This window comes from Narcine bancroftii, chromosome 6 (genome assembly GCF_036971445.1).
Source record: "Narcine bancroftii isolate sNarBan1 chromosome 6, sNarBan1.hap1, whole genome shotgun sequence".
In the NCBI taxonomy this organism is placed as follows: Eukaryota; Metazoa; Chordata; class Chondrichthyes; order Torpediniformes; family Narcinidae; genus Narcine; species Narcine bancroftii.
Window position 1 is genome coordinate 213,573,156 of NC_091474.1, and position 72,089 is coordinate 213,645,244.

The 72,089-nt window shown below is 39.9% G+C and overlaps 1 long non-coding RNA gene across 1 annotated transcript; it reads left to right on the top strand.

The window, feature by feature from the left end:
* Window positions 1–18,417: 18,417 nt before the first annotated feature.
* LOC138735519 (uncharacterized) lies at window positions 18,418–45,399 on the top strand. The gene is made up of 3 exons (XR_011339733.1): window positions 18,418–18,525; window positions 40,587–40,657; window positions 44,956–45,399. It is a non-coding gene; the product is annotated as an uncharacterized lncRNA (long non-coding RNA).
* Window positions 45,400–72,089: the final 26,690 nt, after the last annotated feature.

Consider the following 72,089-nt stretch of genomic DNA (forward strand, 5'->3'; position numbering starts at 1 on the left):
GAATTGCAAAAAGTTAGGTTGCAGGTGCAGCAGGTTATTAAGAAGGCAAATGGAATGTTGGCCTTCATCGCTAGAGGACATGAATTCAGGAGTAGGGAGGTAATGTTGCAACTGTATAAGGGACTGGTGAGACCGCACCTGGAGTTCTGTGTCCAGTTCTGGTCTCCATATTTGAGGAAGGATATACTGGCTTTGGAGACGGTCCAGAGGAGGTTTACTATGTTGATCCCTGGGATGAAGGGGTTGACTTATGATGAAAGATTAAATCATCTAGGATTGTATTCGCTCGAGTTCAGAAGAATGAGAGGAGATCTTATAGAAACATATAGGATTATGAAGGGCATGGATAGGATAGATGTAGGAAGGTTTTTTGAGCTGGCCAGGGAAACTAAAACGAGAGGACACAGTCTCAAGATTTGGGGGAGTAGATTTAGGACAGAGATGAGGAAAAATAGTTTTTCCCAGAAGTAGTGAATGTTTGGAATTCTCTAACCAGGGAAGTGGTTGAGGCTGCCTCATTAAACATATTTAAAATTCGGCTTGATAAATATTTACATGATAGAGGAATTAGGGGATATGGGGAGAAGGCAGGTAGGTGGAGTTAGGTCATAAATTAGATCAGCCATGATCGTATTGAATGGCGGAGCAGCTTGATGGGCCATTTTTGGCCTACTCCTGTTCCTACTTCCTATGTTCCTATGTTCTTTTGTGTTTTCCTCGTGTTGGAGAAAAATCCAGTTGAAATGTAAAAGGTCTTGAAGGGCCAGTTGTTGTGAGCTTTGCATTGTGATGTGATAGCATTACAACTTTCTACAAGGTTCCTACTATTCACAAGGTGTATGGTAGGGAACAAACAGAAAAGGTAGGGGAAAGTGGAGCATAGTAGAACAGAGAGAACTGGGAATACAGATGCATAATTCCTTGGAAATCGCATCACAGGTAGTTAGGGACGTAAAGTGGATTCTGGCACATTGGCCTTCCTAAATCGTAGCATTGAGTACAGGAGTTGGGATGTTATGAAGTTGCAAAAGACATTGTTGAGACCACCTTTGGAGTATTGTGTGCATGTTGATCACTTTCTTGCAAAACAGATATTGATACGATTGAAAGAATGCTGAGAAAATTGACTAGAATATTGCTGGATATGAGGAGCTGAGTTGGAGGGAAAGGTTAAGATGTTATTCCCTGGAGTGTCAGAGAATGAGGGGAGATTTGATGGGCGTACGAGGGCTATCATCAGGGTAAATGCAAACTGGCTTTTTCCACTGAAGTTGGGTGAGACAAGAATGAGAAGGCATGGTTTAAGGGTGAAAGGTGAAATGTTTAAGGGGAACATGAGTTGGAACTTCTTCACTCAGAGGGCGATGAGTTTGGAATGAGCTGCCAGAGGTGGTGGTGGATGTGGGTTTACTTTTGGCATTTAAGAGGAAATTGGATAGCTAAGTGCAGTCGGTGGTAGGGGTGTGATCTTGATGCGGATCAATGGACCAAGTGGAAAAACAGTTTGACACAGACAGGAATGGCTGAAGGTCCTGTTTCTGTGCTCCAATATTCTATGGTTCTACAAGAGTATGGAGCTTTCAAAGAGATATTTGCACTCTGCAGCCTAACATCAGTGTCAGCGTCTGCCTGGTAGGAAATCCTAAGTGCATTGCCAGGAAGTTTCCATTTCAAGTTCAATTACAAGTTTATTATCATTTGACTGTACCTATACAACCAGATGAAACAGCATTTCTCAGGACCACGGTGCACACACACATATACACATAATTAACAGTTTATAGCAATCACGTATATACATAAAATATGATTTTTAAAAAATGTACATAAATATTTTGGAATGATTTACTCAGTTACTGTTTAGGATACTATTCAACAATCTGACAGCCTATGGGAAGAAGCTATTTTCCAGCTTGACTGCCTTGATTTTGATGCTCTTCTAAGTCTTTCCAGGGGATAGTCAGTCAAATATACTGTGTGATGGATGGAAAATATTCTCAATAATTTGAGACCTATTTAAGAAACAGTAAAACAGTGAATGTCATCAGTGGAGTAAAGTGAGACCCCAGTAATCTTCTCGGCCATTTTGATGATCCTCTGTGTTGACTTCCAGTCCAATGTTCTTCAGCTACTGCACCACACAATGATGCACCTGGGCAGGACACTCTCATTTCTGCTCTTGTAAAAGGTTGTCAAGATGGAGGCTTTTAGCCTTGTCCTCGTCAACCTCCCTATGAAGTGTAGGCACTGCTGTGCCTTCTTGATTAATGAGAAGATGTCGTGGGTCCAGGATAGGTTGATAGGCTATCCTTTATTTGCACACCAATGAGCTTTGTGCTCTCCATTCTGTCCACAACACTAGGCTTAGAAACAATTGCTACACCTCCACGATCAGACTCCTCAACAAAAAATTCAATAGGCACTCATTTAAGTACTTTTAGTCATGCACTTTAATTGATTTTTTAAATTATATTGCACAGTCAGTTTTTTTGCATTTGTTATCTGCTTACAATTCTTTGTTTTGTTTACAGGTATTCACTGTGGTAATTCTGCCTCGCCCACAGAAAAAAAAATCTTAGGGTTGTATGTTCTCTGATAATAAATCTGAAATCTGAATCTGAATCTAAGACTTCTGAATGACTGATGAACTGCTCATACAAGTCCTCCATGACTCAACTATTTATTTAACAACAATATATATTTATTTTAATATTTGTACTTACGTGCTGTGCACATGTACTGTGTGTCTGTATGTGTGTTATATCTGTATGTGTGATAGCAGTGCGTTGCACCGAGGACCAGAGAACGCTGTTTTGTTGGGTTGTTCCTTTACAATTACATTTTTTTTTCTCTTTTCTTTCTCTTTCTTTGGCTTGGCTTCGCGGACGAAGATTTATGGAGGGGGTAAAAAGTCCACGTCAGCTGCAGGCTCGTTTGTGGCTGACCAGTCCGATGCGGGACAGGCAGACACGATTGCAGCGGTTGCAAGGGAAAATTGGTTGGTTGGGGTTGGGTGTTGGGTTTTTCCTCCTTTGCCTTTTGTCAGTGAGGTGGGCTCTGCGGTCTTCTTCAAAGGAGGCTGCTGCCCGCCAAACTGTGAGGCGCCAAGATGCACGGTTTGAGGCGTTATCAGCCCACTGGCGGTGGTCAATGTGGCAGGCACCAAGAGATTTCTTTAGGCAGTCCTTGTACCTTTTCTTTGGTGCACCTCTGTCACGGTGGCCAGTGGAGAGCTCGCCATATAATACGATCTTGGGAAGGCGATGGTCCTCCATTCTGGAGACGTGACCCATCCAGCGCAGCTGGATCTTCAGCAGCGTGGACTCGATGCTGTCGACCTCTGCCATCTCGAGTACCTCGACGTTAGGGGTGTGAGAGCTCCAATGGATGTTGAGGATGGAGCGGAGACAACGCTGGTGGAAGCGTTCTAGGAGCCGTAGGTGGTGCCGGTAGAGGACCCATGATTCGGAGCCGAACAGGAGTGTGGGTATGACAACGGCTCTGTATACGCTTATCTTTGTGAGGTTTTTCAGTTGGTTGTTTTTCCAGACTCTTTTGTGTAGTCTTCCAAAGGCGCTATTTGCCTTGGCGAGTCTGTTGTCTATCTCATTGTCGATCCTTGCATCTGATGAAATGGTGCAGCCGAGATAGGTAAACTGGTTGACCGTTTTGAGTTTTGTGTGCCCGATGGAGATGTGGGGGGGCTGGTAGTCATGGTGGGGAGCTGGCTGATGGAGGACCTCAGTTTTCTTCAGGCTGACTTCCAGGCCAAACATTTTGGCAGTTTCCGCAAAGCAGGACGTCAAGCGCTGAAGAGCTGGCATAAATCTTCGTCCGCTAAGCCAAGCCAAAGAAAGAAAGATAAGAAATAATCTTGAACTTTATTTATACTCTTGTAGTTTTTTTTGATGAAGTCCCTGTTCAGCTTCAGAAAAAAAATAATTTTGGTGCATATTTACATGGCATGACAACTCATTATCATTAGAATGCCATTTAGGTTGCACAATAGAGGTACATTCAATAGTGAGCAAGGAACTACAAACAAATCCAGAGCTCTCCCTCAATAAGGAGAGTGATTCAGAGAAACATTAAGCTAAACAAAAGGTTGCTTGTGAAACATGGATGTCTGCAGACACTGTAATCGTAGTAAATACACAAAAATGCTGGAGAAACTCAGGTGTCTATACAAGGCAAAGGTATATAACCAATGTTTTGGGCCTGAGCTCTTCCTCAAGGTAGGCTGCTGTTAAGGGAATTGGTAACGATTGAAATAAGTATTGTATCCTTGGGAAGACATTCATTTTAATGCAATTTACCCTGCCTATTAACGTTAGTGGTAATTCTTTCCAATCTTCTAAGTCTTCCTGCAATTAGTGGCTGATAATTTAATTTGTACCGGTGGCTTAAATTATTATCTAATCCAATACCTAGGTATTGGATTGCTTGCGTTTGCCATTTAAATGGTAATTCTTTTTAAAATTCTGTATAATCCACGTTACTCATTGACATCACTTCACTTTTATTTGCATCCCGATATTTCTCCATATTCCTTCAATTTCTTATGTAATTCTTTTATTGATATTTCTGGTTCTGTTAAGTATACTATGATGTCATCTGCAAATAAACTGATTCTCCTTTATTTTTATCCCTTTTATTTTATTTTCTGTTCTTATCAGTTCTGCCAATGGTCCTATTGCTAAAGCGAACAGTGAGGGAGATAATGGACAACCCTGCCTAGTTGACCTACTTAATTTAAATTGGTTCGCTACATACCCATTTACTGTTACCTTCGCCAATGGTCCATTATATAATGCTTTAATCCAATTAATATATTTTTCTGGTAGATTGAACTTCTGTAATACTTTGAATAAATAATTCCATTCTACCCTGTCAAAGGCATTTTCTGTGTCTAAAGCTACAGCCACTGTTGGCTTCTTATTTCCTTGAACTGCATGAATTAGATTAATAAATTTACAGACATTATCCACTGTTCGTCTTTTCTTAATAAATCCAGTTTGATCTTGTTTTACTATTTTTGTTACACAGTCGGCCAATCTGTTTGCTAATAATTTTGCTATTATCTTATAATCTGAATTAAGTAGAGATATTGGTCTATATGATGCTGGTGTTAGTGGATCCTTCCCCATCTTTGGTATTACTGTAATTATTGCTGTCTTACATGAATCTGGCAAGTTTTGTGTTTCTTCAGTCTGGTTCATTACTTCCAGGAGAGGAGGAATTAATAACTCTTTAAATGTTTTATCGAATTCTATTGGGAATCCATCCTCTCCAGACTTTTTATTGTTCTCCAGCTTTTTTAATATATCCTGTATTTCCTCTATTTCAAGTGGTTTTATCAATTTGTTTTTCTCCTCTTCTTGCAATTTTGGCAGTTCAATTTTAGCTAAAAACTCTTCTATTTTATCATCTTTCTCCCCGTTCTCAGTTTGGTATAATTGTTCATAAAATTCCTTAAAGTTTTCATTGATCTCTGTTGGATTATATGTAATTTGTTTGTCCTTTTTCCTTGATGCCAATACAATTCTTTTGTTTGTTCTGTTTTAAGTTGCCAGGCTAATATTTTGTGTGTTTTTTATCCTAGCTCATAATACTTTTGCTTTATTTTCATTATGTTCTTCTCCACCTTATACGTTAGTAATGTTTCATATTTTATTTTTTTGTCTGACAATTCTCTTCTTTTTGTTATATCATCCCTTGTTGTTAGTTCTTTTTCTGTACTTACTATCTCTCTTTCCAACTGTTCTATTTCCTGATTGTAGTCCTTTTTCATCTTAGTTACATAACTTATTATCTGCCCTCTAATGAAGGCTTTCATTGCATCCCATAATATTTTGTCTTTCACTGATTCTGTATTTATTTCAAAGTACATTTTAATTTGGCGTTCAATAAATTCTCTAAATTCCTGTCTTTTAAGTAGCATGGAATTTAATCTCCATCTATATGTTCTTGATGGGATGTCCTCCAGTTCTATTGTTAATAATGGGGGTGAATGATCAGATAGCAATCTAACTTTATATTCCGTTTTCCTAACTCTCCCTTGGATATGCGCCGACAACAAAAACATATCAATCCTTGAGTATGTTTTATGCCTACTTGAATAATATGAGTAATCCTTCTCTCTTTGGAGCTGCCTCCTCCATATATATCCATACGCTTCATTTCCTGCATTGATTTAACCATAAATTTGGCCACTTTATTCTTTTTGCTAGTCTTTTGTCCAATTTAACTAAAGAGAATAATAAGGAAATTTTTATGGAAAGGGTGAAAACTGAGGATAGCATTAGATAAATTAACAGAGAGGTACAACCAAGGTGGTTTGCAGTTATCAAACTTTAAAAATTATTATAGAGCAGCACAATTAAGGTATTTATCAGATTTTTATCAGACAAGGGAAAATCCAGATTGGACTAAGATAGAGCTAGATAAAATAGGGGAGAAGGTACTGGAACATATACTTTATAAGTGGGATGAATAGCTGATATGATATAAAAGCTCACCAGTATTGCATCATTTACTCAATATATGGAAGAAGATTCACGTAGAAAGGAAAAAAAACAAATTACCAAATACCAAAGTTATTATTGATGCAAAATCAGCTAATCCCTTTTACAATGGATAACCATTCCTTTAGAGATTGTGAGAGAAAAGGAATTAAAAGAATAGAAAATTGTTTTTTGGGAAATAAATTATTAACATTTGAACAAGTGAAGTACAAATATGGAATAACTCATGGTACAATGTTTGCATACCACCAACTGAAAGCCTACTTAAAGGACAAATTGGGAAACAGACTGAGATTAGAAGGAAGCAGACACAATGATAATAAAAAGATTTATAACGAACATGTACATCAAGCTGCAAGAGAAGGAAAAAGATGAAATAAGCTATAAATCCAAACAAAAGTGGGGAAAGATTTAAACATAAAGATAAAAAATGAAACATGGGAAAAGTTATGCTCTGGAACTATGAAAAATACAATAAACACAAGGTAATGTATGATACAATATAATTGTTTACACAAGTTATATATCATGCCCCAAAAGTTAAAAAAAATGGGATCCAACATTATCAGATAAATGTTTTCTCTGTAAGAAGGAAATGGGAACAACAGTACATGCCATTTGGGCATGTGAGAAAGTGGAAAAGTTTTGGGAAGATCTAAATCAGGTATTAAATAAAATCACAAAAAGCAACATACCAAAAAATCCAGAGATCTTACTTTTAAGTAATATAAGAAGTAAAGAATTAGGCCTCAAATTGCATGAAGAGCAAAAAAGATTTATTATGATAGCCTTAGCTGTAGCAAAAAAATATATAATGTCAACTTGGCAATCAGAAGAGAGCCTGAGAGTACAGCAATGGTACATAGAAATGAATAAATGTATTCCACTGGAAAAAATAACATATAATTTAAAAAATAAAGTCACATTATTTGAACAAATTTGGGAACCATACATGGAACATAACAGAGAGGGCTTGCCTTGGACCTCCACCCCCTAAAATGATAAGAAGAGAAAATGACTTGATCCAGTGTGTAAAAGTAGATGACACAATTTTCTTGTTTATTTTCATTGTGTGATGACATTGTTTAATGGTTTTATTGTATTGCATATGTTGAATGTTTAATGGGTTTGGAGGGGGCTGGGAAAGGGGGAGGGAAGATGGGGGGAAAAAGGGGAGAAAATGACACTGTATATATTTAAGAGGGAAATGTTTGTATGTATTTTGATTGATATGGTTCACAGTGCGAAAAATAAAAAAAAAATTAAAAGGTAGGCTGCTTGTGAGACCACACTTAGAGTATTTTTTTCAGTTCTAGTCACCTCACTATTGGAAAGATGTGGATGCTATAGAGAGGGTGCAGAGAAGATTTACCATGATGTTAGCTGGATTGGAAAATAAGTTTAGGAGGCAAGGTTAGCAGAGCTGGGACTTTTCTCTTTGGAGCGTAGAAGGATGAGAGGAGACTGATAGAGGTCTACAAATTATGAGAGGCATAGATAGGGTAAAGAGCCAGCGCCTGTTTCCCAGGGCCAGAATAGCAAACACCAGAGGATATGTGTACAAAGTGAATGGAGGAAAGTTTAGGTGAGACATCAGGGGTGAGTTTGTTTTTTATTCAGAGAGTTGTGGGAGCTTGGAATGCCTTGCCAGGGATGCTGGTGAAGGCTGAAACATTAGGGGCATTTGAGAGACTCTTAGACAGACACATGGTAAGGAGGATTTAGTACATTTTTTAAGGAATATATGGGTTGGCACAACATTGAGGACTGAAAGGCCTGTACTGTGCTGTAGATTTCTATGTTCTAAATTCCAAAGAAATACAGTAGCTGGTTACAATAGGGGAAGTGGAAACTAAGAGAGGGAAGGTGTATATATGACAAACCTTAGCTGTGGACAGAAATGGGAGCCAAAAACTGTTGAATAAGCCTCAGCTGAAATATTACATGGAGAAGGTGGGGGGGGGGGGGGGGGTGGGGTAGTAACAACATTTTATTTTCAAAAATAAACTTATTCCACAATAAAATTATGTACAAAAGAAAACCATGCAAATTTTTTCATATCTTAGTGCCATATTTATACATTCTAATACTGTACATTGTTACATTCATTTTCTAATTTTCTATGTAGCATAGTTGCCACCCCAGTGGCCCCTTGCTGTTAATCCCCATCCATTGTTTGAGGGGTTTTCCCTCCAATCTCAGCCCCTCAATATCTTGTAGTGGAAGAACTCTAGACGGTGGGGTATCCCCACAAATCCCTCACGTTGGCTGAACCAGGTCTCAGTGCATCCCTCAACACATACTCCTGCAACTGTACCTGAATAGTGACAACATCATTGAAGTACAAAGTGAATATTTTGCATCTGTCTTAACTGGAGAACTTGGTTCTTGAAAAGTTACAGTGAAAACAGACAAGACACTAGTTATGTGAAATTTTGGATGTGTGTGAGTATGGCTGAACTACAAGTGGGTAAAGCACCAAGATGGGAATGGGATGTATTTTCGGATTTTGAGAGAAATATTGGAGGAAGTGATCAGATCACCAACTATAGCCTTTTTATTGGCTTTGAGATATGGGAGCTCCAAAAGGCTGGAAAGTGGTTGATGTTACTCCATCATTCAAAAGAGTAACGAAAAGCCCAACATGACTGAACAATTTTAACTCAGTGGTGGGAAATCATTGAGAAATCATCTGGAACAAAATAAATTGAGGCAAACCCCACAGTTTTATTAATACCATAACCTGTAACCAATTTGATAGAATTTTTTGATGAGGAAATGGATAGTGTAGATGAGGGTCATTCAGTTGATGTGGTGTATGTGAACAATCAGAAGGTTTTTGATAAAGTGGCTCATAACAAATTTATCAGATACATTGAAGTATAGACCACATCAGTTTCATTGTTACCACGAATGCAAGGTCCGATTGATAGCAAGCGAAAACAATCATAGTGAATGGTGGCTTTTTGACAAAAAGCAGGAGAATGTTGGGGTTTTCCAGAGATCACTGTTCAGGCCACTTCTTTTATTTATATTAAGGATCTAGATTTTGAAGTGCAATATTGTGAATTACAAAGACAGTGAAAAGTGACACACATTGTTGGCAGGTTGTGCAGACTGGAGAAATGAATGGCAGGCAAAGGCTGATGTAGAGAAATGTGAGGTGATCCACTTTGGTAGGAAAAGTGGATGGAGCTGTATAGAATAAAGATTGCTGTTTTAAGAGGGGTGAGGGAGAAGAGGCACCGAGAGCATGGGAGGAGGCTCCCAGGTTATGGAAGGGCAGGGGATGTTGAGAGGGGATGCTGAGAGGGCACTAAACTAAGGAAGTCATACTGAACCTTTATGAACAGGCCTCAGCTGTGATATTATGTTCAATTCTGGTTGCCTCTTTATAGGAAAGAGATGGAGTCACTGAAGAGGGATCAAAGGTGAATGGATCCAGGGATTTCAGGACTGCAGTTAGAAGGACAGAATGCAGGGCCTCTGGAGAAGTTAAGGTTCACTGAAGTATAGAAAATGATGAGGGGTCTAGACAGTGTAGATGGTGGAAGGCTGTTCCCATTTGCAGAAATGCAGAGGACTCAAGGTGTCGAATAAAGATAAAGAAATTTAATGGTGGCACGAGAAACATCTTTTTTTATGCTGCATATGATTAGAATAAGGAATGAATGGCCTGCAAATGTAGTGGAGGTTCTAGTGTGTATGCATATGTATGTTAATGTGTGCACATGTGTGCATGTGAGCATGTGTGTTTGCAAATGCATGTGTGTGTGTGTGTGTGTGTGTGTGTGTGTGTGTGTGTGTTTGTGTGAGTCCATGGGTACATTGGATTATTTTTACTGCCTGACAAAGAGAACTTATAAAGATTGCTATATAATGATGTTTCGAGCCCAGAGGACCCCAAAACCCAGTAGAAATAGATATTCACCAAGAAAAATGGTTACTTAAACAAAGGTTGCTTTTAATAATCTTTAAAAATTAAAACAGGATCAAACTTTAACTTATTACTATTAATCTAACTAACCTAATTTAACCCCCTTCTAATTCTAAGCGCATGTATGTAATGTGTGTGTAAGTTCAGAAAAGTTCTTTGATTTACAGTCCAATCTCACTTCTCATTCCTCCAAGTTCACTGGTTGCAGACAATTCTTATATTGGAACATAGGAACATAGGAAGTAGGAACAGGAGTAGGCCAAAAATGGCCCATCGAGCCTGCTCCACCTTTCAATACGATCATGGCTGATCTAATTTATGACCTAACTCCACCTACCTGCCTTCTCCCCATATCCCCTAATACCTCTATCATGTAAAAATTTATCTAACCAAATTTTAAATATGTTTAATGAGGCAGCCTCAACCACTTCCCTGGTTAGAGAATTCCAAGCATTCACTACTCTCTGGGAAAAACTATTTTTTCTCATCTCTGTCCTAAATCTACTCCCCCAAATCGTGAGACTGTGTCCTCTCATTTTAGTTTCCCCAGCCAGCTCAAAAAACCTTCCTACATCTATCCTATCCATGCCCTTCATAATCCTCTATGTTTCTATAAGATCTCTCATTCTTCTGAACTCGAGCGAATACAATCCTAGATGATTTAATCTTTCATCATAAGTCAACCCCTTCATCCCAGGGATCAACCTAGTAAACCTCCTCTGGACCGTCCCCAAAGCCAGTATATCCTTCCTCAAATATGGAGACCAGAACTGGACACAGTACTCCAAGTGCGGTCTCACCAGTACCTTATACTCTTTCTCTCTCTTTGGCTTGGCTTCGCGGACGAAGATTTATGGAGGGGGTAAAAAGTCCACGTCAGCTGCAGGCTCGTTTGTGGCTGACCAGTCCGATGCGGGACAGGCAGACACGATTGCAGCGGTTGCAAGGGAAAATTGGTTGGTTGGGGTTGGGTGTTGGGTTTTTCCTCCTTTGCCTTTTGTCAGTGAGGTGGGCTCTGCGGTCTTCTTCAAAGGAGGCTGCTGCCCGCCAAACTGTGAGGCGCCAAGATGCACGGTTTGAGGCGTTATCAGCCCACTGGCGGTGGTCAATGTGGCAGGCACCAAGAGATTTCTTTAGGCAGTCCTTGTACCTTTTCTTTGGTGCACCTCTGTCACGGTGGCCAGTGGAGAGCTCGCCATATAATACGATCTTGGGAAGGCGATGGTCCTCCATTCTGGAGACGTGACCCATCCAGCGCAGCTGAATCTTCAGCAGCGTGGACTCGATGCTGTCGACCTCTGCCATCTCGAGTACCTCGACGTTAGGGGTGTGAGCGCTCCAATGGACATTACCTCCCTACTCCTGAATTCATGTCCACTAGCGATGAAGGCCAACATTCCATTTGCCTTCTTAATAACCTGCTGCACCTGCAACCTAACTTTTTGCGATTCATGCACAAGCACTCCCAAGTCCCTCTTTATAACAGCATGCTGTAGATTTTCATTCTTTAAATAATATTCAGCTCTTTTATTTTTCTTGTCAAAGTGCGATAACCTCACACTTACTAACATTGTACTCCATTTGCCAGACCTTTGCCCACTCATCCAGCTTAACTATATCCCTCTGCAGACTCTCCACATCCTCATTACAATTTGCTCTTCCACTCTATTTGGTGTCATCCGCAAACTTGGCTACACCACATTTTGTCCCCTCCTCCAAGTCATCAATGCCTAACACTGACCCCTGCGGCACCCCACTTACCAATCTCTGCCAACCTGAAAAACTCCCATTTAACCCGACTCCCAGCCGGTCCACACTGGGGAGAGGCCCTTCACCTGCCCTGAGTGTGGCAAGAGCTTTACACGGTCCTCCACTCTGCCTCCTGTCAGACAACCAATTTTCAATCCAGGCCAATATACTTCCCCGCACTCCACTTTCCTGTAACTTACTGATAAGTCTCTTGTGTGGCACCTTATCAAACGCTTTCTGGAAATCCAAATATACAACATCAACCTGTTCCCCTCTATCCTCTGCACCTATTATATCCTCAAAGAATCCTAACAAGTTTGTCAAACAAGATCTTCCCTTTCTAAAACCATGCTGCGTCTGCCTGATTGAACCCTTATGTTCCAAAATTTTCACTATTTCATCTTTAATGACAGCTTCAAGCATTTTTCCAACCACAGACGTCAAGCTAGTTGGCCGATAATTTCCAGTCTTCTGCCTACATCCCTTCTTAAAAAGTGGCGTGACATTTGCTGTCTTCCAGTCTGCCGGGACCTGCCCAGAATCCAAGGAATTTTGGTATATGACCACCAATGCATCAACTATAACTTCTGCCATTTCCTTCAGAACCCTTGGATGTATATCATCAGGACCAGGTGATTTGTCTGGCTTTAGTCCCATTAGTTTATCCATCACTACTTCCTTTGTAACAACTATTTTATCAAGGCCCTCCCCAACATTCGCATCCTTAACTCCGTACTTGGGCATGCTGGACGTGTCTTCCATCGTGAAGACTGACACAAAATATTTGTTTAATGCCTTGGCCATTTCCTCATTTTTTGCTACCAGTTTTCCTTTCTCATCCTCCAAGGGTCCTAAGTTAACTCTGACCACCCTCTTCCGTTTTATATATTTATAAAATTTTTTGCTTTCTGTTTTTATATTTTGTGCCAATTTACTTTCATAATCCTTTTTTCCATTTCTTATTACCCGCTTTGTAACCCTTTGTTGTCTCTTAAAGTTTTCCCAATCTTCCAGTTTCCCACTGCTCTTTGCAGCTTTGTACACCTGCGCCTTCAATTTTATACCCTCCTTTATTTCCTTTGTTAACCACGGTTGATTTTTCCCTCCCTTGCTGCCCTTTTTCCTGACCGGAATATATTTTTGTTGAGCATTACAAAATATTTCTTTGAAAATCTTCCACTGTTCCTCAACTGTTTCATCAATTAGACTGTGCTCCCAGTCCACTCTGCCCAATTCCTCCCTCATCCTATGGTAGTCACCCCTGTTTAAGCATAATATATTAGTTTTAGATCTAACTATTTCCCCTTCCATCTGAATGAGAAATTCAATCATACTATGATCGCTATTTCCCAGATGGTCTCTGATTGTTACATCATTTACTTTACCTATCTCATTGCACAACACGAGATCCAGGAGAGCATTTTCTCTTGTGGGTTCCTTAACATGTTACTCAAGAAAGCTATCGCGGATGCATCCTATGAAGTCCACTTCCAGATTCCCACGACCAACTTGATTTTCCCAATCTATGTGGAAGTTAAAGTCCCCCATGACGACTGCTGTATCATTATTACATGCCTCACTTATCTCTCTATTTATTTCCTGTGCCACTAAACTATTGTTATATGGTGGGCGATAGATAACACCCACCAATAATTTTTTTCCTTTGTTATTCTTTATCTCTACCCAAACGGACTCAACATTATGCTCTTTAGATCTTACATCATTCCTCACTACTGCCTGGAGCTCATCTTTGATTAAGAGTCCAACTCCACCTCCCTTACCATCCTGTCTATCTCTTTGCACCACCTGATACCCTTGAAAGTTTAATTCCCATTTAGAGTCACTGTAAGGTAAAAACATCATGAGATGGGACCGGAGAAGGAGTCACCCAGTACTAAGGAGTAACAGAATGCAGATGTGACCTTGTACACTCAAGATAAGCTTGGCACTAACAAGCTGATGAGCAGCAGACTAACAGTGAAGGGTAGCAACAGCTTATTCATTGGACAGTGTAATGGTATGATAATTTACTAAGTATGTGTCCTGAGGTATAAAAAAACACCACTTGCTGATATCAGGAGAATGCGCCTTCTCCAACTAACACTGTTAGTTGTAAATGTTACAATCCGGTAATAAAGAACCTTGATTTCGACTCAGTCTGGTGTCTGACTCACTCATTCTTGAACAAAGCAGACCTAACAGTCACCTTGTAGCCATGTTTCCGTGATGGCTACCAAATCATAGGCATGGGTACCGATTTGCGTCTCAAGTTCACTAATCTTATTTCTAATACTGTGGGCATTCAGATAAAGTACCCTTATGCTCTTTGTCCTTTTAATATCTAGTGATTTCTGTAACCTTTTCTTTTGATTTTTCTGCCCACTATTTTTCTTTGTAATTTTCTTAACACTAACACTGACCCGAAAACTCATTGCACCATCTGATTTTTTACTTTCTCCTCTCAACATTACTTTTCCTATTTTACTTTTCCTGGCCATTACTTTATCTTCCCTACCCTTTTTCCTATCACTCTGGTTCCCATACCCCTGACAAACTGACAGAAACCCTTTTATCTTTATGTCATGTGCAGGTTATCAATGTTCAAATACTGTGCAGGCTTGTTTTTTTATACAGTTCTTGGTTTGCATTTACAATGTGCACTGGAGTAAATTAAAAGCTGCAGCACCAAACAACTGATCCAAATGAACTTAGACAGCTCTGTGTCTTTATGTCTTTAATAATCTTGGTGTTGGCAGAGTGCACTGGGCTACGGATGCCAAGAGACTTCCTGCTGGCAGCATGGCGCCGATCCTGGGAAACAAAGACAGCAAACAATTCAACAAAGAAAAGCTCAGTTCTTGCTAATGAATTTCACATTAAGGGTTTCTTCCTGCATTTCGAGTGATATGCAAAGAAAACACTCGAAGGTACATAGCACCATCACCAATTTTATTTCTTTTGCAAGGAACATATGGCATAATAGAATAAACATATTTCATGCATCTCAATTCACAAATGTGACAGTGTACATTTTTTCCAGGCAGAATCGTTTGCTGAGAAATAAAATAGTTTGACTTTCTTCCTTAACTTTGTGTACCTGATTTGATTTATTTATTGTTAATCTACAGCAAAAAATAAAGACAGAGGAAAGATTCAATTTATTTTTTGTAATATGAAACACTTATATGATTTAAAGTAAATAACTAGTCATAAAGTCATAAATTTAATGTTTATTCATCAAAAATTCATTCTTGATCGATAGTCGTAGAAATACAATACAGGCCTTTCGGTCCACAAAGTTGTGCTGAACGTGCCCCTACATTAGAAGTTGCCCTCTATTTTTCTAAGCTCCGTGTACCTATCCATATGTCCCTTAAAAGATCCTATTAGATTGGCCTCCACCACCGTCGCTGGCAGCCTATTCCACGCACCCACCAATCTCTGCCTAAAAAATGTACTCCTGACATCTCCTCTACTCCCCACTCCCCATCACCTTAAACCTGTATCTTCTTGAGGTAAGCATTTCAGCCCTGGAAAAATGCCTCTGACTATCCACATGATTGCCTCTCATCATTTTGTACATCTCTATCAGGTCACCTCTCATCCTCCGTAGCTCCAAGGAGAAAAGGCCACATTCACTCAACCTGTTTTCATAAGGCTGCTACCTAATCCTTGTAAATTTCCTCTGCACACTTTCTATGGCTTCCACATCCTTCCAGTAGTAAGGTGACCAGAACTGCACAGAATACTCCAAGAGGGGTCTGACCAGGGTCCTATATATCTGCAACATTACCTCTCGACTCCTAAATTCAATTCCATGATTAATGGCCAATGAACCATATGCCTTCTTAACCATAGAATCTAACTGTGCAGCTGCTTTAAGTGACCTATGGACTCAGACTCCAAGATTCCTCTGATCCTTCACACTGCCAAGAGTCTTACAATTAATACAATATTCTTCCATCATATTTAACCTACCAAAATGAACCACTTCACATTTATCTGGGTTGAACTCCATCTGTCACTTCTCAGCCCAGTTTTGCATCCTATCAATGTCCCGTTGTAACCTCTGCCAGCCCTCCACATTAACCACAACACCCCCAACCTTTGTGTCATCAGCAAACTTACTAACTTATCCCTCCACTTCCTCATCCAGGTCATTTATAAAAATCACAAAGGGTCCCAGAACAAATCCCTGAGGCACACTCTGTACAGAATATGAGTGGACTTAAAACCACTCTTTGCCTTCTGCAAGACAGTTCTGGATGCACAAAGCAATGTTACCTTGGATCCCATACCTCCTTACTTTCTCAATATGCACGGGGCACCTTATCGAATTCCTTGCTGAAATCCAAATACACTACATCGACTGCTCTTCCTTCATCAATGTGTTTAGACTCATCCTCAAAAAATTCAATCAGATTCGTAAGGCACGACCTGCCCTTGACAAAGCCATGCTGACTATTCCTAACGATATTACATCTCTCCAAATGTTCATAAATCTTGCCTGTCAGGATCTTCTCCATCAACTTACCAACCACTGAAATGAGACTCATTAGTCTATAATTTCCTGAGCTATCTCCACTCCCTTTCTTGAATAAAGGAACAACATTCGTAACCCTCCAATCCTCCAGAACCTCTCCCATCCCCATTGATGACTCAAAGATCATTTATAGAGACTTATCAATCTCCTCCCTCGCCTCCCATAGTAGCCTGGGGTACAGCTCATCTGGTCCTGGTGACTTATCCAATTTGATGCTTTCTAAAAGCTCCAGCAGATCCTTTCTCTTAATATCTACATGCTCAAACATTTCAGTCTGCTGCAAGTCATCACCACTATCACCAAGATCCTTTTCCATAGTGAATACTAAAGTATTCATTAAGTAACTCTGCCATTTCCTCCGGTTCCATACACGCATTCCCACTGCCACACTTGATAAGCCCTTTTCTTTCACATCTTATCCTCTTGCTCTTCACATACTTACAGAATGGCTTTGAGATATCCTTAATCCTGCCCACCAAGGCCTTCTCTCAGTCCTTTCTGGCTCTCCTCATTTCCTTTTTAAACTCCTTCCTGTTAGTCTTATAATCTTCTAAATCACTAATATTACCTAGCTCTCTAAACCTTTTGTAAGTTTTTCTTTTCTTCTTAACTAGATGCATTACAGCCTTTGTACACCATGGTTCCTGTACCCTACCATAACTTCCCTGTCTCATTGGAACATACTTATGCAGAACTCCACACAAATATCCCCTGAACATATGCTACATTTCTTCAGTACTTTTCCCTGAGAACATCTGTTCCCAATTTAAGCTTCCAATTTCCTGCCTGATAGCCTCATAATTCCCCTTTCTCCAATTAAACACTTTACTAACTTGTCTCTCTCTCTCTCTCTCCAATGCTCTTGTAAAGGAGCTAGAATTATGATCACCATCTCCAAAATGTTCACCCACTGAGAGATCTGACACCTGACTAGGTTCATTTCCCAATACCAAATCAGCTACAGTCTCTCTTCTTGAAGGCTTGTCTACATATTGTGTCAAGAAATATTCCTGAACACATTAAATGAACTCAATCCCATCTAAATCCCTTGCTCTAGGGAGATGCCAATCGATATTTGGGAAATTAAAATCTCCCATCACAACAACTCTGTGAATATTACACCATTCCAGAATCTGTTTCCCTATCTGCTCCTCGATATCCCTGTTCCTTTTGGGCAGCCTATAAAAAAAAACAACCAGTAAAGTTATTGAGTCCCCCTTCCTGTTCCTGACCTCCACCCACAGAGACTCCTTAGATATCCCTCCATGACATCCACCTTTTCTGCAGCTGTGACATGATCTCTGTTATATCCTTGCAAACTTACTGTATTGTAATTCAATAGCATTGTTACTGTCCTGTAAAAGGACTTTCTGTCCATTGAGGTTATGATAGGTCCTGGTAGATTAATTCCATTAGCTCTATTGTCCTACTTCTTCCTCATTGATTGACATCTTGATCTATGTTATGCTTTATTGAACACACTGGTGATTTCACTTTCACATTACAAATATTGATTTCCAAGTCATAATTACTCTCTCATTTTTTTTCCCTTACAATCCCAAAATATTGGCTAAAATTTAAAGTCAATGTCCTTTGGTCCTTGCTTCATTTGTTAATAGGAGCATGTTCCTTCTATTTCCTAATTCTTGACTTAGATTCCAGTGGAGACCAGATCACCTCAAGGAACTGGAGCTGCAGCTGAATGCTCGGAGAATCCTCCAGAAGCTAAGAACATTATAGATCGCAGTGACAGTGCTGTGGTCACACCAAAGGTGCATATTGCAGGTACTTGGGTAACCACCTAGAAAGGTAAAGCAACTCGGAAGACACTACAAAGTTCCCCTGTGGCCAGTCCCCCTAGAAACAGGTATAAATCTTTGAACACTTCTGGGGAAGATGATGGTACTGGGAGCAGCAGCACTGGTTCTGAGGAATGCTGGAGTCACATAGGAAAATTGATAGGGAGATAGATGGGAGAATCTATGGCTGCAAACAAGAATCATGTTGTTTGCCGGGTGGCTGGGTCAAGGATGGCCCTGAGCAATTGCAGAACATCCTTAATGGGAGGATGAGCATCCAGAGATGATTGTGCATCTTGGTACCAATGACATAGGTAGGGAAAGGGATGAGGATCTGTGGAGTAAATGGAGGGAGCTAAAAGACACGAAAATGCAGGACCTTGAGGGTGGGATCCTTGGGATTACTCCCAAGTGTTGTACTCCCATAAGTTTAGAAACAGAAGGAAAGGCCGGAGAAGAGAACACCCTGGATCTGGTGTACACCAACTGTACAAGGTTGCCCCTTGCTCCTACCTTCGATACTCAGATCACATATTCGTCCTGCTAACCCCGACATACAGACTGCTTGCAAAATTATCTAAGCCGGTTCATGGGGAGATCAGGACGTGGCCAGAGAGTGACGGGGGCGGGGGGTGTTGTGGCACAGCAGCACTACAGGACTGCTTTGAGTTTGGAGCTATTTCAGGGAGGTGGCCACCCTCAACTGTCATGTCAACATCATGGAGTACACAAGCTCAGTGATTGGCTACATCAGCAAGTTCATTGAGGATGTCACCAAGATCAAATGCTTCAGAACCAGGGCTAACCAGAAACCAAGGGTAGGATTGCAGAGGTCCAGGCACTTCTTTGATTTTGTGATATTGTCTTCAGGTTAGGAGACAAGATGGTACTAAGATCAGCTATGGCTGAACTTTCCCACGCAACTAGAAGGCAAACCATAGGTGTATACAGAAAATCCACAGACAGCTATGGGTCACTGGTGACTCAAGACACATGTGGCAAGAGATTAAGACCATAACAGATCACAAGACTATCTTGTGAGTCAAAAACAATGATACTTCCCTTTTGGACAGTCTGAATATTTTTCTATGCCCGGTATGATTAGAATAGGCAGATACCGAAGAAAGCTCCTGATGAACAGGCCCCCTGCAGAGCGGTGGCCGAGGAGAGGAGAACCCTATCCTAGGTGAATGCCCACAAGGTAACGGGATGAGACAACTTACCTGGTTGGGTACTGAAGAACTGTGCAGACCAACTGACAGAGGTTCTTACAGTCATCTTAAACACCTCACTGCAGCAGTCCATTGTTTCCATAATTTTCAAGACAGCCACTATCCTCCAAGTACCAAAGAGGGCAATGATAACAGGTCTCAATGACACTAACCTCCATTATTATGAAGTACTTTGAGTGTCTGGTGATGAAACGCATCAAAGTGTACTGCCCAGAGTCACTAGACTTACTTCCATTCACCTACAGATGGAACCATTCCACTGATGATGTTATAACCTTGTCCTTCAACTCCATCCTGACCCACCTGGAGAATGATGCCTCATACTCCAGGTTGCTGTTCATTGACTTCAGCTCAATGCTTAATCTGATCAATCTCCAAAGGCTGATGCAAAAGTTATCCTCGCTGGGATTTAAAACCCATCTCCATAACTGGATTTTGGACTTGCTAACAGAAAGAACACAGTCTGTCCATGTTGGCAGCAGAAAATTGAGCACCGTCACACTGAACACTGGTGCACCTCAGGGTTGAATGCTTAGCCCATTCCTGTTCACGCAACTGACCCACAAATGCAATGTCAGATCAAGCTGTAACAGTGTCATCAAGTTTGCAGGTGATACCACAGTCATTGACCTCATCAGCGCTGTAGAAAAGAGATGGAAAATCTTTTAGTATGGTGCAAAAATAACAACCCGAGTCTTAATGTGGACAAGACAAAGGAGATGATTGTGCCATCTGGTCTTTTTGAATTCCTTCTCCTCTCACCTTAAATCTATGCTCTCATTTTAAACTTTAGACTTTCCTACTGTAGGATAAAGACTATGACCATTAACCTTATATGATCCATCATGACTTTATAAACCTTGATTAGTTTGCTCCTTCAGGTCCCATGAAGGAGGTGGTGTGTTCCTTCTGCCATTTACACTGGATTCCAGTTCCACAGCAAAAAAACTTCAGTTCTTTGCGCCTTATTTGACACTCTTTATTTTTATTCGTTAAGAGCCTTGCGTTTAAATCGCTTTTTCTCTCAAATCCCACTTCCCCGATCCCACATGGTCTCTTTTAATTGTACATGGGAAAAAAAAATCCAGCTGATCATTCAAATTTGATTTTTCTTTAATAAGTCTGAGCTTTCTCTCTCTTGTTAGCTCAGACTTCTTCAAGCACCTAATCATATCATTCCCAGCAGCCAATGAATTGGAATGATTTTCACAGGCAGAGTACCATTTGTGGCTGCTATTGCATAGCATGTTTAAGTGAGACAAGATAGCAAGAAGTATAAATTATTAGAGAAGTTAAACAATGATAAATTTCTGGGTGTCAAATGCAATTCAGGCCTAATATCAAAAAAGCTCAGCTCTGTTCTCTGAAATATCATAGATCTCTCAGTGGCCAACCATTCAGGGCCCTAAAGAGTCCTTCCAAGTGAAGCAACACTTCACTTGTGACTCTGCAGGGGTCACCTATTGCAACCAGTACTTCCGTTATGGTCTCCTCTACACTGGAGAGGCTGGATGCAGATTGGGAGATCATTGGGCACCTCAGTTCTGTCTGCCGCAATCCCGTGGATCTCCCAGTGGCCACCCCTTTCAATTCCTCGCCCCATTCCTTGTCTGTCCATGGTCTCATGCACTGCCAGACTAAGAGAGACTGGAGGAACAACACCTGATATTCCATCAGGTCACCCTCCAACCAGATGGCATTAACATTGACCTTTGGTTTCCATTAGAAACCCCCCCATCTGCGACATTACTGTCACCAGACTTCACTACATTGAGGACATCTCCATGAGGTGGGGTCTTTAAAAAGCAACCCCCACCACTTAGGCCATGCCCTATTCACTCTGCTACCATCAGGAAAAAGGAGTCTTAAGACAAGCACTCAACAGTTTCTTCCCCACTGCCATCAGATTCCTGAATAATGAATGAACCAAAGACACTCTACATTTTTGTGCTCTATTATTTTTTTATAGTAATATTGTATGGTTATAATATGAATCTTTCCACTATGACTGTAAGTTTGACGTCTGTGGTAGGTAAATTAATGGAGAAAATTCTTAGAGATAGTACTTATAAACATCTGGATAGACAGGGTCTGATCAGGAGCACTCAACATGGATTTGTGGGAGGAAGGTCATGTTTGACCAATCTGATTGAATTTTTTGAAGAGGTGACTAGGAATGTGGATGAGGGTAGCGCAGTGGATGTTGTCTATATGGACTTCAGTAAGGCCTTCGATAAGGTACCACATGGAAGGTTAGTTAGGAAGGTGCAGTCTTTAGGTATAAATTTTAAGATAGTCAAATGGATTGAACATTGGCTGAAAGGGAGAGGCCAGAGAGTGGTAGTGGATAATTGTCTGTCAGGTTGGAGGCCGGTGACCAGTGGTGTGCCTCAAGGATCTGTATTGGGCCCATTGTTGTTCGTTATATACATTAATGATCTAGATGATGGGGTGGTGAATTGGATTAGTAAATATGCAGACGATACTAAGATAGGTGGAATAGTGGATAATGAAGAAGGTTTTCAAGGATTGCAGAGGGATTTGGGCTGCTTAGAAAAGTGGGCTGAAAAATGGCAGATGGAATTTAATGCTGATAAATGTGAGGTGCTTCATTTTGGTAAGAAGAATCAGAATAGGACATATGTGGTAAATGGGAGAGCATTGAGGAATACAGAAGAGCAGAAAGATTTAGGAGTAACGGTACATCGTTCCCTGAAGGTAGAAACTCACGTGAATAGGGTGGTGAAGAAGGCTTTTAGTATGCTGGCCTTTATCAATCATTGCATGGAATATAGGAGTTGGGAGGTGATGTTGAGATTGTATAAAACGTTGGTGCGGCCTAATTTGGAGTTCTGTGTGCAGTTCTGGTCGCCTAATTATAGGAAGGATATAAACAGAGTGGAGAGAGTGCAGAGAAGGTTTACCAGAATGTTGCCTGGGTTTAAGCATCTGGAGTATGGGGAGAGATTGGACAGATTGGGTCTTTATTCTTTGGAGCGTAGAAGGTTGAGAGGGGATTTGATAGAAGTATTTAAGATTATGAAAGGGATAGACAGAGTGGATGTGGATAGACTATTTCCGTTAAGAGGAGGAAAGATTAAAACAAGAGGACATGAGTTAAGAATTAAGGGGCAGAGGTTTAGAGGTAACATGAGGGGGAACTTCTTTACTCAGAGAGTGGTAGCCGTGTGGAATCATCTTCCGGGAGAAATAGTGGCGGCGGAGTCAATTGTATTATTTAAGAAAAGGTTGGACAGGTATATGGATGAGAAGAAGATGGAGGGTTATGGGCATTGTGCAGGGAGGTGGGACTAGAAAGGGGTGTTTGGTTCGGTGCGGACTAGAAGGGCCTAATGGCCTGTTTCCGTGCTGTAATTGTTATGTTATGTTATGTTATGATGCTACCGAATTTCATGACTTGTTCATGACAATAAATTCTGATTTTGATTGTAATCTTCTTCCCCTGTCTCCTTTCCTCTCTCTCTCTCTCTCTCTCCTTTCACAGAGCCAAAATAAATTCTCACCTTTCCTCTTATCCAATTAAGAACTTTTGTCTGTTGGTCTGCTCTTCTACCCCTCCCATTCTTCTCCATTTCTTACCCCATCCATTAATTCAGATGTCTGTCTTTTTTTAAATTTATACCTTGAGGAAGGGAACAGTTCCGAAATGTTGGTAATGTATCCCCTAGGGACACCATGAGACTGGCTGAGTTCCTCCCGCATTTCAGTGTTTTGATCAAAGATGGATGTATGCTTTGACCACATATTATAAACAATGCTAATATTGCAGAGTTATCAAAAATGAAATAAAAACAGCAAATGCTGCAAACAATCAGCATACAGAGCAGCATATGTGGACTGAGAAACCGTGCTCTCGATGAATTTTGTTAATGGGATTTGGTGGTTCCAAGTACAGTAAAGCCCCCGGTATTTGGCACCTATGGGGATTGGTGGATACCGGAGATGCAAATTTTCTGGTTGCTTAAGGCTCTCTCTTACAGAGTCTAACTAATACATCAGTATTGAGGATAAACAGTTTAAAAGACAAAAGACTGTAAAAGGTGAAGTAATTTTTTTTAATAAAAAACAGTATTTTGGTCCTTAATTATGTAAAGTTCACTTTAATCAGGTAATTCCCGTAACTTGCAAAGTTTAAATTTAAATTCAAACCCCAGTTGTTGGCGCTGTAACAGAGTTGCCCTAACTACCACACTAACTGTGCCGCCATCATAATAAAAGCACCCCCCCCCCAAGTTTACAGATAAAGCCTTACTAATATATTTAATAATATACTAATAAATTTAAAGATGCTTACTCGGCAAAGATAGGGAGAAACTTTGGGAGAGTTGCTCCAGTGGCAGCGGCATTCATCCTGGGTGGCGCCATTTTATTCAAACACAACTTTTTATTCAAACAGCTGCCGCAGGTGATTGGGGCGCCCCTCTGGCTAGATGTTTGCTCCCATCTTTACCAAGGGGTCGTGTGTTACTTGTACTATTTTAAACTTTTATTTAAATTTTTATTTATTTTAACGTCTACCTATTTATTTATTTATGTCCTTGCTTTTTTAAAATTTTTGCTGGTTGATTGAATTTGGGATTTTACTGTATATTCTTTTTCATTACAAAACTGTGACTTTCAAGCCTAAAGATAAACTTTCTATTGATAAAAACATGCATAGAGGTAAGCTTATTATTCATTTGAAGGTGTTGCAGGCAAATCTTCAATGTTTCAGTAAGCTCTGTCAACCCTTGAAATAATAGTGGTCAACCACCTCTGTGAGTTATTGTCGAGCATGTAGTAAATATTCTCCCAAAAATGAGAAGCAATACAACAATTTCTTAAAATTTGTGTTAAAAAAAATAGCCTGCATAAAATGAGGTAGATAACCATATTACCATGGATAGAATCTTTCTGTTCAGAGGCATAGAGCCAGAGATTCATCTCTTTGGCTTGGCTTCGCGGACGAAGATTTATGGAGGGGGTAAATGTCCACGTCAGCTGCAGGCTCGTTTGTGGCTGACAAGTCCGATGCGGGACAGGCAGACACGGTTGCAGCGGTTGCAGGGGAAAATTGGTTGGTTGGGGTTGGGTGTTGGGTTTTTCCTCCTTTGCTTTTTTTTTAGCATAACAAAAAGGTCCCTTTGCCCCATTGAGTTCATGGCTGACCATCAAGCATCCATTTTAATTTTCTCAACTTCCTCTAGATTTGACCATTCTCCTACACGCTCCGATCAATTTACAGAGGTCAGTTAACCTAACAACTCTCAAGTCTTTGGGATATAGGAAGAAATGAGAGCACCCAGGGGAAAACCGATGTTGTGAGAGGGAGAAGGCAGAGCAGAGGTTAGGATTGAATCTGAACTGCTGGAACACTGTAGCAACCATTCTTATAGGCTGTGACTTTTGGGCCACCACGAACAAATTCCTTTCCATCAGTCTCCACCACCTAAAATGAGAGAAGGAGAAGAAGACGAAATGAATTGATCCAGTGTGTAAAAGTAGAAGACACAAATTTCTTGTTTATTTTCATTGTGTGATGACATTGTTTAATGGGTTTAATGTATCGTATATATTGAACGTTGAGTGGGTGGGGAGGGGGGGGTGAAGGAGGGAGGGAAGGGAGGGGGGAAAAGGGGAGAAAAATGACAGTGTATATTCAAGAGGGAAATGTTTGTGTGTATTTTGGTCAATATGATTCATAGTGTGAAAAATTTAAAAAAATTTAAAAAAAGATCTTGTGATCTTGTGAATTCTCTGATTATTTAATGCATTTTGTTGTATGAAAAACATGCTCACTATATTCAAAATAGCTGGGTTAAAACAATTCGTGAATTTCACAGTTCCATGGTAGGTGCAGCTGATTGCTAAGAGTGTCAACTTCACTTTTAAAAATATATTTGGTTTGAATTCTATCTATTGATAATGAGCTCAGCCAAATAAAACAAAATGCACCCCCTTCTAAAATTAATAATCAACATCTCACGGAGTCACAGAGCAGAATCCTCTGAAGTGTTCCTGATGAATAATGGCTTCCAAGTGTCTGCATCTAAATCACTTCTGGGGGAAAGAATTATTTTTTGATACAAGTTCATTAAACTGTCATCGGTTGTTTTCTTCTGGAAGAACCTGTAAATTTTGCCCTGAGACTGGGTTCTTTTAATTCTGGAAGACTTATATGGTGGCTGATAACTATTAGAAATGAGTTCAATAGGATAGGAGTTGAAGATGTTTCCAGTCGTGAAAGATTCTAAAGTTGTGGGCAAGTCACAAAAGAAAATCTGACACATATTCCTTGTAGAATCTGAAAAGGTGGAATTTGCTGACATGCAGATACTAGAAGGTGAAGAAAAAATACAAGTGTGGTAAACCACTGTGATGTACAATTACTTGAACAAGCATGCCTATTGGCCTGTGCCCACACACACACACACACACACACACACACACACACACACACACACACACACACACACACACACACACACACACACACACACACACACACACATAGTGTGGCAGGTTAAGCTGACCCCTAATTGCCTGAGGCATCTACCAGCTTTGAACTCTGGCTGCACTGTTTTGAGTCATTCCTGCAGGCCTCCTCTACCATTGTGCGATCAGAGATCGACAAACTGCAAGTACTGTACTCCCGGGATGCCACAGCATATCAGGAGGCCATGGACACCCTCAAAGGGCTATATCTGCATAAGATCAACTTTATCTATGTGTAACGTGAATAAAAGCTCTCATGACAGGAGTACAAACATTTTATTAGCTTATAACTAAGGGTAGGGTCACATAATAGTCTTCAGAAGGGTTCTGGGTTTAGGTGAGAAACCAGGGTAATATCTGAGCAGATGAGGTGGAGCCAGGAAGAGGAGCCAGCCATCAACACAACACCCTACCAGTGAATCCCAGTTCACAGCATTCACCCCTTCCTGCAGAATTTAGGCAGAAGACATTGGATTCAGAAAAAAAAAACTGAGAAATATACAGTTATTTACAAATTTACTGATTTAAGCAGTCCGGGAGGTCTCGAGATCCTGGTGGAGCACCTTAGCACTGGGGGGCCTTGGACTCCTTGGGTATCCTAGTCCCCTTGTGAGGGAGGAGAAGCGGGCTGGGTCTCTGACTCTGCGGTGGAGGGGAATGCACTTTCCTCCTAAACCGGATCCCCTGAGGCCCTGACTGGGGGTAGCGAGGATGAGCTCCATGGCTTGCAAGGCACTTGAGGCAATGGACCCTCTGTTTCAGCGGGTGCCAGGTCCCTGATGAAGACAGTGTCCTCTCTGCTATCCGGGTATTCCACATAGATGTACATGGGATTGGCTTGGAGCAGTTTCACACTTTCCACCAGGGGGTCAGTCTTGCTTCTCCTCACGTGCTTCCTGAGAAGGACCAGACCAGGAGTAGTCTGGTTGGGAGTGCAGATCCCGATGCTGACCTTCTTTTGAAATTGAATAGGAGCTCATGAGGAGTAGCATTGGTAGCAGTACATAGTAGCGACCAGATGGAATGGAGTGCCATAGGAAGGACTTCCTGCCATTGTGAGTCTGGAAGGCCTTTTGTCTTCAGGGTGAGTTTAACAGTCTTCCAGACCATGGTGTTCTCCTTTTCAACCTGCCTGTTCTCCCGGGGATTGTAGCCAGTAGTCCTGCTGGATGCAATGCTAATCGCTAGCAGGTACTGACATAGCTCGTCATTCATAAAGGTTGAGCCCTGGTTGCTATGAATGTAGCTGGGATACCCGAATGAAAATAGAGTCTAGGGCCTTCATGATTGATGAAGTGGACATCTCTGGACATGGAATGGCGAATGAGAAGTGGGAGTATTCATCAGTGGTAGAGAGGAGTGTTCCTGTTTGAGGAGGGGAGAGGTCCCTTAAAATAGACCTGGCAAGACCTGGTCATTTCCCTGACGTCTTCCATGGAGTAAGGCAGACTGCACACCTTGACAAAACAAGCCATGCAGGTGACCCCTAGATGGCAGAGCTCATTATGCAAAGATCGCAGTTGGCTGGTGTGTATCCTCTGGATAAGGCATCTGGAGGGTCATTGAGGGCTCCTGGCCAATAGGCAATGTCATCATTGTAGGTGAAGAGCTCGATCCTCCACCTAGCAATCTTGTCATTCTTGATTTTTTCCCCTCGACGTTATTAAACATGAATGTGACGAGCGCTGGTCAGTGAGGAGTATAAATCTCCTACCAGCCAGGTAGTATCTCCAGTGCCTTACAGCTTTTACAATGACTTGAGCCTCCTTTTCCAAAAAGTGGTTCTGGAGCTCATGGCCTTATAATGTCCGAGAGAAGAATGCAACCCACTTCCCCGCCTGATTGAGGGTAGCGGCCAGGGCTAAATCGGAAACGTCACTTTCCACCTGGAAAGGTACATTCTCTTCCACTGTGTACATGATGGCTTTTGCAATGTGATTTCAGAGGTAGTTAAAAGCCATTTGGGCTTCAGCCGAGAGGGGGAATTTAGTGGCTTTTGAGAGAAGATGGACCTTTCCAGTGTATTGAGGGATCTACTCAGTTCAATATGGTAAAAACCCAAGGCATCTCCTCATAGATTTTTGGTCCTGGGAACAGGAAGCTCTAACAGAGGGCGCATCCTATCATAATCAGGGCCAATGATGTCATTCTCCACCACGTAGCCCAGGATAGCCAGACGTTTAGTCCTGAACACACACTTGCTGGAATTATAAGTGAGGGTCATGGCTTTTGCTGCGTGGAGAAAGCTCTGGAGGTTGACGTCATGGTCTTCCAAGGTATGGCCACAGATGGTGACATTATCAAGGTTGGGGAAGGCAGCCTTCAACCCATCCTTATCCACCATTCTGTCTGCCTGCCTTTGGAAGATAGAAATCCCGTTAGTGATACTGCGAGGGACCCTCCGGAACTGATAGAGACAACTGTTTGCCTTAAATACTATATATGGATGGCCGTCTGAACGAACTGGTGATAAGCAGCTTTCAGTTTGATGTCGAATAGACCTAATACTGCGCAATATCATTCACCATGTCTGAAATTTGAGGGAGGGGGTATGCGTCCAGGATTGTGTACCGATTAATAGTTTGGCTATAGTGAATTACTAGCCTGGACTTTTACCACTACCACTTGTGCTGTCCACAGGCTGATGCTATGTTCAATGATATTGTCATTGAGCAGACGTTGTGTCTCAGACTGTATGAAATCTCGGTCTGCTGTGCTGTACCTCCTGCTCTTGGTAGCAATAGGTTTACAGTCTGGGGAGAGACTCGTGAAGAAAGTTGGGCGGGGGTCAATTATCAGTGTAGAGAGGCTGCATGTGGGTTCTGATTTTAGAGGCCTTCCATTCTGAACTGTTACGGGGTGGGGGGGGGAGGGGGGAAAGGGGACCAGAATCCTCCAAGATCACGCTTTTAAGAATATACTTCCTTAACATCATTGATGAATATTCTTGCTTTCCATTTGCCACTTCCATTTCCATTTTCTATCCCCTGCTTGACTTGTCTGCTGCCACAGTCCCTGGCAGTCTCTTCATTCTATTTGGCTTTCCCAGTTATATCCACAGTGACTGGGATATGAGTGATGAGCTGCACCAGTACCTGTTGCCAGAGGCATTGCAATGAGCAAGACCACCAGTTATAACCCCCACGGTAACAGGCAAGTGGAGAGGGAGAATGCTATGGTCTGGAAGACAGTCCTCCTAGCCCTGCAGTCAAAGGGCCTCCCAGTCTCCTGCTGGCAGGAGGTTCTCCCGGAGGCCCTCCACTCTATCAGGTCCCTGCTGAGCACCACCACTAACACTACACCACATTCCCCAGGAAATGTGCGATGGGGACCATACTACCTGCATGAATGATGTCCCCAGTGCTCGTTCTGCTCTGGAGGCATGTGAGGAACCATACGTCTGACCCATTAGTAAAAAGGGTCCACCTCCTCCATGCCAATCCCCAATATGCCTATGTGGCATATCTGGATGGACACGAGGACACCATTTTCATCAGGGACTTGGCTCCCTCAGAAGCCCTGGAGACCCCACACCGTCCTTTCCGTTGAACACACACGATGCACCTGACCTCTGGCATTCTGCCTCCGCTCCGAGGGAGGGTACACCAGGCACAGCGCCTACCCATCAGCACAATACTGATGGATACGAACTCGTGCCCAAGACCATCCAGGACTCTGTTGCTGCACTGCAGCAACATCCAGTTCTATGACGGTCCCAGAAAATGACCAGGCTGTCTGATAGGCTGAACCTATGACTTTAAATTGTAAATGGGCAACTTTGTAAGTTCCACTTCACCCCACGGGACTCTTTTTAAAAACAAGATGTGAATGTGGTAAACCACTGTAATATATAATTATCTGGTCAGGCGTACCTATTGGCCAGTAGTACCTAGAGTGAAAGATACGAAGTTGAGACGAAGTAAGGAAAGTAGGAGCAGGCTTGAGTGGAGGTAAATAATTTCATAATTTATTCAGTCACAAGTTGTCCTGGAAAATATTTCTTGCCCATCTGTAGTTGCCTGGCATGCTATGCCATTTCAGAGGGCACTCAGGACATTGTTTGGGTCTGCAGAGCCACAGAGGTCTGACTGGCAAAGCCAGTATAGCCATTGCAGCAAGGAGACATGTCAATCTAATAATTTCATCACCAATATTATGAATTGACTGGATTTATCTCTGAACTGGAATTTAAATTTGCCAGTGTTAGGATAGGATTCAAATTCATGACAAGGTGATTTGTTATTCAGACCAGAGGAAGGTGAAATGTGATGTTCTCCAGGGATTTGCGTGAGAATTGTTGATTTTTATCATTTATGACCTAGGCTTGACCACAACTTCACCATATGCAGGTTATACAAAGTTTGCTGCATTGTACACTGGCTCATTATAAGAAAGATGTAAAGGCATTAGAATGCATCCAGGAAAGAGTTAAATGAATGTTTCCCGGGATGAGAGAGCACAGTTCCACAAGGCTGGGGTTGGGACAGTTTACTTTTGCGAAGAGAAGGCTCAGGAGAGACCTGGTAGAAGTACACAGTTCATTAATTTCATAAGTGGCTTCACATGGTAGACTGTGGGATCCTATTCTCATTGGACTTTAGGTCTCAAGCATAATTTAATGGAAGAGAATTCCAAGCGATATGAAAAAAACATTCTTATTCAGAAGGTGGTTAGAATCTGGAATGCACATTCCCCTGATTTTATGGAGGCAGATTCCATTTGTGGCCTTTGAGAGGAAGTTGGTGATAGTATGTGTTGGGAAAAACATTGCAGGGAGCTGGTGTGGAAATGATGGGCAGAATGGTGTTATAGGGTTATAGAGTCATATAGCACAGAGAGTTAATGTAGCACTTTGAATGACTCAAAGACTTGTTGACTCAAACCAAGGCTTTTATTAACAAAAGATTGGAGTGTAGTACATCGAGGTCGACCAGTCTAGACTCTCCTGGGTCTGGTTAAGAGGAGCCCTTTATGACCTGCCAGTAGGCGTGGCTTCGGCTCTCTGCCAATCGCTATTACTATATGTAAATATATGCATTGGTGATAGTATCCTGTACCATCACAGTTAGATATCCTCCTTTCAAGTCACTCTTAGCCTCTTCTGCTCCAAAGAAAACAAGAGTAGCCTGAATGAATCAGGCACGATCCTGGTTACTATTCCCTGCACCCTCTCCTTTGCATTCAGAAGTTCGATCAATTTCCTTCTGTGCTGTAACCATCCTATGAATTCACTATTCTATTCCATGCTCCACTGTCCTGGATCAATGCAACAACCTTTTGGATGGTTATCAAAAGATTTTGTCAGTATATTGTTGTTAAGCTGTAGAATGTTTTGCAAATCCATGTGACTCTATGTGAAACAAACTGACAAAGTATCACTGTCAAAATGATCCTTTCTCCTTTGACCTCTCAGCGAAACATTCCTTCCCACTTCTCAGTTTTAAACAGGTTGCCAACTCACTTTTCTTGTGATTAACCCTACAAATCTCGTGTGGTCCATTAGTCCTTCTGTACAGATAAGAGCGCATTATCATATACATTGAAGGCGGAGTGGAAAGGCATCAGAAACAAGAATTTTTAGACATCTGTAGCTTTCTATCATTCCAAAAGAAAAGCTATTGAAGGAAAATTTTCCTGAAAGTTGAGTGCTCTGTCTCTGCTGGGACTTGTGTATATTACAAGCATACATGTAATGTGGTCGGTTGCAGGTAATAAATTATTGCAATATACTGGCACTGACTGAGTGCCAGCGCAATTCAACAAACAGCATTAAACAGGGCACCAGTTTTCTTGACGTCGAACTACACAGTTTCAACTGTACAACTTCCTCAGTGTTTGCCAGCAGTCAGAACATGCTGAACTTCTGAAGGCAGCGACCATCGAATGATGAAGTGTGAGTCTCCTATTTCTCTGTTAGCATTTCCCAAACCTCATGTAATTTCATATATAGTGAAACCAATGTTATGCTCACTGGGTGATGCGAGACAAGTGACTGGTTATTTGAGGTTAGGAGCTTGCCCACATTTTTTTATCAGAGTGCAGTGTGTTGTTTGAACCCTAGATTACACTGTTGGCAGCAGGTCAACTCATTTTCATGTCTTGAAGTTGAGCACATATCAGTGTCCAATTCTTGACCTTTTACTGCTTGAAAAAAAGTGACAATGGAAGTAAAGGAGAAGCAGGGTTCGGCCACTTTGCTCCTCAAGCCTACCCTGCCATTCAATATGATCGTGCCTGTTCTTCCTCAGGTCTCAACTCCTCTCCTGCAGTGGGAGGTGTAGATGGAGTTGTTGAAGGTGAGAGAGGTTAGTGTGATGTTGTTGTGGTGAATGTCTGCCAAGCTGCCTGTCTCCCCTCTGGTGAGTCTTGCTGTACTAACATTGGCTGTGCATTATCTCCACAGTTAAGGACACTCCCCTTGGATATAATTGTATATGCACCTATTGTCTTTCATTATTGTACCATGAATTTCTGCTAATAAAAGCCATGATTATTGTTTGACCACATCGTCTTTGTCTACTTCATCAACTGGCACTTCAGTTGTGAGCTGTATTTGACACCTTCTGGAGCTTCTTCTGATCTAACACAGAGCAGCTCCTGTACGACGCTGTGATGCACCCAGCTAGGATAGCATCTGTGAAAGTTGTTAAAGGACATGGGGAACATACCAGATTTCCTGAGCCTTCCAAAAAGGTAGAAGCATGGGCATGCTTTCTTGACTGTTATGTCAAGGTGATTGGCAATGTTTACTCCCAGGGCCATGAAATGTTCCACTATATATCACCACTGTTGATGTGGATAGGGAGTTGATTTACCTCCCTGCCCTAATTTTTCAAAACTGTAAAGAAGAAAGATCTACCGGTAATTTTTTAAATTTGCCTGTGATAAAACAATCCAACTTGGGCATCAAGCCTATTGCCAAACGATGAAAATGAAAGCATAATAACTCACCATTTTCTTAAAGCAATCAAAATCAGTTATGGAGGGATGCAGGGTGGTCTTACGTGTATCAGGTACAATCAACGAGGGTTCATCTTCTATATGGTCTGATCAATGCCCACCTTTGATATTGAACAGTTTGTTCATGAAAGCCAATAAGAGCTAGTAATTAAATTGCCAAAGATGTGCAATGTTAGGAATTAGCTAAGTGAATCTCTTGTAGACTCTATGTTTTAGGTTGTTGTCAATGCAAGTATATCTTTCTTAAATAAAGACTATTCCAAATGTGACCTCAAAAGTGTCCTGTACAATTCTTTTTTTAATTTTTTTTTTATTTTTCACACTATGAACCAATTTGACCAAAATACACATAAACATTTCCCTCTTAAATATACACAGTGTCATTTTCTCCCCTTTTCCCCCCTCCCTTCCCTCCCTCCTTCACTCCCCCTCTCCACCCACTCAACATTCAACATATATGATGCATTAAACCCATTAAACAATGTCATCACACAATGAAAATAAACAAGAAATTTGTGTCATCTACTTTTACAAACTGGGTCAGTTCATTTTGTCTTCTTTTCCTGTCATTTTAGATGGTGGAGGTCCGCGATAGGACTTCTCTTTTGTGTTCCATAGTATACTTAAAAGAACTAGAAATATCAATAAAAGAATTACATAAGAAATTGAAGGAATATGGAGAAGTATCGGGGTACAAGATCAACGCAAATAAAAGTGAAGCGATGCCAATGAATAATGCGGATTTCACAAAGTTTAAGAAAGAATCACCATTTATATGTCAAACACAAGCAATCCGATACCAAGATATACAACTAGATAATAATCTAGGCCATCTATACAAACTAAATTATCAGCCATTAATGAAGAAAATACAAGACGACTTAGAACATTGGAAAGATTTACCACTAACACTGATAGGAAGGGTAAATTGCATTAAAATGAATATCTTCCCAAGGATACAATACCTATTCCAATCGTTACCAATTCACCTAACAAAAAAATTCTTCAAGGAGCTAAAGAAAATAATTAGGAAATTCTCATGGAAAGGGGTAAACCGAGGATAGCGCGAGATAAATTAATAGAATGGTACAAACAAGGGGGCTTACAGCTACCAAAATTTAAGAATTATTATAGAGCAGCACAATTAAGATACCTATCAGATTTTTATCAAACAAGGGAAAAACCAGATTGGACCAGATTAGAACTAGATAAAATAGGGGAGAAGGTACTTGAACATATAAGTGGGATGAAAAGCTGGTACAAAATAGGAATTCACCAGTACTGCATCATCTGCTCACCATATGGAAGAAGTTTCACGTAGAAAGGAATAAAACAAATGATCAACTATCAAAATTAATATTGACGCAAAATGAACTAATCCCATTCACAATAGATAAGCTTTCCTTTAGAGAATGGGAGAGAAAAGGGATCAAAAGAATAGAAAATTGTTTTTCGGGAAATAAATTATTATCTTTTGAACAAATGAAGTGCAAATATGGTATAACTCACGGTACAATGTTTGCATACCACCAACTGAAAACCTACTTGAAGGACAAATTGGGAAGCAGGCTGAGGTTACCAGAAGGAAGCAATTTTGAATATGTGATTACAGACACAATGATAATTAAAAGATTTATAACGAACATGTACATCAAAATGCAAGTGAAAGATAATGAGGAAACAAGCTGTAAACCCAAACAAAAATGGGATCAAGATCTAAACATAAAGATAAAGAATGAAACATGGGAAAAGCTATGCTCCGGAACTATGAGAAATACAATAAACACAAGGTTACGCTTGATACAATATAATTGGTTACACAGGCTATACATCACACCCCAAATGTTAAATAAATGGGACCCAACAGTATCAGACAGATGTTTTCGCTGTAAGGAGGAAACAGGAACAACAGTACATGCAATTTGGGCATGTGAGAAAGTGGAAAAGTTTTGGGAAGATCTAAACCAGGTATTAAATAAAATCACAAAAAGCAACATACCAAAAAATCCAGAGATCTTTCTTCTAAGTAATATAAGAAGTAAAGAACTTGGACTCGATTTGGATGGAGCACAAAAAAGATTTATTATGATAGCCTTAGCTGTAGCAAAAAAGAACCATATAATTCTTATGGTACTTCTTCATTTCTAAACTCTAAGCCTCATGCGCTATCAGCCTATGTGCAATTTGTTTTCTTCACAACTTGCTGCATCCACCTGTTAATATTTTGTGATACATGCAAAAGTGTAGGCTGCTTTTATCGAGGGAGATTTGTTATAATTAGACACATAGAAATATATTAAAATGATGGTTAACAAACATATTAAAATGACAAGTTGCCAAAAACCAGCTGAGGCATCAAGCCTGTTTCCAAATGAGAAGAACCAAGGCATCGTAACTTGTCACTTTTCTTCAAAGAGATGCGCTTTGCTTAGCTTAGCGGTTAGTGTAACACTATTATTGAGCCAGCGAGCCAGATTCAAATCCAGCACGGTCTGTAAAGAGTTTGTACATTCTCCCCATATCTTGGGAAATTTGGGTGACACGAACTCTTGGGCCAGAAGAGCCTGTTACTGTGCTGTATTTCTCAATTAAATTTAATTAAGATCTATCTGGGAGGGATGCAGGGTGGTATCACATATAATTGGGTACTATCAATGAGGGTTCATCTTCTATATGGTCTGTTCAACACCCAGCCATGAAATAGACCAGTTGATTCTTGAAGGCCGATGAGAACTAGTAATGAGTTTGCCAAAGATATGCTGCTTGGTAACCTGTCTCATAATTGGGTAGATGGTGGCTAAACCCTTGCCTGGTGCAGAGGGTGGCTAGACGCTCCACAGGATGGAAAACAAGACCTGTAAAAGGGTGGATGAACCCTCTTGTAGGGTCAACAGCCATCTAGTCAGCACGTACCTTGAAGCGCAGAAAGGGCATCCCTTGCATCAAAGCTTAATCTGGCCATTCACTGCAACAGAATTTCCCCCAGCCGTCTTGGACCTCACCATGCCACTGGATCTGGGAGGGGGGTCTACTCACCAAAATCCATTCACTGTTCCTTTCTGAGGAGTGCGATATCCTCATATCAAACCCCGCAAACTGACTGAAAGGAACCATCATAATGCTATGGGATGGATAGCCAAAAGAAGCTGTTTGGTAGGTTAATTAGCTACTGTAAACTATCCTTGGTGAAGGTGTGTGGCAGAAGAACTGAAGATGGGGGAGAGTGAACTTGATAGGGTTTGAGAAACAGAGGCTTAGTGTAAAGGTGTGCTTGATGTTTAGTGCAAAGTTGAAAGATGTACACATCTGTGCATTATAACCTTTCAATACCATGACTCTATAACTCCCATTATATCACCTGACAGAATATTCCATGGACCTGGTACTCTCCCCTAATAGGACCATTGGCTAGCATGCAGATTGTTTCTTCTTGACATCATTAAAGAGACTAATGAATTGATTCCTAATACTGCACAATATTTCTTTTACAGTTATAATTCTTCAGATGACATTCCCAATCCCTTTCATATCATTTTGTCTCCTTATATTGACTTTTGTGTTTCAGCTTATTTTGAAGATATTCCATTTCATTGGGCTCATCAGTATGTAATTTTATGCATCAATAGATTTCTTACCAATGTTTTGTGAAGCCTTTTTGTAAAGCTAGTGGTGCTTACTGTCCAATGTGAACAATCCAAATGTTGGAAGTGCATCAACAGTGGGAAAATGCAACAAGGTTGAGGCTGGGCTGCTGAGCATTTTCAAAGCTTGTTTTGGACTATTGGAGGTGGTAGGAACAGCCACGCTTGAAATGAAGCAGGTGATGATTAGATAGCAAAGTGCAGGAGAGATGCAAGTGGATGGGAAGTTCCAAACATGGATCAACGGCACATTTGTGCAGCGGTATACACAACACTGTTACAGTGTCAGTGACCCGAGTTTGAATCTGGCCCTGTCTGTAAGGAGCTTGTTCGTTCTCCCTATGTCTTGGTTTCCTCCCACCCTTCAAAACACATGGGAATTTATAGGTTAATTTAATTTAATTTAGTTTTAATTTAGGCATACAACACGGTAACAGGCCCTTTCAGCCCTTGAGCCCGTGCCACCCAGTTACACCCAATTAACCTACGACCCATATGGGACAAAACCGGAGCACGTGGAGAAACCCACACAAACATGGGGAGAATTAACAAACTCCTTACAAACAGCACCAGATTCGAACCATGGTCGCTGGCACTCTAATAATGATGCGCTAACCACTACTCTGTGTTGCCCTAATTGGGGTATTTGGATGCATGGACTGGAAGGGCCTGTTACTATATGTTTAAATTTAAGTAACACCTTGCATGTGTGGCAATTTGACATTTTAAAGCATTCGAAGAAATTTAATGCGATCAAACAAATTTGGCAGATAACCAGAGCTAGTAGGACTAGTAGATCATGGTTCTATGGAGAGTATGAAAGGAGGAGAGGGAGGTGGAAGAGCCACATTAGCCCACTGAATATTTCTAATTAACAACTCCTAAGTTAACATGCAGATTGATCAATATACATATTTCTCATCTTATGATATTGGTGGCCATTGCATGACACTGAAGTTGACATAAAGTGGGGCAAGCTGGAATTGTGGATAGTATTTGCAAAGGTTAAAATGAAATTTTAAAAGTGTTCCAGCTGGTCAGCTAGAGCTGGGAATGAATTGAAGTTGGTCCTTTCATTCCTACAGTTGATACGCTGCAGAAATGGTGTGAGGCTGCCTCCTGGTGTTGGCATCACTGACAACCGAAATTCAACACATTGTCAAATCTATTTTCACTCTCAATTAAAATTAAGTCATGGAGCTGTGATGATGTGGACATGGGTTACAAAATGAGATTAGCCAGTGAAATATATTTCCAAACTATTCCAGTTTACATGGAAAAACAAGGTAAATGGAAAGAAGGTAATTAATGTTCAAATTTCAAAGTTCAGAATTCAGATTTATTGTCAGGGTGACATCACATACAACCCTGAGATTCCTTTTTTCCTGCAGGTAGGGGAGAAAAAAGTATAAAATAGGATACCTATACATGTAAACAAATAAAGAACTGGAAGCAAACTGACTGTGCAATACAGAGAAAAACGTGATCAATTAAGTGCAAAAGTAAAGGTCCTTAAATGAGTCCCTGATTAAGTTTGTTGTTGGGGAGTCTGATGGTGGAGGGGTAGCAGCTGTTCCTGAACCCAGTGGTGCAAGTCTTGTGGCATCGATACCTCTTTCCTGATGGTAGCAGCAAGAACAGAGCATGTGCTGGGTGGTGCGGATCCTTGAAGATTGCAGCTCTCTCCGCTGGCAGTGTTCCCTCTAAAATGTTCCTGATGTTAGTGAGGGTTTAGCCTGTGATGTTCTGAGCTTTGTCCATTACAAAGCTTTCCTAATGTATTTCATATTTTACAATTAAATCCCACGTTGGCTCCCCGGAAACTATCACAAGGGATGCTCAGCAGGAATGATTATGAAGCTTCTGTTATATATTATGAGCGCAACAGTAGGCCATTTGCCCCTTGAATCCTGCTTTTCCATTCATCAAGATTACAGCTGACCTATCTCAAGGTTATTTATCTGCACTAACCCATATCCTTTCATTCCCTTAACGTAGAGGCAGGCTGCTGGTTCCACGTTGTGGTTCAGAGTGTTTGCTAATGCAAGACGGCTGTCCAACGTAGTAGTCAGTGACCAACCCCAGCTTTGAGCAAATCTGAATTTGGTGCTACTTTAGGGAATTTCATAACTGGACACAGTGGATGTCTGTGCAGATTCTTTTAAGGCACCCAATGTTCATGTTTAGATTGGAACTCTATGAATGTGCCAACCACATTTACATCTTCTCTCATTCTTTTTAGCAATTTCACCGACCACAATTGGCCATCATCACTAAATCTTCACTTACGGGAAGCTCATCTTGTATTTGATTGCCAAAGGCAACCTAGAGGAAAACCCTTCATATCCTGCCTGTGTAGTCTATGACATGAACACCAAATTCTCCAACCACAGGCTGCACTATCTTAGCTCCTTCCTCTCTCTTTCTGATCCATCCAGGTCCTCTCAGGTCCTCCCACATCCTCCTCACCCCCAGCACACTATAACTTAGTTTCTTTTCCTTCACCCATGACTCTCCATCTACCAATCGCCCACACACACACCTCCCTCTGGGTCCCCGATTCCTTACCCTTTTAGTTTCCACCTGCTCACCATCTCTTCTTTATCTTGTGCCAATTATCACCTTCCCTTCTTCCAAGATTTCATAATCTGCTGCCCATTGTTGTTCTGTGTATCATCTCCCTGACTTACAGTCTCTTCTCTTTCCTATCCCACCTGGGAGATCATCCCACCAGAAACCCCTCCTCACCTAAAAATTTGGATAGGTATATGGATGGGAGCGGCATGTAGGACTGAGGACAGGGTGCAGGTAAATAGGACTCAATGGTTTTCATCAAAATCACAAATGGCAGTGAGGAAGAGTGTAGGAGGGAGATAGATCAATTTGTTGAGTGGTGTCACTCCAGTAACCTTGTGGTCAACATTAGCAAAACCAAGGTGATGATTGTGGACTTCAGGAGAAAGTCAGGGGAACGCAACCCAGTCCTCATCAAGGGCTCAGTAGTGGAGAGGGCCAAAAATTTCAAATTCCTGGGTATCAACATCTTCGAGGATCTGTTCTGGGGCCTCCATGTTGAGGCAACAACAAAGAGGTCTCTCCAGTAGCTATACTTAGTGAGGTGTCTGAGGAAATTCGATATGTCACTCTCGAAAACTTCTACAGGTGTACCGTGGAGAGTGTTCTGACTGTTGCCAATGCTTAGGACAAAAAAAACTCCAGAGGGTTGTTAACTCGGGTTGTGAAATCACGGGAACCAGACTTCACTTTATCAAGGATATCTACAAGAGGTGGTATCTTAAGAAACCAGTATCTCTCCTCAAAGACCCATGCCCTCTTCACTCTGCTACCATTGGGAAAAAGGTACAGCAGACTGAAGATGAGCATCCAGCGGCACAAGGACAGCATCTTCCCCGGTGCCATCAAATTCCTGAATGGTCAATGAACCAAAGACACTGCCTCACTTTGGCTTTCCGTGCAATATTTGCATTTATTTTTGTCAGGTGGTTTATATGAATTTTTGGACTATGATTGCTGCTGGAAAACAACAAACTTCATGACTTGTTCACGACGATAAATTTTGATTGCGATTCTGATTTTAGGCACGGACTGGATGGGCTGATGGGTCTGTCTCTGTTTCCTGGTGTCTTAAGGGTTCACTGATGTAGGGTCTCAATCCAAAACATTAACCATTTCTTTCCCTTTGCAGATGCTGCCTGTCCCGCTCAATTTCTCCAGCAGCTTGTTTTCTGCTTTGGAATCTCCCTACCTTGCAGCAGGGTGAGTTACTGTCAATATGGTTCTCTGCGGGCCTCTCACAGAGCAGAACAGTTAAATAAAAGCAGTTTATATAAATAAGACATATCTGGAGTGAGTTAAAAGCTCAGGGTTCAACTGAAACCAAAGTAAATAGGTTTTATTCTCATAGTGCATGACTGAACCTATGCTGCTCAGTTAGGTTACAGTGTGCAAGGCTCTCTTTAGCTGTTTGTTACTCTATAGATCTAATAACAGTATCAAGGATTTCAAACTGTTTCTTCTCAGCTGGCATGGAAACTGCCCTGTTTCTAATTTAAAGTTATGCAGGACCTAAACTGACCCTCAGAACATTGTACAAATAATCTGTTGGATCAGTGTGTGGGCATTGCACCTGCAACGAAGGCTTGTCCAAGGAGCAACATCAGAGAAACTTGGAGGAGAACAATCGAGGAATTCACTAAGGCAACTTTATTATATTAGCAAATTGACACAGATGTTGTTCCCCAGGGTGCAAGCATCACATGGGGATCTCCTGCTAGAGTTAGGAACAAGAAATTCAAATAGAAATTCAATATTAACAGTGGATGGCAACAAGAACGAACTCTTCAGAAAATGACTGTTTCATGCTTAATATTTTCTTTACTATCCTTGATATCAAGATATTTTCTCTTTTCACTATGCTGCAGACATAAAAATATAGTTTAACAGAACCTTAATGCCAAGCTGCTGCTCCACGTGATGGCATTTCCTTAACCTCAGTTATGATCTGATTGAGGCAGAGCGTTCCATTCTCCACTATGATTTTCAAATGGAAGTAAGAAAGAAAGTTACTGAGCAAGTGATTTTCAGATTCTGTCATTTTTCTTTATGAGAGTGCATCACATCAGAGAGAAATTGAAATCAAACTCGACTATACTTTCTTACAAAAGCCAGGTCTAAATAATTTTTCAGGCCATTTGCACCATTACTCTTCCATGGTTGTGAACAGATAAACTGATGCTAAATGCCATCTTTCACTCAAGTGTATCACTATCGTGGGCGCACAACATCTCCTCACTTGTCAGGAAGTCACAACAGTGACTACACTTCCGGAGAAGACTGAAGTGAGCAAGGCTACCAGTCGCCATCATGTCAACCTTCTACAGGACGTCTATCAAGAGCTTCCTGGCCAGCTGCATCACAGAGTGGTTCAGTTGCTGCAGAGAAATGAATCAAGGGATCAAGATGATAAGAGTGGCAGAGAAGATCACTGGAGTGTCTCTCCCCCCAACCCCACCCCCATCGACGTGATTTACCAGGATCATTATCTGAAGAGGGCCCCTCCCAGTCCACACACAGCATCTTTTAGCTGATCTTATCGGGAAGGAGTAACAGAGCCAGCACCACCAGACTGAGAAACAGCTTCTTCCTGTGAGCAGTGAGAATGTCGAACGACTAACCATCCAAACACTACATATGCATGACAAGTATTCATATATACAAATAAATGCTGAAACTTTGTTGAAGGTTACAAGAAGATATAGACAGGATGCAGAGTTGGGTAGAAAAGTGGCAAATGGATCACACTAACCATCCAAGACCTTCATATTTATGAAACATCATCCATTTATTTATATATATATAGAACAATGCAGCACAATACAGGCCCTTCAGCCCTTCATGTTGTGCTGACCCATATATTCCTTTCTAAAAAAAAAAGTACTAAACCCTCTCTACCCCATAACCTTCTATTTTTCTTTCATCCATGTGTCTTTCTAGGTGTCTCTAAATGTCCCCAGTATTTCAGCCTCCACCTCCATCTCTGGCAAGGCATTCTAGGCACCCACAGCTCTCTGTGTAAAACACGTACCCCTGATGTCTCCCCTAAACTTCCCTCCCTTAACTTTGTACATATGTCCTCTGGTTTTTGCTGATCCTGCCCTGGGAAACAGGTGCTGGCTGTCCACCCTATCTATGCCTCTCATAATCTTGTAGATTTCTATCAAGTCTCCTCTCATCCTTCTACGCTCCCAAGAGAAAAATCCCAGCTCTGCTAAACTTGCCTCATAAGGTGTTTCCCAATCCAGGCAACATCCTGGTAAATCTCATCTGCATCCTCTCCATGGCGTCCACATCCTTCCTATAATGAGGTGACCAGAACTGAACACAATACATTAAGATTGGTCTTACCAGAGATTTGTAGAGCTGCAACATGACCTCTCTACTCCTGAACTCAATCCCCCTATTAATGAAGCCCAGCATTCCATAGGCCTCCCTAACTATCCTATCAACCTGTGTGGTGACCTTCAGGGATGTATGGATTTGAACCCCAAGGTCCCTCTATTCATCCACACTCTTAAGTAACCAACCATTAACCCTGTACTCAGCCTTCTGGTTTGTCCTTCCAAAATGCATCACCTCACACTTATCCGGATTGAAATCCATCTGCCACTTTTCTACCCAACTCTGCATCCTGTCCATATCTTCTTGTAATCTTCGACAAGTTTCAGCATTTATTTGTATATATGAATACTTGTCCTGCATATATAGTGCTTGACTGTGTGTGTGTTATGTCTGGTTGTGTGTCTGAGTGTTTTGCACCCAGGGCCAGAGAACCCTACTTCATCAGGTTGTACTTGTGCAATTGGGTGACAATAAACTTGACTTGACGTGACAAGTCAGCTTCTGTAGCTAAGGGTTGAAACAAAGACATCAGTTTTGCTTGATCTTTAGCTGGTGATCTCTGCAGTTACTGAGTGAATCAGTTCACATGCTGGCAGTCAGGAAATGCAACTATCTTTGCATGTAGTTCTGGCATATTCATTACCATTGGTTGAGTAGAATAGGTTGAGTTTGAATAAGTTTAAATTAAATTGTGTTCAAACCCCACATGCAAATTAAACGGACTGAATTTCCGATGGAGATTTTGATTCATCACCATTACTTTGTTTCGTAGTCGAATCATAGAGCCATAGAACCACAGCTCAGAAACAGATTGTTCAGCCCTTCTAGGTCATACCAAAAATAAGACTATATTTCTTCCTGGATATGATAGGAAACAAATTCCTTTAATTATTATAATTAAATTCTATTCTTATCAGCCTGACTGGTTTCTTTAATTTCTCATTGCAAGAGGAGAATTTGTAAATACAGGGCACCAACAGTTATGAAACCTATTCAAATGTTCATATTAATAGTTCCTTGTAGGTATCCTTAAGTGGCTGATTATTGCAAAACACAGGAATAAATAACCTGTGATTTTTCATTGATTGTAAATTGTGTTTTTTGATTTCCTCATTCCTACACTTTGTCATGAAAATAGAAAGGGGGTTTTGATGTCATCTTGCAGATTTAAGTATTTCATGAGTTAGGTTCTGTTAAAAGAAAATTGTTCTTGGTATTTTAAAAAATATATATAGGGTAGGATTTTTAATTAGCTAAGCACAATCTTCTGGAGGAACTCAAGTAGTATCGGTGGGAGAAAAAGAATGGTTGATGTTCTGAGCCATCACCCTTTATCAAGAATGGTGAGATGCAGAAGGGAAGCAAGTGAACAGGATGGGAGGGATGAGATAGAGGCCCGAAGTGGGACTGGTGAACCAGGCCGAGGTGAAACATGATGGTCAGAGGCAGTAGATTGGCATCTGCCAGACAAAGGAAGAGAGAGAAAAGAAAAAGAAAGGAGTCAGAGGAAGGAAGATGAGTCATGCAGGGTGGAGAGGTGATTAGAAGATTAGAATCGGATCATGAACTAGATGAAAATGGTCTTATACGGTTCAGGTGGAACTGAGGGGGGTGGGGGGGTAGGGCAGACTGGGGAAACAGATAACAAAATAATCCAGTGTTGTTTGCTGCAATACGAATGCATCTGTTCAGTAGTGGAAGTAAAATAAAGCTACCCTGAAATATGCAATCTTTGTCTGTGTACAGCAGATTAAATATTGAGACTAACATGAACATTTAAAATTTAGACATACAGCACAGTAACAGGCTCTTTTGGCCCATGAACCTGTGCCACCTATTTACACCAAACTGACCCACAACCCCAGTACATTTTTGAATGGTGGGAGGAAACTGAAGCACCCAGAGGAAACTGACGCAGACACAGGGAGAACGTACAAACTCCTTACAGATAGTGTCACATTCAAACCACAGTTGCTGGTGCTGTGTAACAGCATTGCGTTAATCACTAACAATGCATTCATACCATGGAATAATATTCAGAGTGACTTTATCTTCCCAGATTATCCTGTTAGCAGACATTATTTTGCAGCTGCCTCTGTGTTCTCTGTATAATGTTGCTCCCTTCTCTTCAGTGTAATTACTTTTCTGTTGGAAAGGTACTCTGAAATGGTGGACGGGACGACGTATCCAAGGTGAGGGAGGGCTGACCGGCATCAGTGAAGCTACATCCACAACTTGTGAGCTACAAAATCTGTCATTGAATGCCAAAATATTAGAGTGGATGCAGAAATAATAGCAGCAAAACATGGATTTTCCACTGCCTGATTGAATTGTTTGAAAGCTGGTTTACCAAGTAACGCTCCATTATGCATGTGCTAAAGGTCCAGCAGTGGCATTGCCTGGGAGAAAACTGCACACGAGAAAGTGGGAGAATGTGGAGATGTAATTGTGCACAGATGTTTGGAAGTGACATGGAATTCTGAGCTTCATCTCTTACCACAGTTGTGTCAATGCCCGAGGAAACAGCTTTTTGTCCTTTCATCTGAGCTCTCCTACCAGCTCCGAGAGCCATCAAAATAAGATCAAATTTAGAAGAGTACGTGTGAAAACTAGCTCTGAGACATTATTCCAAAAAGTGTAACATTTTGAACCACTAAAGATACAAACTGGCATCAAGTTTGTTCTCAAGTCCTTTTCAGAACTGAAATCAAAAACTATTCTATTTGGAACAACAGTATTAAGATATTAATGGAATTTGAATGAAAAGTATACAAAATTATGATGGGTATAGACCAGGCTTTTTCCACTGAGGTTAGATGAGATAATGGGTTAAGGCTGGGATCCCCAAACTGTTCAGACCTTCGACTCCTTCTGGGACCATGTAGTGCCTCATTGACTCCCAGGAATGGAATCCTGGTGCTGGACAGGAGGGAGGAGGATGGTGGAGGCGCTGGATGGGATTGGTGGCGGCGCTGGATGGAATTGGCGGCTGTGCTTGATTGGGGCTGGCAGTGCCGGACAGAGGCGACGGGGGGGTGGGGGGGGGGTGGGGGGGTGGGTGGCAGTGCTGGATGCGGGGTGATGGCTAAAACAAGCTGCTGGGGGCATGGCTGTGCTGGACAGGGGATGGCAACGCTGGATAGTGGGTGGTGGTGCTAGCAGGATGGTGGTGGTGGCACTGTTTGGGGGTTGCAGTGCCAGCTGGGGGGGGGGGTGACAGCACTGGGCAAAGGGGATGGTGGTGCCAGACAGAGGAGTGGCATCGCTGGATGGGGTGGTGGCAGCACTGAATTGGGGATGGCGGCACAAGACAGGGGTGGGTGGAGCTGGCCAGGAGGGTGGCGGTGCTGGATGGGGAGGTGGCAGCGCTGGAAAGGGGTGGTGGTGCTAGATGGGGGATGGCGGTGCTGAATAGGGGGTGGTGGCACTGGACAGGGGTGGTGGTGCTAGACGGGGGGTGGTGTTCTGGACTGGGGTGGCAGTTCTAGACGAGGGTGGTGGTGCTGGGCTTGGGTGGTGCCTGTGCTTGGCAGGGGGGTGCCAGCACTGGATGGGGTGGTGGAGGTGCTGGACTAGTGGTAGTGATGCTGGACTGGAGTGGTGTCTGTGCTGGATGGGGGGTGACGATGCTGGACAGGGGTGGCAGTGCTAGATGGGGGATGGTGGTGCTGGATAGGGGGTGGTGGTGCTTGACTGGGGTGGTGGTTGTGCTGGATGGGGATTGGCAGACCTGGACTGGTGGTGGTGGCGGTGCTGTATGTATCTCATACCTCATTCCAACCTCCTGTTTCCTCTCAACTACAGTATATGGCAAAGCCAAATACAACATGGCGGCCACCAAGCACCACTCTTGCGAGAGCTTGGTCGAAACTGCCATAAGTGCTATAGTACATCAACCACCCCCAACCCCCCAGGTTAAAGGTAAAAAGGGAAAAGTTTTAAAGAAACATTAGGGGGAACTTTCATGCAGAGTGTGTGAAACAAACTGCCAGCTGAATTGATAAATAAAGGCTCAGTTTTGACCTTTAAGAAAAATGTGGACAGGTACATGGACAGGAAGGATATAGAGAGTGCCGGTAAGTGGGATTGGACAGAAAAATAGTTTGGCACAGATTAGAAGGTCCAAAGGGTCTTTTCTGTTGTGCAGTGTTCTGTGCTTTTATGAAAAAAATGCTTTGTTAACAGTTTGGAATAATGCACAAGGATAACAGGGAAAGAAACTTTCTGTGTGAGTTCATAATTATGCTGGAAGGAAGAAAGGCTGCATATTTAGATTCTGATTTCAGATTTATTATCAGAGTACGTACATGACATCACATACAACACTGAAATACTTTGTCCTGCGAGTGCGGCAGAATTACCACTTATTAGAAGTGCAAAAACAACTGTACACGTAAACAAATGAAAACAACTGACTGCAATGCAGAGAGGAAAGAAAAATAAAACAAAGTGCAGAAGTAAGAGTCCTTAAATAAGTCCCTGATTGAGTTTATTGTTGAGGAGTCTGATGGTGAAGGGGTAGCAGCTGTTCCTGAACCTGGTGTTGTGAGTCTTGTGGCACCTAGACCTCTTTTCTGATGGTAGCAGCAAGATCAAAGACTGTGCTGTGATGAATCTTTGATGGGCTGTGTCCACTTCCTTCTGCAGGGCTTTAAGCTTGGGGTTATTGGTGTCCCCATACTAGACCGTGATGCAGCATACACCCATCTGTAGCAATTTGCCCTGGTTTCTGATGTCATACCAAACCTCCGCAAGTTCCTGAGGAAGCAGAGGCGTTTCATGATGCCATTAGTGTGTTGGCTCCAGGAAAGATCCTCCAAAATAGTGACTCACAAACACTTAATTTTACTCTCCCTCTCCACATCTGATTCCCCCAATGATCACTGGATCATACACATCTGGTTTTCCCTTCCTGAAGTCAGCAATCAGCTCGTTGGCTTTGGTGACATTGAGAGCGAGATTGTTGGTGATGCACCATTCGGCCAAGTTTTCATTTTCCCTCCTGTCTGTTGACTTTTTGCCTCTTTTTATACAACCCCCTTCCATCAGCAAATTTGTAGATTGTTTTGTTGCCGTACCAAGTCACACAGTCGTAGTTGTAAAGTGAATGGATTGTGGCTTCTATCGGTGCAGTAGATTGTTCACAATCATTTAAAATATAAATTATTTCAAGGGAAATAGACATGCTGGCAAAGTCATTGTAGAGCTCATCGAAAGAACCAAAGACTTGTTGATCCAAACCAAGGCTTTTATTAGCAAAAGACAGGAGCTCTTCACAGGTGGCCGACAAGTCCGGAATGATCCGACCTGGCTAGGGACACAACCAGACAGTAGGCGTGGCTAAGCTCTCAGCCAATCGCTGTAAGTACAGTCATTACATACTCTAGATACTGTAAATATATACATTGATGATAGGTCTGTACTATCACAGTCAGCAATTAATATCCAACCCAAATTAGAAATTTGAAACAGCCACTTTAGTGGACTGGACTCACATTCAAAGTGCAGCTGAACAAATGTATTATAAAGCTGCGACATAACTTTGGTACTCAATGCCCTGCCCAATGAAGTCCAACATATTCATATCCCTTCTTTATCATCCTATGTACTTGGGTAGGCTCTTTCATTAAGCTATGAATTGGGACCCCCAGATCCCTCTGCTCATCAATGGTCTTAAAAGTCCATAAGACATGAGAGCTATTCAGCCCATCAAGAGTGCCCCGTCGTTTTTGTTATGTTGCTTTTTGTGATTTTATTTAATACCTGGTTTAGATCTTCCCAAAACTTTTCCACTTTCTCACATGCCCAAATTCCATGTACTGTTGTTCCCGTTTCCTTCTTACAGCAAAAACATCTGTCTGATACTGTTGGGTCCCATTTATTTAACTTTTGGGGCGTGGTGTATAGCCTGTGTAACCTTGTGTTTATTGTATTTCTCATAGTTCCGGAGCATAGCTTTTCCCATGTTTCATTCTTTATCTTTATGTTTAGATCTTGTTCCCATTTTTGTTTGGGTTTACAGCTTGTTTCCTCATTCTCTTTCTCTTGCAGTTTGTTATAAATCTTTTAATTATCATTGTGTCTGTAATCACATATTCAAAATTGCTTCCTTCTGATAACCTCAGTCTGCTTCCCAATTTGTCCTTCAAGTAGGTTTTCAGTTGGTGGTATGCAAACATTGTAGCATGAGTTATACCATATTTGTCCTTCATTTGTTCAAAAGATAATAATAAGTAAAGAACTTGGACTTGATTTGGATGGAGCACAAAAAAGATTTATTATGATAGGCTTAGCTGTAGCAAAAAAATGTATTATGTCAACCTGGAAATTAAAAGATAGCCTGAGAATACAGCAATGGTACATAGAAATGAATAAATGTATTCCATTGGAAAAAAATAACATATAATTTAAGAAATAACATCACAGTATTCAAACAAATTTGGGAACCGTACATAGAACACAACAGAGATGTCCTACCGCGGACCTCCACTACCTAAAACGACAGAAGGAGAAGAAGACGAAATGAACTGACCCAGTGTGTAAAAGTAGAAGACACAAATTTCTTGTTTATTTTCATTGTGTGATGATTGTTTAATGGGTTTAATGAGTGGGGAGGGGGGGGGGTGAAGGAGGGAAGGAAGGGAGGGGGGAAAAGGGGAGAAAATGACACTGTGTATATTCAAGAGGGAAATGTTTGTGTGTATTTTGGTCAGTATGGTTCATAGTGTGAAAAATATTTTTTTGTTAAAAAGAGTGCCCCGCCATTCAACCATGAGCTGATCCATTTTCCCAATCAGCACCGCTGTCTGGCCTTCTCCCCATAACTTTTGATGCCCTGGCTAATCAAGAACCTATCAATCTCTTCCTTAAATACACCCAATGATTTGGTGTCCACAATCACCTGTGGCAACAAATTCTACCGATTTACCAGCCCCCACCTAAAGAAATTCCTATGCATCTCTCTTCTAAGTGAATTCCAATTTTCAGGACAAGAAAAAACTCCAGAGGGTTGTTAATGCGGCCTGTGACATCACGGGCCCCTGATTTCACTCCATCGAAGACATCTACATGAGGTGGTGTCTTAAAAAAGCAGCCTCTATCCTCAAAGACCCCACCACCCAGGTCAAACTCTCTTCACTTTGCTGTCATTGGGATAAAGGTACGGGAGCCTAAAGACAAGCACTCACCGGCACAAGGACAGTTTCTTCCCCGCTGCCATCAGATTCCTGAATGATAAATGAACTAAAGACACGGCCTCACTTTGACTTTCTATGCATTATTTTTATTCATTTTTGTAAGGTAGTTTATATAAATGTTTACACTATGATGCTGCAGCAAAATAATGAATTTCATGACTTATTCATGACAATAAATTCTGATTTTGATTCATTATCTAAATTCCATCGAGTCCTTCTATGAACTGTACAATTTTTCCTTACATTTGACCAGCCAATGTGCAACACCTCATACATCTCATTCTACCATTTCATAACCCTTATCTGATCCATTCCCTGCAGCATTATTTTGTAGCCGTTCACACTGTTCACAATACCATCAAACTTAGTGTTATCTAGTAACCCACCGACTCTGCCCCCAACCTACTTTATTATCTAAATCAACTATATATACATCATACACTCAGAGGGTCACAAGCAGCACCAATCCCTAAGGTCCATCACTGATCACAGCCCTCCTATAAGAATTTTCTACCATAAATCTCTGTTATTAGTGGACCTACTAATTCCACATCCAAACTACCAATTCACCCTGAATTCCATGTGCTTGCACCTTCTAGATCAGCCTATCATGAGGGACCTTGACAAACATCTCACCAATGTTATTAATTTTGTTAATTCTATGTTTATTAAATTAATTGAATTTAAATTTCCCAGATGTCAAGGCAGAGTTTTACCTCTTCCATTGCTTTACCCTGTTCTGCCACTGAATTTAATTAGCTTCCAGTTTTTCACAAATGGAAAGTGTTGCATCATTTAAATACATGCACATTGAAAGTGAACTGGGGATGAGAGTCACCTCTGGATTGGCATCTTGTGGATACTGCAGAGAGGACTCCTGGATGTGGGCTACGTTTGGTCATGGGGAGAAATTGTTGTGTAGCAAAGTGTGAAGTAATTTGGGCTTTTCACCAGCTGTAAATATAACCATTGCTGGGTAAGATAAATATTTACTCTGAAATGTTTTGAAGCTTTTCTGTGCTTATCCAGGATGAAAATGTGTAATCAAATACAATTTGACCATTTTTTTAATCAAAAAAATCCTTGGAGCTGCTTCCCCCTCCATAAAAGATATTTCAAGAATGAATTGTATTCAGACACCTGTCTGCTTTTGTTCATACCTTGAAGAAGGACTCAGGCCTGAAATATTTGTGATATATCTTTACCTTTGATGGAACATGATCCCAACACCAACTGAGTTAAGAATCCTACCAAATAATTGGCACATTAATTAGATCCCTAACAGAAAAAAATCCTTGGCGTTATTGGACAAAGTGTTAAAACATGGTCAAGAACCATGTGTATAAATTTCTTCAGCCAGAGGGTGGTAGATCTGTGGAATTTGTTGCCAGAGACAGCTGAGAAGGCCAGGACATTGGGTGTATTTAAGATAGAGATTGATCAGTTCTTGATTAAGCAGATTATGAGGAAAAGACCGGGCAGTGGGGCTGATTGGGGAAATGGATCAGGTCATGATTAAATGGTGGGGCTGACTAGCCTATTTCTTATGGTCCTATTTCTTAATCCTAACTGATAGACTAGAAGATTCCTCATACTACTATGGGGAATATATGTGTTGTGATAAGAAGCTGCAACACAAAATTGTGTCTACATCAGCAAGCAACAGATATTTATCATCATTATATACTCCATTGTCTATTCCATCAATTGGATGAACAAGCTAAGAAATATTACCACTCAAAGCATCCAATGGCTCAGGGGAAGGGGACTGGAGGGGATAGGAGGGTCGATGGGAGGGGGTTGGGATGAGAAATGCTCTTCAGAGGTTGGTAAGGCACTTTCACAGGGAACATTGATGGGAGTGGTCTGGACTGTATCTGAAACAGATCTCTTGATGCTGATATCAGATGGCTGAAATGAGAACTGCCAAAATTTCCACCAGAGGCAGCTCTGTTCACTAAAAAAACCCAATGAATTTTTAAAAAAATTGCTTTCTATTCTTATATTAAACCAAATGTTTCTTTTTAGAGGCTTATAATTTTGTTGGCAGGTCTGCCATAATTTATATACTTGGAATCTATTTGTGGAATCCTACATCATTAAATTCAATTCAATATGCATGCTTAATGGATTATATAACTGGAGGAGTAATGTAACATAATGATGCAACCGCTATGGAACTTCCTCAATATTATGACTAATAAGATCACTTCCTGTTTAAGAAAAATCTTTTGAAGGCTGCAGCATATTTCAGGCTGCAATAAAAAAATAATAACAGTCTCTGCTCAAAAACATATTGTATTCGGTCAAATGAAGCATTCAGTATTCTGGTTTAAAATCTTCAGTTTATTCTAATCACCACTGCTTGGCTGCAACATAAGAATTCAACTCTTTTTTATTGCAGTGGATGGAAGGGGATGATTTGGAAAAGTAAGCCTAGTTTCATCGTCGTTAATATGCTGTTGTCGTCTGCTTCATAAAATTAAGCAATTTGAATTTGTGGGCAGTGCGGATATAAATGATAAAGGCAGCAAAGAGAAGGAAGATGTTGCAAGATAGTAGCAGATTCTCAGACCCTTCTAAAAAAATGGCAGCAGCCTTTCCTCTCCCTTCACATGACAAATGATGGCTGCACTGGCGAGAACATGATTGAGGGTACTAAGCTAGGTGGCATATGCCTTTTAAAAGGGCAGTTATCCACTTGAAAGAAGTCACCTGCAAGGACCTGAAAGTCCAATACGTTGTCATGAAAAAACAATACGATTTGGAAAAATGAACTCCTATTCTCATAAAAAATAAGAAATTTCTGGTCAGGAGCTATGAGATGACGGGTGGGGTGATGGACCCTGGGCCCTGATTTCCTTGATCAGTGGTTCTCAGCCTTTTCTTTCCACTTGCATACTACCTTAAGTAATACCTTACTAACCATAGAACACCTATCCTGTAGCTTGTTCCAAATGGTAGCGGAATGAAGTGGGCATGGCCTGGTGGATGGTGAGTCCTTGAGGATAGAGACTGCTTTCTTAAGAGATCGCCTCTTACAGATGTCCTTGATGGAGTGAAGACTGATGCCTGTGATGCAACAGGCCAAGTTAACAATCCTCTGGAGTTTTTTTCTTGGCACCTCTGTACCAGACAGAATCAGAATCAGAATTTATTGTCATGAACAAGTCATGAAATTCAGTGATACATTCAGTAACAGTGATAGAAAGAACCAGCCAGAATACTCTTCATGGTACACCTGTAGAAGTTTTCAAGAGTCTTTGGTGACATACTGAATCTCATCAAACACCTCATGAAGTATAGCCACTGGCGAGCCTTCTTCATGATTGCATCGTCATGGAGACTCCAGGACAGATCCTCAGAGATGTTGTCACCCAGGAACTTGAATTCCTTGACCCTCTCCACTACTGAGCCCTTGATGAGGACTGGTTCGTGTACTCCTGATTTCCTCCTGAAGTCCATATTCGTATCCTTGGTTTTGCTAACATTGAGCACAAGGTTTGTTGGTGTGACACCACTCAACGAGCTGATCTATCCTGTACTCTTCTCACTGCTGTTTGCGATTCTGCTGGATGACAGTTGGTGTATCGACAAAGGAATTAGACAAGTTAAGAGATTCGGCAAGGAAATAGCAGATGGAGTACAATGGAGAGAAGGAATTAAGGAGTTTTCTAAATGGCAATGAGTTCAGAAATCAGAGGTGCAAAGGGACCTGTGAATCTTCATACAAGACTCCCTAAAGTTCAACTTGCATGGAGAATCAGTGGTAAAGAAGGCAAATGGAATATTAGCATTCAATTTGAGAAGGATAGAATATAAAAGCAAGGATTGTGATGGGGCTTTATAAGGCATTGGTCAGACCGCACTTGGAATATTGTGAGCAATTTTGGGCTCCCTTGTCGAAGGAAGGATGTATTGGCTTTGGAGAGGGACCAGAGGAGGTTTGCAAGGATGATCCCCAGATTCTGGTCTTTTTCATATGAAATGCATTTGAAGCCGCTTGGATTGTAAGCACTGGAGTTTAAAAGAATGAGAGGGAATCTCATAGAAATCTATCAAATACTGAAGTGCCTGGATAGAGTGGATGAGGAAAGGATGTTTCCTATGGTGAGAGAGTCTAGGACCAGAGGCCACAGCCTCATAATACAAAAACGTCCTTTTAGAACAGAGATGAGGAGAAATTTCTTTACCCAGATGGTGATGAATTTGTGTTTCATTCCCACTTATGGCTGTGGAGGCCATCAATGGGGATATTTAAGGCAGAAGTTGATATGGTCTTGATCATAAAGAGAATGAAAGGTTGCGGAGAGAAGGCAGGAAAATGGGGTTGAAAGAATAGTAAATCAGCCGTGATGGTATGACAGGGCAGACTCTGATGCATATTCTTCTGTATTTATTCCAAATTATTACTCTTTCAGTTACTGGACAGTACTGCTGTTTAAATAATGAAGACTCCAATGATGAGAATAGAGGGAGAGAACTTCCTGAAATTGGGCAGCTGAGAAACAGATATGTTGTTTGTGCATGAGAGGCCATATTTGGAATACTCTAGGCAGTTCTGGTCCCCAAATTATAGGAAGGATATCAATAAAGTAGGGAGGATACAGAGAAGATTTACTAAAATGTTGCCTGGATTGCAGTATCTAGAATACAAAGAAAGATTGAGTAGACTGGGTCTTTATTCATTGGAGCGTAGAAGGTTGAGGGGGGATTTGATAGAGGTATATAAAATTATAAGGGGGATAGATAGAGTAGATGTGAATAGGCTCTTCCCCTTGAGTGTAGGTGAGATTGGAATGAGGGGGTTATAAGTAACGGTTAGGGGGAAAAAGTTTAGAAGTAACATGAGAGGAAGCTTCTTCACTCAGTTGTGGCTGAGTGGAATTACCTTCTGGAAGAAATGGTTGAGACAGGGTCAATTTTGTCATTGAAGAAAAAGTTGGATAGGTGCTTGGATGTGAGGGCATTGGAGGGTTATGGGCAGGGAGTGGGTAAGTGAGACTAGAGGAGATTACTTAAATCGGTGTGGACTAGAGGGGCCGAGATGGCCTGTTTCTGTACTGTAATTGTTATATGTTTATATGGTTATATAAGTCTCCACAAGGCAATCATGGAAGGTTGTTGACAAGCACCTGTCCATGATGATTAATATTAGATCAATCTAATCTGTTGTAAATGTGCTGAATATTTGTGCTGTGCACGTGTTGTGTGGAATACAATCTTCCACCTTGTTAGACACCGAGAAAAACAACAGTCACCAGTGTTTTCCCAAATCCAAAGAACAAACACTTTTATTTACAATTAGAGAATTATTTATAGTACTTACAATGCCAAGGGAACTCTTGCAAGCCATCTCCTACATGTGACTGGATTAGTTGATTGATGGCTCAAGTCCCAAGAACTGGTAACACCCACTCCTGGCAATGGTGGGGTTGGTCTGTTTAGGGCATAATCACTGAGAGCATGCACTCCAAAACTTGAATTGGAGTTTGAAATGAAAGCAAATCCTTATGCCTGCCAATCAGTAAACTGTAACATATAGCCAATATTAACAGTAGCAGACTGCAATGAATCTTGGGTCTAAGAAGCTGAAAGGCACAGTGCAAGGAAAACCTTGCATATGTGAGAGATTGCATTTGACTGTAGATCATAGTCTACTTGTGGATCAAGATGAACAGCACAAGAGATAATCTTTTGACACAAATTGCTAACTGATTGGGAGAAAAGGGAGAAAAAGTAAAGACCATAAGTATATAATAAAAATAAAACCTTTAGGTAGCATGTTTGCACTGAGATTCCTTTTAGTTTATTGATCTTTTCATAAGAAATAATATAATAAATACTGTATGTTCTATGACTGACAGTAACAAAATAAAATACAATTATTTCTTTTAAAAATATTTTTATTGAGTTTAACATTTATCATTACATAAAGAGTTTTAGAAAAGAAAGTACATAACAAATCATTTGTGTACATGTAAGCACACACAAAAAATAAAAAAAAATAGATGAAGCTAAGTCAGGAATTCCTTAATAAACATTTCTAAAAATTGTTCTGCAAAACCATGTTAAAACCATAGGAACTGATTTTAAATCCAAAAAATTATTATAAATATATGATATCAATCCACAATGAAAATAAAATGACAAGTTAAGATATAGATCACGAATATTAGAATTTGAAATTCACGTGAAATCAGAAAGCTTAGACTGAACAAAATGAATTTGTCCCTTCAGGGTAGAAATGAAACTGGAGTTCTCCAAAAGAAAACTTCAATGTTGGCAATTTTAGGATCCTTTTTACCATTTTCCTTCTCTTCATTGACACATAATCTGTTAATGAGAAATAGGCTGAGAATATGGGCTCAGTTTTGGAAAGGTTTTGGGCTTTATGGTTTTTTCCTATTATAGAGAACCATCTTTTTGAGCCATCCTTGCTGGATGCAGGTTGCAAGGAATGGCATAGATTAGCCGTCCAAAGTTTTAACGATCTCTTTATTCAAGAAAGTTTGCCTCTTTTGAACAATTATCTGCCAACTTTAATTTTTCTAACAGATTTTTTTAGATATGAGATGCAATTCTAGTCCCTGGAGATGGAAACTAACCTTCTATTCAATACTCAGTTTCTTCCTCTCCCCTTTCTAACAATCCCTCCCCCCCTCCCGTCTTGATGTACTTGATCTCACCCCTTCCTACTTTAGTTTCGATGAATCATTCTGACATGTAACATTTTATCCATGGGTGCTGCTTATCCCATTGGGTTTCTCCATCTTTTCTTGGTTCACCTTGTTCACAACAGGGAATAAGATATTGGACAGAGGGATTCATGGATTTGGATTAAAGTGAAGAAGTGGTACATCATCAGAACTGAAGATCCACATCTAATTTTGAACACCACACAAAGCCCTGGAACACTTGGACGGCAAAAGGATGCTCTTTATCAAGGACAGTTCGACATTCATCACCATCATCCATTCAAAATTGATCAGCAAACACTAAGATGCGGGACTCAACACCTCACTGTGTAATTGCATCCTGGATTTCCTCACTTCCCGACCATTAGTAAGGATCAGTAAGAAAATCTCCCCCATAATCTCTATCAGTACTGGAGGACCACAGGGCTTAGCTCCCTGCTCTACTCACTAAAAGTCCATGAATCTGTGAGTTGGTACGACGACATCACTATCAACAATTTTGCATATGATTCCACGGTAGTGGTTGGATAAAAAGGGATGATTAATCATAAGAAGAAAGACTGAGAACTTGGCTGCATGGTGCACCAACAAGAAGTTCACATTCAATGTCACCAAAATCAAGGAAGGAAGGAACTGCGGGAAGGGAAGACCAGAGGTGAACAATCCATTGATCATTAGAAGATGAGAGTTAGAGAGGGTGAGCCAAGATCTCAGGGGATCTTTCATGAAGATAACACATGGAGATCATGAAGAAAGCACCCCTACTTCCTCAGGAGATTGTGGAAGTTAGAGATGGCATCGAAAACCCTGGCACATTTATACAGATGTGTGGTGGAAAGTGTGCTGACCGGCTGCATCACTGTCTGCTATGGGGATACCAACACCCATGAGTATAAAGCTCTGCAAAAAGGTAGTGGACACAGCCCAGGACATCACTGGCAAAGTCCTTCCCACCATCAAGGAACATCTACTGGAAACGTTGCTGTCAGAGAGCAGCAGCAATTATCAAGGATCCACCCCACCCTGCATCTGTTCTCGCTGCTTCCATCAGGAAAGAGGTAGAGGTGCCACAAGACTCGCACCACCAGGTTCAGGAACAGCTGCCATCCCTCCACCCATCAGACTTCTCAACGACAAACTCAATCAGGGACTCATTTAACGACTCTAACTTTTGCACTTCATTGATTTTTTTATTTCTCTCTGTATTGCACAGTCAGTTTGTTTACATATCTTTCTTTGTTTACATATGTACATTGAGCTCAGTTTGTTTTGCACTACCAATTAGTGGTAATTCTGCTGTGCCCACAGGAAAAAAGGAATCTCAGGGTTGTATGTGATGTCATGTATGTTCTCTAATAATGAATCTGAAATCTGAGGTGTATCATTAAGAGGTTTAAGTGGCTGTAAGTTAATTGACTATAACTGCCTTGCTGGCAGGAAAATATAATTTCATGGTGGTGTGTATACTCATGTATATACTCTGACAATAAATCTGAAATCAAACTTAAGAATTATCAACAGAGATAATACCAACTTTAAAGATTTGTTATGTTAATTACATTATGGACAATGGGTTTACTCTTCATGATGTTCAACAGAAACAAATCACTGCATGTCTATAATTTGGACATTAGTTGAGCAGATGATACAGGGAGAGAACCAGGTCTCATCAACTTCTGGTAGAACAGATAATGTTGCCAATCTATTTTTCAGATGAAATACCTATATCTGATTCAGAAATATTAACCATACCAAATAATAAAACATCCCAAAATATCATGCCTGGCATTTGATATTTTCTCATTGATGCATTTGGTCATGCAACACAATGGTATACTTCAAATACCATTGCTTTGGGATGCCCTGTCATTGTATGAAGTTGCTATGAAACTGCAGGTTATTTATATTATTGCATCTGCACTGGATCAGATGAGTGAGTGTCCGAGCATGCTTGGTAATGCTCTGATTTTACTGTGAGGCACTAATTAGTTCATGTGTCGGGTGTCACATGCTGACTGTTATATTGTAGATTTAATTAAATCACTGGTACCAAAAAAAAGAAAAAAAATGTAATCAAAGAAATAATTCTAAAAACACTGCATGCTATTATCAAAGGAGAGTTTTAAATGGCAAAAGATAAAGTCCCAATGAGACCTGCACCTGGATCATGTAATTTTGCAGATTAGCACATTAGCACTTCTTCAAAAAATGTGCTTGCAATCTTCTCCCAAAGTTTTTTCCATTTTACGAGCAACCATTTGAATTTCCAGGCTGGTCCACAAACTGCACATGTTCAGTGACCATGACTGGAAAACAATAAAGCTTGTGTTGTGAACATGTTAGCTACTTAGACCCTGTGTTGGCCTCAGCCATTGCATTGGTGCCAGAGAATACATGTCAACTCCCTGATCACTGTGGACATAGTCAATGCCTCAGCAAAACTGTAACTTTTTTTTACCCTTCCACATGGAAACCAAAACTTTTTTCCCCACTCTCATTCTCGCTCTCTCTCTCTCTCTCTCTCTCTCTCTCTCTCTCTCTCTCTCTCTCTTCCTGATCTCTGCTGGCCATAGCTCTCAGTTGGTGGGGAGCGCAGTGATGCATCAGCAATTGTGGCGACCATGTCTGATTATGGAAATTACAGCCAGCTTGGAGGTCAAGCACAAAGCTATGGAGCTTTTGGTGGACAGTCTAGCCAAAGTTATGGCATGCTTCAAAGGGTGTGATGCTTCAGGATATGGACAAGGCCAAAGTGGGTATGGGACAACCACAGTCAGGTTTGAATTCTCAATCTTCTACATCTGGTTATGGACAGAGCGGGCAGGCTATGGAAGTGAAGGTGCTTGTAATATTTATTGGCTGCAACAAATGAATACAAGTTATGGATAGCATTCAGATTTCCATAGCACAGTGCTTCTCAACCTTTTGCTTTCCACTCATATGCCATGAGAGCTCTGTGATTAGTAGGGGATTTCTTAAGGTGGAATGTGTGTGGGAAGGGAAGGCTGAGAATCACTGCTCTAGACCCATTGTTACTGAAATATTTTGCTTGAGAAAAATTGTCAAATGGCCCATTTCTTTTGGAGTTCTGAAACAGTTGCCATAACAATTCAATTAGGTATGATTAAAATAGTGGTTTTCAATTTTTTTTCCACCCACATCCCACCTTACTAATCACAGAGCACCCATGGCATAGGGAATACTTAAAATGGTATGTGAGTAGAAATTTAAAAAGGTTGAGAACTACTGCCCTAGCAGTTATAGCTCAAAGTCAAAAACTGACTATGGAAATCAGTCAAACCCATCAAGTTATAGTCAATTAACTTACAGCCACTTAAACCTCTTAATCATACACCTCAGATTTCAGATTTATTATTAGAAAACCTACATGACATCACATACAATCCTGAGATTCCCTTTTCCTGTGGACATAGCAGAATTACCACTAACTGGTAGTGTAAAAAAAACTGTACACAATGTATATATGTAAACAAATAAAGAACTGTAAACAGATAATGAATGTAAACAAATTGACTGTGCAATACAGAGAAGATAATAAAAAATAAAATCAATAAAGTGCACAAGTAAGAGTCCTTGTTGTTCGTTGTTGAGGAGTCTGATGGTGGAGGGGCAGCAGCAGTTCGTGAACCTGGTGGCGTTAGTCTTGTAGCACCTATATCTCTTTCCTGATGGCAGCAGCAAGAACAGAGCATTTGCTGGGTGGTAAGGGTCTTTGATGATTGCTGCTATCCTCCGACAGCAGCGTTCCCTGTAGATGTACTGGGCTGTGTCCACTACCTTTTAGAGGGCTTTACACTCAGAGGTATTGATGTTCTGATACTCCTGAGCTTAAAGCCCTCCCAAAGAGATAGAAATTTACCTCCTATCTTAATTTTTATAGTGAACAAAGAGAAGCTCCAGGCTGCATCCATGGTTAGAAATTGTCAGCATTCATTCAAAAGTCGGAGAGATAGGTAGAGGGATAGACCATCGGGGGGGGGGGGGGTGCTGGTAATTGAGAATGGGAGTAGTTAAAGAAGAGATGGAAACAATAGAAACAAATAGAAGTGGAGAAGTGCTCACTTGAATTTAGAAAAATCAATGTTCATTCCATCGTATTTGATGCTGTTCAAGAGAAATATATGTTGTTCCTCAAGTTTACATCAAGCTCCATCCAAATTGAGTCCAAATTCTTTATTTCTTATATTACTTAGAAGGAAGATCTCTGGGTTTTATGATAGCCCTAGCTGTAGCAAAAAAATGTATTATGTCAACCTGGAAATTAGAAGACAACTTGAGAATGCAACAATGGTACATATAAATAAATAAATGTATTCCATTAGAAAAAATAACATATAATTTAAGAAATAACATCACAATATTCAAACAAATATGGGAACCATACATGAAATACAATAGAGAAATCCTACCATGAATCTCCACCACCTAAAATGACAGAAGGAGAAGACAACGAAATGAACTGACTCAGTATATAAAAGTAAAAGATAAAAATTTCTTGTTTATTTTATTAAGTGACGACATTGTTTAACGAATTTAATGTATCTTATAGATTGAACTTTGAATAAATGGGAAGGGGGGAGAGGGAGGGAGGGAAGGGAGGGGAGAAAAAGGGGAGAAAATGACACTGCATATATTCAAGAGAAAAATGTCTGTATGTATTTTGGTCAGTATGGTTTATTGTGTGAAAAAAAATGTTTAAATAAAAGTTTACATCAAGCTTCGAACAGGCAATGGATGTGACCATAAGACCAAAGATCAACGGGGATACAAACAGAATTATGCCATTCAGCTCATCAAGTCTGATCTCAATTCAAATCATCCTTCCTCACAAGCCCATTTTATTGTCTTTTCCCCTTAATCCTTTGACATCCTTACAAGTCAAAAATTTATCAACCTCCATTTTAAATCTACCCAGTGACTTGGCCTCCACAGCAATATGTGGAAATGAATTCCACAGATTCACCTCCCACTGAAGAAACTTCTCATCTCAGTCCTAAAGGGACAACTTTTTATTCTAAGGTTATGCCCTCTAGTTTGAGACTCTCCCACTTCTAGAAACATCTTCTCCACCCTAATTCTAACTAGCCCTTTCAATATTTGGAATGTTTCAATGAGATCCCTCCCGCTCAGCCTCATTCTATAACCAGGCGGCTCTCTGCAGCCTATCAAATCCAAACAAAAGTGAACCTTGCATAGTTTCCCTGATTATTGTTGACATAGCAATTACCTCAGCAAAATTGTGACTTGTTTTTTCACTCTTCCAGATGAAAACTGAACCAATTACCATCTCCTAAAAATTCATAGAATTGGATGAAATGTTTCAATGCATAATATCTCTTTTTTATAATTATTCAAGGAAAAATGATTGACAATTATTTCCAAGAGATTTTTCAACAACATTGTCTGCTACCTATTATTAATTAATCTTACTTCACCTTGAATAAACAGGTACTTTTATGGACCAAGGGTTTAGAACAGTAACAATACAACAGGGATGTCCTTTGTACAAAATATAAGTGCTAATTTTTTTTTGTTACCATACATGTGATGCTGTTAGCTAACCTTCCACACCTTATTCTGTTACAAGCCCAAAGGACCCCAAAGCCCAACAGCAATAGATGTTCACCAAGACAAGTAGTTACTTAAACAAAAGTTGTTTTTAATTATCTTTAAACATGAAAACAGAATTAAAATTTAACTTATCTCTATATTTAACTAACCCAAATTAACCCCCTTCTAATTCTAAGCGCACGTGTATGATGTGTGTGTAAATTTAAGAAAAGTTATTTGGTTCACAGTTCAATCTCATTTCTCCTTCTTCCAAGTTCTCTGGTTGCAAGCAATTCTTAAACTGTGCACAGAATTTAACATGTGTAAAGTTCACCAGGCTTTGGTGCTCGAAAGATAAATGGTTACCACTCAGAAAGGTTCTTGTTGGTTTTCAGAGAGAGATTTGTTGTTCCAGGATTTCCACAACTGAGGTACCACCATTAGTCATCTCAATGTCTTGCTGATGAAACTTGACCCATCAGGGTTCTCCAGATGATAACCTCTTTCTTTCAGGCTACCACAGAGTTTCTTTCTGTTCCCCTTATTCCAAGAGAAACATCAGACAGATAGCACTTCCAGCCATCTGGCACTCTGGAGCTTTTCTGTTTCCAACCAGCTTTTCCTGGCTTGCACTGTTCAGCTGCTTTCAGTGTCACACACATACTGGCTGAGAGAGCTTGTTGAGCTTGTCTCCTCTCTCTCTCTCTTTCTCCAACTGCCAACTACTAGAAAGCCATGTGTCTCATTTGCAAAAATCCCCACCTTTTTCAGAAAACCACAGGAGTTTTTCCTCTCTTGGTCAACTGTTGTCTTAGATAAACAAAACCCAGGAGTGACCTTTCTGTGACCACCCTGTAGGTACTTTCAAACAGCCAGCTTGTCTCCTCTTCCAAACAATGGTCTATTCATTTCATGATATCATTTCAATTAGCACCTACTTGTGAAATGTGCATAACATTCTTCTTAGATCCTGCAATGTTACTGAATATGAATTCTTCAGTATTTCAAATGATCTGTTTTAAAATGTGTGCATGCATGTAACCCACTAATCTTACCAAATGCCTCCCAATATTTATCCATTACAATTCAAATAACTATATTTAAAGAAGACTAGAAAAGATTACTGTTCATTTAATATACATCACCATGGCCACAATCTCTTGTTGCTGCTATCTCCAAGCTGAAGGTACCTCGAGGTTCAAGAAGAGTTTTATTTCCAACAGCGATCAGGCTTGTGAATCTCCCTGTAACTACTCTGGGACTGCCAAAAGACTTTTGTTTGGAGGTATGAATTAAATTAAAATTAAAATTTACCACATTTTAAAATTTGGACATGCAGCACAGTAACAGGCCATTTCAGCCCATAAGTCTGTGCCAGCCAATTTATATCCAATTAACATACAATGTGGCAAGTTGGTGTAGTGAGAAGACGTGGAGCTCATCTCTCCTCAGCTTGAAAGTTTAAAGCCTGAATTTAATGACTTAATATACATTTGAAAATTTTATGAAAATTCTGTTTATTATATGAAAAAAAAAACTGGTTAAAAGAGGTAAGGTTCAACAATAAAAAAAACCTTAATTTTAAAGAGTTGGAAGAATCTGAAAACCCTGGCCTTACCGAAAATTTGGAGCCTCAACATCAATTGAAGAGAGAGCCGAAGGCTCAACGATCTCTTTCAGCGGGACTGGCTGTAGTGGTGGTGTCCTCCATGTGTGTCCTTGACATTGCTTCAGGAGGTCCGTGATGTGTTGGAGTCCGCTGCACTGAGTGCGTCGAGTAGCATGGCTGAGCGCAGGGTGATCAGAGGGCGCGTCAGGCCGCTTGCAGCAGTGTCTTTAGCGCAGCATACAGGGGACGTGCCAGGGGCGGCCTACCAGCTCTATGCAGTCACTCCCGGGACTCATGTAGCGGTGCGCATGCGCGAAACCCTTGAGCGAATGAGGGCTGTGGAGGCCGCTGCTCAATGTCGGGCTGAGGAATTCAGTTCGATGCTGAGTGAGAAACTGACCTACAGCCAACCTAAAGAAGTTAAAGAAGTTAATTTAACACAGGAAGAAATGGAAGAGGATCTGGAACATTATCTGGTGGAGGAAGTCAGTCAACTTTTATTAGCTGCAGCCAAAGTTTTTTTAAATTTTTTTTATTTTTCACACTATAAACCATATTGACCAAGATACATACAAACATTTTTCTTCTTAAATATATACAGTGTCATTTTCTCCCCCTTTTCCCCCCTCCCTTCCCTCCCTCCCTCACCCCCTTCCCCATTTATTTGAAGTTCAATCTATAAGATACATTAAACCCGTTAAACAATGTTGTCGCTTAATAAAAATAAACAAGAAATTTTACTGAGTCAGTTCTTTTCGTTATCTTCTCCTTCTGTCATTTTAGGTGGTGGAGGTCCATGGTAGGATTTCTCTATTGTATTTCATGTATGGCTCCCATATTTGTTTGAATATTGTAATGTTATTTCTTAAATTATATGTTATTTTTTCTAATGGAATACATTTATTCATTTCTATGCACCATTGTTGTATTCTCAAGTTGTCTTATGATTTCCAGGTTGACATAATAAATTTTTTTTGCTACAGCTAGGGCTATCATAACAAATCTTTTTTGTGCTCCATCCAAATCGAGTCCAAATTCTTTGTTTCTTATATTACTTAGGAGGAAGATCTCTGGGTTTTTTGGTATATTGCTTTTTGTGATTTTGTTTAATATCTGGTTTAGATCTTCCCAAAATTTTTCCACTTTCTCACATGTCCAAATTGCATGAATTGTTGTTCCCGTTTCCTTTTTACAGCGAAAACATCTGTCTGATACTGTTGGCTCCCATTTATTTAACTTTTGAGGTGTGATGTATAGCCTGTGTATCCAGTTATATTGTATCATGCGTAACCTCGTGTTTATTGTATTTCTCATAGTTCCGGAGCATAGCTTCTCCCATGTTTCATTCTTTATCTTTATGTTTAGATCTTGTTCCCATTTTTGTTTAGGTTTACCATTTGTTTCCTCGTTCTCCTTTTCTTGCAGTTTGATGTACATGTTTGTTACAAATTTTTTATTTATCACTGTGTCTGTAATCACATATTCAAAATTGCTTTCTTCTGGTAACCTCAGACTGTTTCCCAATTTGTCCTTCAAGTAGGTTTTCAGTTGGTAGTATGCAAACATTGTATCATGAGTTATATTATATTTATCCTTCATTTGTTCAAAGGATAATAATTTATTTCCCGAAAAACAAATTTCTATTCTTTTGATCCCTTTTCTCTCCTATTCTCTAAAGGAAAGGTTATCTATTGTAAAAGAGATTAGTTGATTTTGTGTCAATATTAGTTTTGGTAGTTGGTGATTTGTTTTATTCCTGTCTACATGAATCTTCCAAATGTTGAGCAGATGATGCAACAGTAGCGGTTGCTTTAGACGCAGAGAAGGCCTTTGACAGAGTAGAATGGAATTATTTATTCAAAGTACTACAAAAATTCAGCCTACCAGAGAAATACATTAATTGGATTAAAGCATTATATAAGGGGCCATTGGCGAAGTGACAGTAAATGGATATATATATATCAAAACAATTTAACTTAAGCAGATCAACAAGGCAGGGATGTCCACTATCTCCCTCACTGTTCACGTTAGCTATAGAACCACTAGCAGAACTGATAAGAGCAGAAAATAAAATAAGAGGGATAAAAATAAAAGGGAAGGAATATAAAATCAGTCTATTTGCAGATGATGTTATAATATACTTAACAGAACCAGAAATATCAATAAAAGAATTACATAGGAAATTGAAGGAATATGGAGAAGTATCGGGGTACAAGATCAAAGCAAATAAAAGTGAAGCAATGCCAATGAATAATGCGGATTTCACAAAGTTTAAGAAAGAATCACCATTTAGATGGCAAACACAAGTAATGCGATACCTAAGTATACAACTAAATAAAAACCTCGGCCATCTATATAAACTCAATTACCATCCATTAATGAAAAAAATTACAAGACGACTTAGAGCATTGGAAAGACTCACCACTAACACTGATAGGAAGGATAAACTGCATTAAAATGAACATTTTTCCAAGGATACAATACCTATTTCAGTCATTACCAATACACCTAACAGAGAAATTCTTCAAGGAGTTAAAGAAAATAATAAGGAAATTCTTATGGAAAGGAGGGAAACCGAGGATAGCACTAGATAAATTAACAGAATGGTACAAACAAGGAGGCTTACAACTACCAAACTTTAAGAATTATTATAGAGCCACACAATTAAGATACCTATCAGATTTTTATCAAACAAGGGGTAAACCAGATTGGACCAGATTAGAACTAGATAAAATAGGGGAGAAGATACCTGAACATATACTATATAAATGGGATGAAAAATTGGTGCAACGTAGGAATTCAGCTGCAGCCAAAGTTGAAAGTACCCCTACATCTTTAAAATTACCTTCACCCTATAAATCTCCTAGTACAATAAGCCCTACGCCTGCTTCTGATGTGATGGTAATATTAGAAGCAATAACTAAGCAGAATGAGAGTTTGATGGACTATGTGTCCACCAATTTTCAAATGTTGATCAACAGTTTACTGATATTAGACTTAAAATTAGTGATATGTCTGGTGAGATTGCTTCAATGAAGGTGGATGCTAACGAATGTTTGACAGCAGCGGATATGGTTGAAAATAAAATTAAAAATGTAGAAGACAGAGTGGATCAAGTTGAAGGAGCGGTGGCTGGATGGCAAATTGAGAAGAAGAATTTTTTACAGAAGATGGATTCATTAGAAAATCAGTCGGCAAAACAATATAAAAATAGTGGAGTTGCAAGAGGGTTTTGAGGGAGCAAATCCCATGAAATTTTTTAAAGACCGGATTGTTGAAATATTTGGTCCAGAATATTTTCCAGAGGGTTTGGAGATAGAGAGGGTTCATCATGCGTTAAGGAAAAAGTCATTACCGGGTCAACCACCTCGAGCAGTCTTGGTGAGGTGTTTGATGTATCAAGATCGTGAGATGATTTTACATGCAGCAATCCTACAGGTTTGTATGAATGGTCCAATGGTAACTCAGAACAGTAAAGTTTCTTTATGCAGATCTGAGTAAGGCAGTTGTTATGAGATGGAAGGAGTTTAATGCTGTTAAAGCAGTTTTATGGAAGAAAGGGTATAAGTCTACTTTTAGATACCCAGCAATTTTAAAAATATTTTATGGGCAGTATCAATCTCAATTTTTTGAAAAACCACAGGCAGCATTGAACTTTGATAATTCTTTACCAGATTCTAAGATGATACAGGATTTTGCTTCAAAACCATTGCTGGTTTTAAATAAAGCCAGAAATGGGAAAGGTGAAAAGCAATTGGAAGTTGAATAACTGATGGATCTACAAGAAGAACTTCCAGAAATATCCAGTGTCTGAGGGATTTCTTTGCTCTCCGGCTGGGGAGAAGATGCCATCCCAGCTAAATCTGAAGTCATCAGCCACTGTTGGGATTAACCGCACCTGGTTAATAAGGGGGGGGTTACTGGTCTGCAGTTTTTTTTGGGGGGGTTAGGGTTTTTTTGGGGGGGGTGGTTTGTAGTTGGTTAAGGGTTTTTTTTAGAGCCAATTATGAAAGATTGGGTGCCACTGTGTAAGTTGTAATGAATAGTTTAAGTTTTGCAACTTTTAATATTAAGGGTTTAAATCATCCAATAAAATGAAAATGTGTTTTAGATTATATTAAGAAGTTAAAAGTAGATATTGCATTTTTGCAAGAAATACATTTGACAGTAAAAGAACATTTGAAATTGAAAAGGGATTGGGTAGGACATGTAATTTCTTCTTCATTTATTTCTAAAGCTCGAGGGGTAGCGATATTGGTAAATTAAAAAGATATCTTTTACTTTGGATTCTTTTTCTGCCAATGCTGGAAGAGTGTTGATAGTTAATTGTAATTTTTTTTTTCTGAAAGTTGAACATTAATGAATGTCTATGCTCCAAATAAAGATGATCAGGCACTTATTTCAGATGCATTTTCAAATTTGAATCAGTCAAATGGGAATGTATTGGTAGGAGACTTTAATTGTTGTTTGAATCCTTTGTGGGATAAATCTCCAAAAATTGTTAAAAGAACTAAAATGGCAAAAAGATTGCTTGAGATGATGAAGGATTTAAATTTAGTGGAAATTTGGAGAAAGTTAAATCCAGCTGAGACAGATTATTCATTTTACTCAGCTCGGTATAATTTTTTTTCTAGAATAGATTTAATTTTGCAGAATATAAAAGTAGATTACTGTCAGATCATTCGTTATTGCTGGTTAAATGTTTAGGTATTGAAGTAACTGAGACAGATTTTATCATTGGAGGTTGAATGAAATGTTAATAAAGAGTCCAGATTTTATTAAATATATGAGAGATCAAATGATCTTTTATTTACAAATGAATGAAAATTCAGTTCAGAGTAAATTTACTCTGTGGGACACTTTAAGAGCATATTTGAGGGGACAAATTATTAGTTATACAGCAAAGATAAAAAATAGTATTTATTAGAAAGTTTAAATTTGGAAAAGGAAATTGAAAGTTTGGAGAAAAAATTCCAAAAACTTGTATTGAGGATGATAAGATACGATTATCTAAATTGAAATTACGTTATAATAATTTACAAACATATAAATATGAAAAAAAAGATTTTTGCAGTCTAAACAATGCTATTATGTGCTGGGAGAAAGAGTGCGTAAGGTTTTGGTATGGCAAATTAAAACTGAGCAAGTATCAAGGACAATTAATGCTATTAGGAAGAATGGAGAGATAAATGATATTAATGATGAATTTTTTTAAAAATTATATATGTCAGAGAGTGACAAGAAATGGATCAAGTTGATTTATTTTTATCTAGTTTGAATTTGTCATTGTTGAATGAGATTGATGTGAAGAATTTATTTACTGATTTAGAATTGAAGGAAGCTTTACAATTGATGCCTAATGGGAAATCTCATGGAGAGGATGGATTTACTGTAGAATTTTATGAAGAATTTAAATGATTTATATAAAGATGTTTTGAAACAAGCAACTGAAACTGGTGTATTTCCAGAATCTTTCTCAAGAGCATTGATTACAGTTATACCTAAAAAAGATAGGGATCCTTTAAAAGTGTCATCTTACAGACTGATATCATTGTTAAATGTTGATTATAAATTGGTGGCAAAAGTTTTAGCTAATAGGTTAGAGAATGATCTGCCAAAATTGGTGCATATTGATCAAGTAGGTTTTGTTAAAGGTAGATATTCAGCAGATAATATATTTAAATTGATTTCATTAATTAATGTTGCAAAACAACAAGATAATCAACCAATGGTTGTATCTTTGGATGCTGAGAAGGCATTTGACCGAGTTGAGTGGAAGTTTTTGTTTAAAGTATTAGAAAAATATAATTTTGGTCCGTTCTTTAGAGGTTGAGTTGAGGCTTTCTATGCGGGACCTTCAGCAAGGGTAGTGACAAATGGTCAGGTTTCAAAATCTTTTAATTTGTCTCATTCTACAAGACAGGGTTATCACCTCTCACCTGCTTTGTTTGTTTTGGTGATAGAACCTTTAGCACAGGCTTTTCGACAAGATTTTAGTATTAGAGAAATTAAAGTGAGAGAAAATGAATATAAGATTAGTTTATTTGCAGATGATGTTTTGGTACATTTAACTAATCCAAAAACTTCATTAACATCAATACAAGATTTGTTGAATAAATATGATAAATTATCGGGATATAAAGTTAATTGGGAAAAGAGTGACATTTTATCAATAGCTGAAGAAGATTATATGGACTGCAGACAAATTACTAAATTTAGATGGTTAAGTAAAATTAAATATTTAAGAGTAGTTGTAAATAAAAATTATCAAGAATTATACAATTTAAATTATGTACCTTTATTGAATAAGGTTAAAATTAATTTAGATAAATGAAAAGATTTACCATTGACCTTAATGGGAAGTGTGAATTGTATAAAGTTGAATATTTATCCTGGAGTACAATATCTTTTTCAATCTATTCCGTGTGTAGTTCCAAAAAATGTTTTTAAGGAAATAAATAAAGTTATCAGATTATTTTCATGGAAACGTAAATTATCAAGGGTTTCTTTACAAAAATTGACTTGGTGTTATGAATTAGGTGGTTTGCAATTACCTTGTTTTTATAATTATTGTGAGGTGGCACAGTTGAAGTTTATTAATACGTTATTTATATTGAACAATGTCCTAGGTGGACAAAGATAGAGACAGATCAGATTATGGAAAATAATATTTCTCATTTTATTTATAAAAAGGAATCCTTTACTGTTACAAAAATTTAAATTACCTGTTTTATGACATATAATGAATATTTGGTATTATTTAAATTTAAGTATAGGTTCTAAAGGGATGGTTTCTATAAGATCACCATTGTATCAGAACAAATTAATTCCTTTTTCATTATATAATCATTATTTAAAAGATTGGGAAATTAAAGGAATAGTTAATGTTATAGATTGTTTTGAGGCAGGGTGGTTTTGTTTGTTTAAAAGGTTACAGGAAAGATATGGTATTGCGTCAAATTCTCTCTTTGTTTATTATCAATTTCGAGATTTCTTAAAGAAGAATTATGGTAAGGAAATAATTTTACCAGGTCCAACAAAATTTGAATTATTAATTGCAGATTAGGTTGAAAAAAGGTTTTACTTCTCATATGAATAGGTTGTTGCAGGAGAAAATGGAAAAAAGTATATATATATAGTTAAAGAGAAATAGGAAAAAGATGTAAACATTGTTTTGACATGGAAATAATGGTTAAAAATGTGTGTTGATCGTATTACAAAGTTAATTAATGTGAGGTAATAATATGGTCAATTATAACTCTGCAGAAATTATATTTAACTCCTGAGAAATTGAAGAGATATGGATTTAGTTTAACAGATTTATGTTTTAGATGTAGAGAGCAGAAAGGTACTTCTGTACATTCACTCTGGTCGAGTAAGACAATTAAGTATTTTTGGGAGGAAGTTATAAAATTTTTGAGAGATTTGTTCAAAATGGATATTCGACTGGATCTTAAGATGTGTTTTACTGGGTTATGTTAATGTTCCATTTGTAGATTCACAAATGCCTAAACCGCATTTAGTTTTTTTAAGATTAGGGTTAGCAGTAGCGAGAAAATGCATAGCTGTTGCATGGAAGAATGATGTACAATTAAGTTAGCGAAGATGGCATAATGAATTGCAGCCTTGTATATATTTAGAAAAAATAACATATAATGTAAGAAATAATTATTCTTTTTATGGATATGTGGGGTTGATATTTGAAATATAGGTCTATAGAAATTAAATAAATGTTGTAAAGCAGGCACACCAATCAGGGAATATTCAATACTTTTTTGTAAGGCTCTGGGGGGAGGGAGGGTGTTGGGGATGTTTTTTGGGGGGGATTTTTTTTTGTATTAGTAAGGAGGGGATGGGATGTAGTTTATAGTTTTTTTATGTATATGTATTTGATTTTCTTTATGTAATTTGAAATTATTAAATAAAATTTTCAAAAAAAATTGAAACATAAATTTCTTTGTACTACTGCATTTATGACTGTGTACCTATGTGGCTGAGGCATATAAAAAATTTGGTGCTCTCCCTCCCATTCTCTTCCTGTCTGTCTGTCTGTCTGTCTCGCTCCCCCTCCCCCCCCCCAACCTATCTTCTGATTTTGAACAATTAAATCCTCCACAAGTTTACAAAAACTGTTCTGATGGGTTTGGCTAAAAAAATGTGGGACCAAAAATAAACCAGTTTATGATTATATCTGTGGTAATGATAATATTGTACAC